The sequence below is a fragment of the Thermobia domestica genome, chromosome 1 (assembly GCF_964235325.1).
Source record: "Thermobia domestica chromosome 1, izTheDome1.hap1.1, whole genome shotgun sequence".
NCBI classification, from domain to species: domain Eukaryota; kingdom Metazoa; phylum Arthropoda; class Insecta; order Zygentoma; family Lepismatidae; genus Thermobia; species Thermobia domestica.
Window position 1 is genome coordinate 169,536,144 of NC_137454.1, and position 72,089 is coordinate 169,608,232.

The 72,089-nt window shown below is 36.7% G+C and overlaps 4 protein-coding genes across 5 annotated transcripts; all 4 read right to left on the bottom strand.

The window, feature by feature from the left end:
- Positions 1–13,031: 13,031 nt before the first annotated feature.
- On the bottom strand, positions 13,032–14,084 carry LOC145691000 (protein O-mannose kinase-like). The gene has a single exon (XM_081766479.1). It carries the CDS (start codon positions 14,082–14,084, stop codon positions 13,101–13,103), a length of 984 nt encoding a protein of 327 aa, XP_081622605.1. The 3' UTR covers positions 13,032–13,100.
- LOC145691007 (protein FMC1 homolog) lies at positions 13,848–14,442 on the bottom strand. The gene has a single exon (XM_081766507.1). It carries the CDS (start codon positions 14,440–14,442, stop codon positions 14,128–14,130), a length of 315 nt encoding a protein of 104 aa, XP_081622633.1. The 3' UTR covers positions 13,848–14,127.
- A 42-nt stretch (positions 14,443–14,484) lies between these two features.
- On the bottom strand, positions 14,485–42,741 carry LOC145691003 (SRR1-like protein). 2 transcript variants are annotated; one of them, XM_081766501.1, is made up of 3 exons: positions 42,563–42,741; positions 30,795–30,921; positions 14,485–15,166 (listed from the first exon to the last, which is right to left on the bottom strand). In XM_081766501.1, exons 2-3 carry the CDS (start codon positions 30,917–30,919, stop codon positions 14,485–14,487), a joined length of 807 nt encoding a protein of 268 aa, XP_081622627.1. In that variant the 5' UTR covers positions 30,920–30,921; positions 42,563–42,741. The 2 variants fall into 2 exon arrangements, with proteins under 2 accessions (XP_081622627.1, XP_081622619.1); XM_081766493.1 differs by having other exon boundaries at positions 14,485–15,169; positions 42,563–42,738.
- On the bottom strand, positions 30,795–42,392 carry l(2)37Cd (general transcription factor IIIC subunit l(2)37Cd). The gene is made up of 2 exons (XM_081766469.1): positions 40,826–42,392; positions 30,795–30,924 (listed from the first exon to the last, which is right to left on the bottom strand). Exon 1 carries the CDS (start codon positions 42,287–42,289, stop codon positions 40,883–40,885), a length of 1,407 nt encoding a protein of 468 aa, XP_081622595.1. The 5' UTR covers positions 42,290–42,392; the 3' UTR covers positions 30,795–30,924; positions 40,826–40,882.
- Positions 42,742–72,089: the final 29,348 nt, after the last annotated feature.

Sequence of the window (72,089 nt, forward strand, 5' to 3'; positions counted from 1 at the left end):
TAATTTTCGGAATTCTTAGCAGTTACAAATTACCACTTAATAATGTAGTCAATGTTGTTTTGTTATTGTGCAGTTGGGCATATAAACTTATGACATCATAATGGAGTTGATCCAGTCGTACCAGTGGGCGATAAGAAACTTCTGGCCAGTGCTGATACAATAAAAGTAACAAGGTGTATCGGTGGTGCAGAAGGTATAGGCTGGGACAACTGAAAAGATAAGTTCAAAAAGAAACAGCTTGTCGCTATCTAGTACAATTTTTGTTCTATGGGGATAAGTTAAAAATGGAAATGGCTAATTTGAACAATTCCTAGTGATTAATAGAGGCTAACATAGAATAGAAAACGGAACATATGCTTCAGACGATAAATCGATTGCAATTACCACTTTTGCTCTTCTGAAATTGGTAGATACCAGAAATAAAGTGAACTTGATCTTCTAGTTTCAGTAGCGTTGCGCATAGTCCGTGTTGTGCGTATGTGCTTTTTCTTTAACTGCAACAAAGTTTTCTGCATTTGCTAAGAAGGTACTATTTTGATCTGAAAGTAACACTGCATTAAGTAATAAAATAGGAGCTGAATATTTCAAACAGCAAATAAAGTGTGTTGGGAATGCTTCACTACTCCAGATCTTTATCATTCGAGTGCGTTGTCGTCAGACTGACAATTTTTTTAAGACTTTACACGAGCAAGAATATTTTGGGGAAGTGTACATCGTGAGGACGCAGAACAGGATTAGAACTGTACACAGCTATCATTTACGCAGTAAAGAGGATATTTCAGCTAACAAGTCTACAAATTACCGTGTCAAAGTAACTATGTTGGCATGAAAATCATTCAAGCCCATGTTCTTAGCAAGGGATCAACCAGAAAACTATCACACAAAGAATGTAATACCAGATGAATGTCGGTGGGTGACAGAAATTAGCGAATGTATTTCAGTAGGCATAAATCTGAGGATGCCTCAAATGATACTCCACTAAGGTGTTCAACGAGAAAGCTTGAGTGCCCGAATCGCTATGTTCCTGAATAAGAAATGCTTAATTTAAAAGCAAAAGAGGAAATGATGTTGAGGGAATTAACTTTTATGATGGGCAGAAAGTGCCTCCAAATTGTACATTTGTCTGTAAATAAATAATAGGTAGAAGGGTGCAATTAGCACTATGTTTGGTATCGTATAATAGATGTCATTTAGAACAAGTCTTGGAATGCATGTGTTCACTCTCCTCTACATTGTGTGCCTTAATTATCGTAGCCTAATCAGTTTTTATAGATGCGGAATCTCTTGTTTGTTGCTTATTATGTCTTGTTTGACACATCGTCAGTATAGAGAGTTATACTGCCATGATTCCCTCTTTTGGATGGATACTTCTCATTATGCAGCACCGATGTGGTTGGTTTGGAGATACAAACAAGGTGATCGAATGTTACAGCGTACAATATTTATGTTCTCAACGGAATGTTTTCATGCATACAAGATATTATTGATACGACTGAACTACTAATTTTACAATCTCGAAAAGTTTCGGAAGGTCAGGCCCTAGCGAGGGGCCTGTAATTATTTTCTAATATTCATTCCATTGTGATATTTTCTAGTTTAAATTTCCGTCAGCGACAAAATAATCATATTTTTTTTTCTAGACTAAATCAAAATCAGGTTTAGAAAACGCAGTTTGGCCTGAGCGTTAATCAGTCAGTTAGGACTATTTTTTTATATAGAGATACCCCGGGCCGCCCATAAGAGGGGAAGGCCAATCTCAAAAAAGTTGGAGTGTCTGGCTGGTGTCTATTTTATGGTGTCTGGCTGGTGTCTATTTTATGGTGTCTGGAGATGGTGTCTATTTTATGTTTAAGAAAATGCTCTTAATTGAGTAAACTGGGAATTGTTTGAAGTTCTAAAGAAGGTTAGGTTGGAATGGAAGGAAAAAGGATTCATTATATATATATATATATATATATATATATATATATATATATATATAATGACCATTTCCTTTCTGACCAAAAGTTTTAATTTAATGATTTCATAGTGTAGAACTAGTCTTCATTATAGTACATACCAAAAATCTCAGAAAAATATTTCTTAGTTACGGAGATACAAAGCTTCAAACAGGGTTCCCACTCATTTCCCCCCCCCCCAAAAAAAAAAACTTCCAGGACATTTCCAGGACAAATCACCACTTTGACACAAGAAGGAAAGTACAATAGTTTATGCAGTGAATATTAATGCAAGTACAGTATTAATACACAATAATTCAATTAACAAAGCGGAACGATTTTTTTTTTTTTTGGCCTCCCAACTCCCCTTATAGCCACCCGATCCACCCACATCCAGCACATGTGGATGCTGTATTTTCATTCTTTCTGTATTTTCATTCTTTCTACACGACATTTCAATTTTGCACCGAACAAATTTACAGACAACAATAATCAACTTTTCGTACATGTCATCTTCATTGCGTGACAGTGTGACAGATATAATTAGGGGGAAAAAAGGAATTATATAACAAGTTTTTCAACTGAGTATGGAGTTGCGTGATTTCCTCATCTATACACATAATCTCTTTCTTCTGTAGCAAAGCTGCTCTATGGATAGCATTTGACTTTGTCAATAGAGTAAAACAAGACTGCTCCTCTTCATGTGCAAGCTTGTTTGGTTCAGTCTCCAAAGCTTCATTTGTTTCCATCAATTTCCTTTTCTTTCTCTGCAGCTGCTGTACATTTTCACTTATCTCTTTCCTCTTGCTCTGCACTTGACTTTCTCTTTCAACAGTCCTTATTTTCTCAAGGTCTGCCATATAGCGCTCCCTTGCATGGAAGGCATGATGCAGCATTTCTTTCGTGATGTTGATTGAAATAAGGTCTTAATGGGAAATGTTATCATACACCAATTTCAAACCGACCAATGATTTTTCCTCCATATTTTGAACAAGCAAATATTTATTTATGCTCTAGCCTCGTTCGACAGCGGCCTGTCCATGGGACAAAACCAGAAGCTTCTTTATGATTAACAACAAATCTTTAAATTCTTCCGAACCATCCAACAGCTTTGCGTAAAAACAATTCAGCCTTTCAGCGCCCAACTTATAACCGGCAAATGCATCTTTAAACTGCTCAATAAATGTTCCATACAAAACAAATAATTGATCACATTCTTTGGGTGTAGCCCATTTCTTCTCCAACAATGACTGAAGGACACCAGAAACTTTATAGATGACACACTATCTGGATGTAAGGGATGTAAGGTCTCTCACAAGCCTATATTTCAGTGGATTCTTTTGTATGACATACAACAGGAATTTGCATAGGAATGTCTGGCATTCAACTCTAAACTCCCCCCCCCCCCCCTTTCAGTACCGTTCCTTCTTTGCATGCACTACGACGACTTTGTAAAGTTGCAAATCACAAGTCAACATTTGATGCACTCACCATGTTGTTCTTTGATGGGGTGAATTGTGATACCGGTAGTTTAGCATCAGAAGACAATGATCCAAGAACAGACTTTTGGATAATTATGCGTGCCACTTTCATTGCAACTTCATACAAATCTTTAGCTAGGAATGGAACCAGAGGTTCATCACTTTGGTACCGCTGGAGGAGTAGTCTTAAGAGACTAGTTACAAACACAAAAATAGAACTTACTCTGCATTAGACTATCAGCACAAGCAACTTTCAAACACTGGAATGCATTTGACTTTGGTTCAGAACTCTTGCCAGACATGCTCTTAATGTAAGTTTCCACTGATGGCCACATTTCCAGAGCTCTTTCAGTTACAACTGCGTCTTCCAACCACCTGTGAGCACAAAACTTCAATGGAAACTTTTCGCAGCCAGTAACAGAAACAAAATCCTCACGTTTTGCCGGCGAGTCTTTAAACAGTCGCCACAGGGATGTTAACACTGATGCCAGGTCCCAGTCTGTTGATTCACACGCCACACGAATAGCTCCATGTAGAGTGTTCAAACCACAACTTCAAATGTCCAGCAATGCAGGAGAGTCTTCACCAATGTGACTTCTTAACAGATTCAGCATTTCCAGTTTACACGTGGTCCATCCATCGACACCTGAATTAACTTGTTAAGCGATAACTTCTCTGATTCCTTGAGGAAGGCCTGCAGTAAATCTTCTGCCGTTGTATGACCTAAAAACTGAGACCCAAGGTACTGACTTTTCACCATCCAGTATCTAACAACCATATCCATTTGTTCAGATTGAGACACCTTGTTCGGACACTCATCGAAAGATACCACAAAAGCTGGACTCCTACACATACTGTTCACAAAAATCTCTTAAAAAATATTCACCGAGACCATAGCAAAAGATAAATTTGTAGGCCCACACTTAAATTTTTAGGCAAGTACATTGTCTGGAAACATGGCCCTAAATAGATCTCCAATGTCTGAATATGAGTTGTATGAGTACTTTGATTTTACCACTTTCATTGCCCACAGAAGTACACTTTTACACATGTCTTCTCTAGACACATGTTGCAGTTCTGTGACTGATAGCGATTCTGATGTGGAAGGTTTCTCTGAAGCATTACACTGTTTTCCATCCACAGACACAAAATGTGAAGATGAACTTCCTTCTCCTGGCTGTGATGATTTACACTTAAAATATGAAGCCACAGACGAGCTTTGGGAACGAGTTTCTAGGAACAACTTCATTTTTTGCATGTAAATTTTGCCTTTCATGTGGCTTCGAACAGCTGCTACATCCATGTTTAAAACATCAAAAGTTTTGCCACACACTTTACACTTTGCCCTGTATTCATCACGTTCCACTGCCTGTATCCAGCTTTTGAATTCGTCCATTGTCAACCAGTTCACCTGAAATTTGCTCCTTTCCATGGCTTCCAAACTCAAGCCCCTTCAGAATATTCCAACACATAACTGAAACATACAAATAAATATTAGAAAACTCACTACTTTCTAATGGAATCCTAATTTAAACAACTCAGAAAAACTTAAAGTTCCTTTGGTATAACACGGAATTAGGTTTCACTTAGATATGATCGTCGGTAAAATTTCATACGAATGCTATTTGTGACTTTGTCACAAATAGAATTCATATGAAATTTTAAGGAAAAGAAAGTACTGTTGCGGGAAAAAAAAAAAAAACTAATTATGGAGGATTGATATTGGTACAAAGCACAATTTCTGGACGATAGTGATAGTGATAACATCATCCAAATCCAAGAATGGGTTGACAGACAAGTGGATGAAAGGAGAAAGAAAGCCCTGTTAGGAGAAAGAAAGCCCACCAACCAACCACACATGCAGGATCATGACAAATTATTATTCACCACAACAGCAAACAAAAATAGCAATCAATTAAAATCATTTTAATTATGAAAACACTGACATTCAGTATTGTTGTAAATTAAATGCATTTTCAAGGATTTCCAGGATGTTTCCAGAACAAAATCAATTCAAGGACATTTCCAGGTTTTCCAGGACTTCCAAGACGAGTGGGAACCCTGTTCAATGCAAACATGCGCCACTTACGTCACGGCAACAACAGAAACAGACGTATCAATGCGCCGCATTGCAGCTTCGGGGAATACTTTTATATTGTAGTTTCTTATTGTAAACTACAAATAAATTTAGTGGAATGGTGAAAGAAAAGCCACAAAATAAGTAAAATACTTACTGTATATAAAAACAATAGTGTTAATAAGACCTATTCTCCTAGTTTAAAATACATTAAAAGTCATCCGTAATGTTCTATCATTACAAATCTTTTAGCTATATATAAGCAGGATTATTTTTTTTGTCAGAAACATTACGGGCCGTATGCAGAGTCGTTTTGGCGTATGATTAGCGTCATACTAAAGGTCTGATTACTGCAGAACTATTGATTACTGATATATTAGTCGAACTCTTTAGTATAGCACTAATCATGCGTCAGAACGACTCTGCATAAGGCCCATTGAGTCTAACTTCAGTTCAAATACAAAATAAATCATGTGCAGGTTGAGAATATTCAGGTTACCATATTAAAGTTGCAAATATAGCTTTCCTTTATAGTTGAAACTTTGCTTCCAGTACCTTGAAAGTTCCTATTCTATTGGCGCCTATGTATTTCTCCCACCTTAATTGTACACACTGAAAACTTGTTGGCATATATATTATAAATTTAGTGAATCTCCACATTATTATATTACGGCTACAAATATAGCACTTTCTACATCATAAGCGTCGAAATGCCATTTAAAAATTCGTATCCTACTACATCATTTACATCATATCTACCATTTAGTGTACATATTAGCAAGTGATCCCCATACATCATTGCTACAAGTATCCTTACCTTAATGCTATAATAACTCGTATTACATAGCATTATTACTGTTTTACTAGTATTTCCACAAGGAAAGTGATTTCGATGATTTCGTGATCACCACGGTGATTTGGAGGTGAAAAAAATTATAGCAGACTAGTAGTACAGACGGTTAGGCTGCCGGAAGTGCATCATGAACAAGAACAACGCTCGAAACTTTTACTGACCTAGACGCGAATTCTCAAAACTAGGCGACACAATAATACCAACACAATTTGATACATGAACCTACATATTTTGGATTTTAATTATCTAGGCACCAGACTCATCTTTCCAGTCGCCATGGCTCCCTGGCGCCCAGGGTTTTTCGAGACTAAATAAGAATATTACCAAAATTTACTATGTATTGAATGTTTTATTACTTTAAAACTTCAACTTCTTGTTTTCAAGAACCTCACACGAAAGAGTGTTCTGAGCGTACAAACACATTTATAATTTTGTATCGTCAGCTCTAAGTATGAGTAACGTTTGGTATATGGTGGTACACTTGCGAAGATTAGATACTGGAAGTATTGCGTTTTGTAAGGTTTCTTAGGTCCACAATTAATTAAAAAAAAGTTAATATAGATTAATTTCCTTTATATTTCTTCACTCACTGGAACATAAATTGTATTACTCGTCATGACATATCACAAACATTCGCACTCATTCAGTAATCAGGAGACAGTGGATAAGTCGTGAAGTGTTCACCTCTGATGCGAGAGGTCCTTGGTTCGTTCCCAGCCCGTGTGTGTTTGGTAGACAAGATCACGTCCGTAGATTTGCAATGCCCTCCCTGAATGCATTCATTAGCGAATCTATTTGGTCTAGGAATTAATTCGTGCGGGTGGACAAGAGATGGCGCAACGAACGGAGCGTCCCACAGTTCCGTGTATCCACACATGTGTTGCAAACCCCTGTCATCGCGTATCGTTCGTAGTATAGGGCAGTGGATTAAAGCGTCAACAACACCAGTTTGTAGTTAAGTGAACATGGCGCAATTTGTGCCTGATAAAGTGTTTTTGCGGGGTGTCCTGCTGCATTACTTTAACATGCAGAAAAGTGCGACTGAAAGTCATCGTATTTTGGTGGAAGTGTATGGTGACCATGCTCTAGCTGAGCGAACGTGTCAGAAGTGGTTTGCACGGTTTAGAAGTGGTGATTTCGGCTTGGCAGACCAAGAGCGAGCTGGACAGCCAAAAAAATTTCAAAACAAAGAATTGACAGCATTGCTCGAGCAGGATTCGTGTCAAACGCAGGAACAACTTGCAGCAGCATTAGGCGTTGATCAAACAACAGTCTCCAAACGCTTGAAAGCCATGGGAATGATTCAAAAGATGTCACATTGGGTTCCACATGAATTGAAAGACAGAGACGTTGAAAGACGAAAAACCATTTGCGAATTGCTGCTTCAACGACAGAGCAGAAAGGGGTTTCAGCATCGAATTATTACGGGTGATGAGAAGTGGATCCATTACGAGAACCCTAAACGAAAAAAGGCCTGGGTGAAACCAGGTGAACCAGGTCCATCACAACCAAAACGAGATATTCACTGTGCAAAGGTTATGCTGTGCATATGGTGGGATATGAAAGGTGTGGTGTACTATGAGCTGCTGCAACCGGGTGAAACTATGAATGGAGAACGTTATCGACGACAATTAATGCGTTTGAAGCAAGCTCTGGCCAGAACACGACCAGAATGGGAGAACAGACATGATAAACTTATTGTTCAACATGATAACGCTCGCCCACATGTCGCAAAACCGGTCAAAACCTATTTAGAAAATGTCGAATGGGAAGTTTTACCCCACCCGCCGTATTCACCAGACGTTGCTCCTTCGGACTACTACTTGTTCGATTGCATGAACAACGATTTGATTGGACAGCGGTTTACTTCTTCAGAAGATATCGAAACATGGGTCTCTGACTGGATCGCTTCCAAGGATGAGGACTTCTTTCGCCACGGAATCTGTACATTGCCTGATAGATGGGCGAAAGTGGTGGCTAGCGATGGACAATATTTTTCTTAAGGTATTTATGTATTTTGTGTTTGTACTACAGCTTCAATGTGTGCGTACCAACCGCACGAATTAATTCCTAGACCAAATATGACGGAGCTCCTCCATGGCTAAGTGGTTATCGTACGCGCCATTGGCGCGGGAGACCCGGGTTCGATTCCCGGCGGGAGCTCATGTGGTTCGGATTCCACGTTAATCAGTAGGTCCACGTCTCACATAGCCTCGCTGCTGAACGGGACGCTAAACTGAAATTCAACTCAACTCAACGAATCTATGACGAGCTTGCATACCAGAAATTAGCACTCTACTGTCAAATCACCGTGCTTTTATATTGTTGATTTTTTTTCTTTCTTTCTTAAATATGGATAAGATTTCGCTTCGTAAGGTTGATTGGTTATCCAAACATAATGACATTAATTAGAGCATTAACTCAGGCTTCAAACAGCTCATTTACGTAAAGGTATCAAATATTACCTAGGTACTATCACAACAGTCTTCGTTTGCTTATACGAGTAGCTAATGTAACAAGAGAGGCAAACATTATGATAAGGCAGACAAAGAGCAGATGGTAGAGCTTAACGTGAAAGACTAATTAAAGTAATAGAATGGAGGCATCCACCTCTAGCTTTACAGACAGACATAATTGACCGCAATCCTGAAGGTAAATAAACAAATACTACGAGAAATACCAGAAGTTAATCCAATAATAGACAAATGAAACTCAACACATTTCCTTTTACGAAGTTGACACAACTATTTCAGGTAAGAAGTTACAGGAAAATTGCAACTAATATCTAATTCACTTAATCCATGTTCGATGTAAATGTAAGTCTAAGTTTCACACACGTAGATCTAAGCCTCGTTAGTCGAAATAACTTCTATTATCCACCCAAGACGAACTCTTCTCTCTCTCTCAAATTCTAGTTGAATTCAAATAGGTTTTGTTTGGCTTGAGTTGTGACTTATGATGATGGAGCACGAAGGCGTGACGTCGGGTCCATGCAGGAACACCATAGAAGATTCCAAATCAGGCGTCAGCTTTACCACAGTTGCCCTAGGTGACTTTGCCGAAATCAAAGACGGACATGAAGTTGCAGTTTTTGGTATGTGGCAAGATGCAGCCACATACCACCCTTGAAAATGGAATTCGGGAGTCAACATTATTACCTGGACAAAACCGATGTGACAGCTTCTTCATGGTGAAATATAGCCAACTCACTCTGGTAAATTTACTTGCCACATGTGAAGCTGTCACAACTCAAGCAGAAAACAATTCAATACAGGATGAAGCAATAACGTTGTAAATAAAAGTAAAGGAATATGTACCATGACACACGCTTCATGAAGGAAATCTATAGTTGCTATAAAAAAAAAAAATCAAGAGACAGAATAATAGCTGCTAGCCTAAGGTTTATTTCCATTAATTTAGAAAGACGGAACTTGCTTTTGTTGATCAAAAACTTAACTGTATGTCGTTCCTAAAAACTTCAGGATTGTGACGTAGAAGTACCTAATCAATTAATGTAAATGCCCTGGAAGGATTGATGGTCAACATCTTGGTTCTGAGAAACGAAGTGTTTCTCAGTAGGAAAACCAGGCTCCTCTTGACCTGGGTCCTGAGGATAGACATGCAACACTAACATGAAATTTTTCAAAAGAACTGCAAAACTTGAATGAGTACGTGTGTTCATGGGCACTGATTGTGTTGTACTGCTCAGGAAAGTAACACTACTTACATGTTTAAATGGTTTAGTGAATTCAATGCATTGACTTCGTTACTGAGTAACACTTCAGTATATACGTTTGGTACTTGTTGGATAATCTTGCAAATTAGTACACTATTGTTCAGTTGCACCAACCGAGAATTAATTTGTGGATTGAGGTAAAACTAGTTACTAATCGAACTGAGGATAATGATCTGAAGATTATTTTGACAAATCATCAGATTAAGACAAATCGTTGAAAACCGGAGATTAATCCGCGATTAGCGTTTTGTACGGAATCACAGTTGTGAGTTAGTTGTTATTGTGGTTATTTCAATTGCCCCTAAAGCAAGAAAGAATGATATTTGTACTAATAATCTATCATTAACCACAGTAAGACGATTAAAGTACCAAATTTGCACTACTTTATTATAATAGTTATTTTAATAATTAGTTTGTATCTTTACTATAGTTTGTGGATTGAAGAAATTAGGTTTAAGTGGCCACCTACTACGGTAGATCAATTTGTGTTACATTTAAGGTGATTATCTTTATGAGATTCTACCCTACTGCATGCCACTCTCTAGGGTTCAATTGTATTTTATGGCATACACGGCTCCATTCGTTCATTCGCCAAACAGACCTATTGGCATTTCAAATCTTCATAATTTTGCTTTATTGGAGTTGAATATGTCCTTGTATATTAAATACTACAGAATTAAACGTGAAAATATATTAAATAATTCGAAGTAGTACATCAGAACAGTTAACTGTGTATGCCATAAACTAGAATTGCTCCCATCCTTGCACTAAATTTGTAGGCACGTTCTACAAACTTTACCCAGGTTCTATAATATGAATAGTTTCTTGCTGGTGCACTGTTAATCGAAGACAGAAAGGTATCGTGCTTTAAACAAGGAGTAAGTAACCACTATATGTGATGATCTGATGAATATAGTTAACATAAAAAAATAAGTGCAGATTTACTGTACGGATCCACATATTTGTAAAATTCACAGAACAAATTTGTAATAAATATTTTAATAAATCAGTGTATAAATAATCTAAATATGTCGTGTTTTTACCTCTATCTGTACGCGATGCACATCTACGTAAAAATACATTAATGAAATTTTAACCTGTTAAGTACGGATTCACCCATAACATAGCCATGAACTACAGTGTACGAACTACAATGAAATATCTGAAGTCAGTGCGCTAATTCATGACGCGCAACCATACAAGTATCCAAGAGTTAACGAATCCATATACTCGTGAAATTTACATTAGTAATGTGTTTTGTTAGTTCGGAACAAAAAGTGTAAGCACATTTCCTTGTCCTTAAATATTCGAGTAGATTCAATTAATTGATTCTAAACAAATAAACAATCAGATTACTTTTCAAAGAAAGTTCTGTTCTCTTTTCACTCTTCGTTTAATTAGCAATGCCATAAACACGTGAAAAACATTCATCGTATCTTTCTCTATGTCTTTCCCTACTGTTTGGCTCAAACAGTTTCCCCTGAACTTACAGATGACGTAAAACTTGGCGGTCGTTGTTTTAAGAGCACGAGTAAAAGACTCAATCCGAATTTTAACTAGTTAGAATCAACGCATAAGTGAAAGGAGGCATTTTCCGTAATCAGCTAGCTCTGAAGTATTTTATAATAATAATAATAAAAAAAATAAATAAATAAAAAAAAACACCTATTGTGATTTTTCCAAGTTTCAAATTCCTGACAGCGACAAAACAATCGTAATTTTTCTAATGCTTAAATTAAACTTTGGTTAAAACTAGATGGATTTAGCGACTTTAGAACACCTTTTGCTGACTTTTAAATTACTGCTTGCTATTTTCATTAAAACTGAGTTAGCAAGAATGGAAATGAAATTTCTAGTTTAACGTCCCACGATCATCCACTGACGCTGAGACAGACGGTGATGATGAAAATAAATGGTGCAATGAAGAAAGTGGAAGGAAACTAAAGAGCCCCGAGAAAACGCACGCACACGGTATTTGTCCACCACAAAGATCATTTAGCGCAAGCTGGAATCGAACCCAGGATCCCCATACATCAAACTTGAGTACTCTACCATTGAGAGCCACCGCAGCTCTGTTAGCAACAATGCGGCCCAAAGAAATTTTCTGAGGCCCTATGAAATCTATGGGTGACCATGTGTATACCGAATTTATCTCGACATTTGGCTTATGCATTTGGTGCCTGTGGTAACTCGGTAAGCAATGTCTGTTTATCTTTCTTCTTTTTATAAATAAAAACTGCAAACCTGTAATATTATACAAAAACTAGTTACAATATTTTAGGAGTTCCGTCTTTAAATTTATCCTAATAATAAACAGCAAACGTTTGTTGCTACTTGCGCTATCACTTGCCTTCCTGCGACGACTGTGTTATTATTTATTCAGTCATTTTGCTTCATGCTTATAGCTATGAAAATTTTTATTATAACTTTCTATTCATTTTAAAAGATGATTTTTTTTGTTTTTAAAAGTATGCTTTTAATTCGTTCGTGGTTACTTGTGTAGCCAGTCTGCCAATTTAAAACTACTAGTTTTCTTTTCACCTCTTCTGCGTACATTTGACTGCTAAATCTTCAAGGTACAGAATTAAACATATCTATTTACATTGATCGAGGATAATTTTAGCTCGTATCAACATTAATCCGCGCACTTATATCCTATTTTATTTCAAAACTATCACTGACAGCACTATCAGTTGAACTACAATAAAATTCTGTATGTGACAATTCAGCTTCGTGTGAGCGTGAACGCTTTTCATATTCGTACTGACATCTACCAACTACTGCTGCTGAATATTTTAGCGTAAAATGGCAAATAACTGGAACTATACAAATGTGTAAGTAAATAATTCTATTGAACAGTCCAATTAAAATTCACCACGAAAAATCTTGTTCGAGGACTATTGAAGGGAAAGAATATAGGATATTTACAAAGTGAATACTGCCTTCAAACTGCATATACATACATGTATTCTACAATCTTAATACATATTCTACAAATTTCTACATACACTTTTATTTATAAGTCTGATCTCTTTAATTCCTGAAGAGCTTTTTCATAATAATCGACCATGTCCTCGGCAGTTGGTCTCTCAGCACTCTTCCGATTTTTACAGCTTTTATGTAAGGGAAATAACAGGTAACGAGCAACTTCACTTCCACGAACATTTTCCAAAAAATAATCACAAACAGTTGCAGCTTTCCATATATCTGTTTTCTCATCATAACCTGACATTTTGCTCACGTCAAACGGTCCCTCTAAATTCCATAATTGTTCCGGTGCTACGAAGTCCCCAACAATCTGCCTTCGTCCACATGTTGTTGTTTTATTGCTCAGATTATCTACTTCCGGCAATGCATCCAAATCAATCCACAACAGATTCAAATCATCTGTAACAACGATTTGACTCAGTAATTTATTCAAATCGTTCGAGTCACACATAACTCGCGTTCCAATGGGACTATTATGGAGCATGTTTAACAGAGTAGCATATTTCAAACAAAACTGGACTCTCACTATTGCATTATCTTCATCCTTGTATACAGATTTTATAATTCTAGTCAGATTTACGGCGCTACCATATTGATGATATTCTGTGAGTATTATGAATTGATTTCTACAAAAGCCAACAAGTTGAACAGTATGAGGACTTTCTGCTAATAGAATTAACATATCTAGACCGTATTCAAAATCGGAAGCATATTTATAATTTGCCAATTTCGACAGGGCTAAAGGATAACCATTCCATTCAACACGATATACAGCTTTCACTGCACCATAACCAATAACATCATCGATTTTTAATGTTTTCAAATCCATACAAGTGAGCCAAGGATGGCATCTTATCATACCACGGAGTCGAAAGTGACCTGGAGGACAATTGACGGATAACAAAGGCACTATTTTTTCAGCTAAAATATAAATAATATACAAAATTGTTGCAAAGCTACAAAATAAGACTACAAACTTCCTCATATTTACACAAAAAAATCTAAGAAACATTCAACAAATATTATTTTTTACCTTCCTATTCTTCCTCAAAACTTTACTTTGGATCTTGGGGTAACTTAAAGCCAACAATATCTGCTGTTTCTTTAACAGTACGCTCACCTTTGGCGTGATATTGATTTTGTATTTCCTTAGACTTTCGTACACTCTTCAAGTAACAAGCGTATGTCTCAGCAAGATACTGCATTTCTTCTTGAGTTTTACATAGCTGCTTCTCCGTTACCTGATACCTGCGATACTGAGACATTATGAATTTTACCCACAATGTATCTTTTAGCTTATGCTCTGAATTGACAGTTCGTAGCTCAGCCAGTAAACTTCGTAATGTCTTTAGGACCTGTTGATTTGCCATTATAAAGAAAATATTAAAGCAATTAAAAAGTAAATGTCAAATTTATATAAGACGAACGGATTTAACTTTGCGGACAATAAACTCTGTATCACTCTCTGGATAGTGAGGTTCAACCTTCAAATTCCACACATCTAAGGGAGCTAACTTTAGGATACCGGATGGAAATACATGAAGAGCTAAATCATTAAAAATATCTGTGTGCTTAAAACAATTCACCACACTAAATTCTTTGGTATACGGAGAAATACGCAAAACATACCCAGCTGACTCACTAAGAAGTCGCTCTGGATTACATTCAATCAATTTAGAAATACTATTACAAAATAGTATGCTGTTCTTTAACTCTAAACCCCAATTTGCCCACAGAAAATTGTTTAACAGTTGCTTGGGACAATGTGGAAGATACACAAGTGTTGGTACTAATACTTTTCGTTTTCCTTCCTCGTTTTCGTTGATAATCTCGCAACCAAAATGTTCCAAGATCTCACAATCTATACGATTAAATATAGGATCATACACAAATGTTTTGGCGTTGAAATTTTCCTTTAGCAAAAGAAGCAATCCACATTGATACCTGGTTATACAATCATTGCAATGTCCAAGTCCGTAACAAACTATTTCCTTTATTTCTTCTTCATGTATTGACTCGAGAAGGTGTGTAAATATTTGTAGAAACGAGATATAGAAGTCAGAAAGTTTAATTTCCTCTTTAGCTGCTTCTATCCTTCTGGAAATAAAGGGAAATGAAATATCAGAATTATACTCCAATCAGTCAAAAATAAATAAATAAATAATAACACAATCCTACTCTACATATTAAGACGAGATAGAAATATTAATGTAATAAATGTAATAAATAGGGAACCAGCAGATTACGATATCATTACACCAAACAGCCAATTTGAATTTTAAATAAACCTTAGGGATGTACAAAGGAAAGCAATTTTTTGTTCATTGAGTACTTTGGAGAAACACATAAGGGCTCCTTTACTGCTATGTTGTCAGATTCTGGTGGGAACAATGTCATGTTAGATTTCAAGTCCCGTTCACCTATATTCCAACATGGTATTTACCTCGACGATTCACAGTCCTTTTTCCATTCTTTGATTTTTCTTTTATTTTTTCATTATATGATGAAGCGCTTTAGCGAAAGTGTTTACATATAGCGTGACTGCGTTTTCATTATTATTATTATTATTATTATTATTATTATTATTATTATTATTATTATTATTATTATTATTATAAGTAATTCATTTTCTTTATTTTATTTTTTCCAACTTCGATTTCCTTTCTTTCAACTATATAGATACATGTAACATGGAGTAAAGATAATCCGTTCAAAACGCAAATCCTAACACGAAAGCTTACACAGCATTATTTATAATATTAAGCTTTTAGATAAGGTAACTCACTTTTTGGATTTTTAACCGATTTTAATTTTTTTTTTTTTTTTTTTTTTTTTTTAAGTTTTCATTTCGACCAGTTTACATACATACATACATATATAGGGACCTCGATAACTCGAAGCTGAAGGGAATAGATAAAAATCCCAGTTATCGAGTTTTCTGAGTAAGATATCGAGGTTCCGCGTTCCTCATGAGAAGTGATTATATAACCTCTATAACTCGAAGTTTTATTCATTCAACCTTTATAACTAGAAGTAGTGGTGGAAGTTTCTTAAATTAAATAAAATTAAAAAAAAAAAAATGAGTAAAACACAACTACAGTACACATTAGCAACAATGACAATTACGTAAAAGTATGGCGCTGTAGCTTCGAGTTATCGACGTCCCATCAAGAGAAATTAGACCTATAGAGGTATACTTTAACTCGTAGAGGTTTGCAGATACGAAAGTTCGAGTTAGAAAGGTTTTTAAATATCATTATGGAACCCTTAAAATTCAACTTATCAAGGTTGTAATTTTTAAACATTCGAGTTTAGAGGTTATTTTAATATTGAATGTTATGGAAAGTTCAAGGGAATGTGAAAAAAAAATCGAGTTAATGAGGTCTAACTATATATACACATAACTTCAACCTAATTCCACTGATTTTGATTATTCTTTTCTGTTTGAACGAATATTCTTTCCTGATAGTCCCATATAAACTCTATAAGAATCTAACTATAGGCTTTGGAGCTAGATCATAAAACTCCTCAATGGCTGTGTTTATACCATAATCGTGTGTATGTTCACGCTTAACTTCAACATGGATGTACTGATTATTACTTTTTAGTTTCAACGAGTATACTTTGTTGTAGGTTTCATATAAATTTTATCATGATCTAACGAAGTCTCTGAAGTTAGACCATTTAACTCCTTAATAAATAATAGTGTTAATACCGCGTGTGTGTTCACGTATAATTTCGTAACGCGTATACTGATTTGTACATATATATGATTACGCATGTTTCGTAGATCGACCCATTTTATAGGAAGTTGTTCTACCTTTAGTTCAGGTATCTAACTTACTGAGGGTAACGAAAAACTGTAAAAAGTAAATCAACTTAAAAAAAAGTAACCGACGTTTAAGTTTAAACGAACTAAAAACTTTATATAAAAAAAGTATAAACAGACTAACAAAAGCGCTCAAAGTAGAGAATAATAAAAGCCCTAGAAAGCAGAAAATAATAATTACCGATTAAAAGCAGAAAATAATTCATTATCATCATCATCTATGAAAAACTTTGAAGTCTGTGCCAAGCCAACCAAATTAACATCTAACATAAAATTAGTTTGAACGGTAATTTAACGAGGGATTAATTTGTTTGCCTTGACAGAGACTTTTTTTTTTTCAGACAGAAGTAATGTATTACTTTTAGTTTTTATGCGTTATTATTTTCTGATTTTTGCGTTATTATTTTCTACTTTTTAGGATTTTTATTTTCCACTTTTTAGTGCTTTTGTTGAACTCAGTTAATATCATTTTTAAAAAAAGTTTTTATAATGAATAACTTAAATACAAATACTATAAAATGCTATTAAATAAATTAATTAACATACTCCAAACCTTTTCTTATAAACCAGACGTCCGTCTTTTGGACACCGAAAGAACTAACGCTCATGCCAATGGTAAACATGTATCCACCTTTGATAGATTTATAATTGCCCTTCTTAGACTAATTTGAGGACTCTGAATCCAACGGAACTATTTTAAATCATAATCATGCATCGGATTATGAAAAGAATGACCTCGAATTTGCATATTTATAATTACTTACATTCCAACTTTGAGGTAATTTTTCTCGTGACCCCATGACGGATACGGTTTAAATGGCTCATTGCATTCTGCGTCCTTAAATTAGTACAGCAACTGCAATTACAAATCTATCTACGCGTGGGCACTTTTTATCATTAGCGTGAGCGGTAGATCTTTATATACCATACGAAAGGTCTTGAAACCAATTATTAGTTCATGAAAAAAACATTAATGAAAAAAGCCATAAGCGCCTAAAATTACATTGGATTACTACTATAAACTTGATATAAGAATGGTTCTGGAGAAGAATAAAGAGGTAAGTTTGTCGATATCCAAACCGAAATAGATAATTTCGTAAAGCTTGTGTAATGCTCACTGACCATACAGATATCCGATCATAGGAGCGGGATGTTATTGGTGTTATACCATTTTGTAAACATACTATGTCAAAAAAAAAGAAACAGAAGAAGGAGTTGAGGCAGAACTTGTGAACAACAACAAGGTAGCAAAATGAATATCAAATAACTTATGTCGCTGGAATATTTCTACGTTCAGTGAACCTACCTATTTCTGTTATTTCTACTGTTGCGGAAAATTAAGCGGAAGTGACGAATTGCATTTCAAAGTGACCATTTTATCTCAAGCGAACCAAGTTAACCACAAAGAAAAACACCACGATCACAAATCATCATGTCAATACATCGGAAAAATTGACAGTAGTGATAATCAATTATATCAGGTTGATCTAATACGTACTGAAACTGGTTACCCAAAATTAATGATTAATCAAGTAGAGATACAAATGCTTATCAAAATAATAGAAACACCTCACGTTGAAAACTCATCATAAGTCTGGGTTGATAATAGTCAGACGGTGACCATACCCCGGGCTATTGGTGGTAGTTTGTTAGGGCAAACTTCGTACTATGTGAGGAGCAGTACAACGGCAATATGTTGTAAAGCAGACGATGATACCGTAAAATGGGCGACACTTCTGATTTCCAAAGAGGAAAAGTATTTAGTGCTCGATTATGTGGAGCGAGTGTGTTGGCTGTATTGCGTGAGACAAGTGTCCAAGGTGATGACGGCCTACGAAACTTATAGCAAAACCACCTCGGCGAAAAGGAATACTGGTCGGAAGGAAAAACGCAGTGGCAGGTCCTGCCGAGCATTAGACCGGACTGCCACTCCGAACCGCAGTGCAACTGCAGTGCAAATGACGGAAGAACTCACGCAAAACCTTCCACAGTCCTAGTCAACAATCACAGTTCGCACCGAGTTACATCACATGAACATAAGGGGTTGGGTTATAAAGCGAAACCGCTGATGGAGGAGACATGGACCGCTGATGAGCGGAAACATGGAATATGATCGGATGGATTATCGTTCACCTTATTTGAAACACAGGCCGTGTTTGTATGGGTGGCGGACACCTATTATTCGCAGTTTCTGCTCAACTACGAAACATAGTGATGGTTCTGCGATGCTGTAGGCCGCAATATTCTGGTTTTCAGTGGCCCCTGTGCTGATGCTTACTGGTCGTTTTACTGCCCTGGTCGCTACTTTAGGGAACCATATGTCTTCTATGGTCCAGATGTTGTTTCCGGACAATGACGTCATATTCCAGGATGATAATGGACCTATTTACAAAGCTGGAATTGTTGTGGAGTGGTTTCAGGAACATCGGGATGAAGTTGAACACCTCTCCTGGCCCGCCCAATGCCTGGATCTTAACACAGTTAAACATCTGTGATCCGTTTTGCAGATACAAATTCGACACATATTTCCATCTCCATCTTCTCTCACGGAACTATATGATGCTCTACACGCAGAATAGTGAAATATTTCACTTGTTAGCATTCATGACCTCTATGACTCCATTCCATAGTTACGTCTAACACTATATTAATCTTGCAAGTTGCACTTTTTCAGGCATTTCTATTATTTTGATAACCATCATGTGTGTACATTGTCCAGCAATAAAGTAATGAGAATGATTTTATTGTAACGAAACAGTGAATGCAATCTGTAAACCAATATATGCCTTCGAAACAGTAATCCCTCCGCTACAATCTGGGAACACTGCACTGTCGCATGCGAAACATGACGGGAAATACGACCCATGCTGCTAGCGAACGAGGGTCTCTCCGTTACCATTACTAGCAGTCACTGAGAGGCCCTTGTCACGCTAGAAGCATGGAGCAGACAACGAATACCAAATTCTGTGTTAAACTGGATAAAAGTGTCACAGAGACTGTTGATTTGATGCAGAGAACGTATGGGGTTATGTGTATGTCTCGTGCATACATAGTGTGAACGTTTTAAACGTGGTGTGGAATCGATTGAAGAATAACCTCGGCCGAGTGGTCCAATGTCTGTCTATAACAAAGAACTCATTGCAAATGTCCGTGAATGTGTGCAAGGAGATCGTTAACGTAACTATGAGAATGGTGGCAGATGAGTTTGGTGTCAACAGTGAAACGATTCTTACGATCTTAGTGGAAGATTTGGGCAAGAAGATCGCATTACGGTTTGTGCCACACTCATTGTCTGTGGAACAAAATAAGAGTGTGTTGCTTATGTCCGTGACATGCAGGCAACGGCCCGTAGGAATAAAAATTTCCTACTTTTCATTGTTGTGGGGGGTGACTGTTGGTATTATCGTTATAATCCAGCTACTAAACGTCAGGGTGCCGAATGAAGTTTCTAGGATCTCCAAAAAGCAAAAAACTTCGACTTCAGAACTCAAAAGTGAAGACGAACTCAATGCTCCTGTGTTTCTACGACATTAAGGGTATCAATCATCATGAATTTGTACCAGAAGGCCACACAGTGAATGCCTAGTTTTATTTAAGTGTTTTGGAGAGTTTCATGAAGAGAATTCTTCGTGTTCGCCTGAATACTCGCCCGTTTCCTTATCCATGACAATACACCCGCTTACTGAACAGTACTAGTTCAGGAATATTTGGCCAAAAAAAAAAAAGTGTGTGTGCTGCAGCACCCCTCTAATCTCCAGATATTTCCCCCTACGACTATTTAGTTCCCTAAACTGAAGTTACCATTAAAAGAACGACTATTTGACAATGTTGAAGATCTAAGCAGCAGTGTCAACGACATTACGGAACATATCACAAACTGAGTTGCAGAGGTCGTTCTAGTTCTTGCGTGAGCGTGCCACTCGCTGTATTGAAACAGGGGGGGGGGGACTTTTGAATGGTAAACAGGTATTATTGTATTATCTTTGGTCACAATAATCAGTATCATTATCTAATTGTCAGATGGTGTATATGTATTGTAAATCAAAAGAAACACAGTACCTGGAACCACGGTTGGCTGGTTTAAACAGCTATAAAAAAAAAAAAAAAAAAAAAAAAAGGTTTAAACCAAAAAACGAAAACTGTTAGTAAAAGTGTAAGTGTTTGTAAAATCTTGATGAACACACATTTCTGGGTTATCAGTTTCACTCCCGTATATTATTCGTATTATATTCAGACCTAAATTCCCCATTCACTTCTCAAAGGGATTATACTACAAAAGCAACTTTTGTTTTTTGTATAAGTTTATGAATGTTTCTTATGTGACTTTTTTATAGTTTATTATTATTATTATGCAGTTGCAATCAAAGAAAAATTATAAATATTGTTTCGTTCTAAAAATGTTTACTAATGATACAATACATCGAAATGCCGTATTTCTTTTTTTTTGGGGGGGGAGGTCATACAAACCGCACGAGAGGCATTTATTGAAATCAGAAGTATCTCTGGTATCTATTTCTGTATAAATGGGTCAAAGTGGACTCAAATAATTCGTATCTTTATTCACTTTTCGTACTGATACGCAAATTAAGTCGTCGTATTTTCGTTGTACGAGGGCTATCCAGAAAGTAGATTACGTTTTCGTCTGTGTCCGCTAGGGGCGGGGCTAGCGCGGCCATCTTGGGGTCAGAGCGTTGCGCAGCTCAGTCGGCATCTAGCCGTGCTAGTGAGAGGTTCGTGCTGTGCTCCGTTAAGATACTGTGACGGTTTGAAATGTCTGCGTTAATTGAAAATCTCGCGAGCTGCGAGGTGCGTGCAGTAATAAGGTTTCTGACAGCAAAAAACTGTAAACCGATAGAAATCTATCGGCAGCTGTGTGAAGTGTATGGGGACAACATTATCACTGAAGGTGGAGTGCGACAGTGGGTCATAAGATTTAAAAATGGCCGAACCAATGTTCACGACGAAGATCGAAGTGGGAGACCCAGCAAAGTGACTGCCGAACTTGTCGAAAAAGTCGATGTTAAAGTCCGTGAAAATCGAAAGTTCACAATAACGGAACTTTCTTTGAGTTTTCCACAAATTTCGCGAAGTTTGTTGCACGAAATCATCAGCGAAAAGCTTGGTTACCACAAGTTTTGTGCAAGATGGATTCCAAAAATCTTGACAGAGGACCACAAAAATCAGCGAATGGCTGCAGCGTTGCACTTTTTGGACGCCTACAATAAGGATGGTGACTCTTTACTCGATCGCATCGTTACTGGTGACGAAACATGGGTGAAACACGTGAACTGTGAAACGAAATTGCAATCAATGCAGTGGGGGCACACAGGTTCTCCCCAAAAACCCAAGAAATGCATGCAAACAATGTCGGCAAGGAAGATGATGGCGACTGTTTTTTGGGACAGAAAAGGTGTGATTTTGGTGGACTTCCTGGAAAGAGGCACTACAATAAACGCTCAAAGGTATTGCCAAACTCTGCAAAACCTCAGAAGAGCAATTCAAAACAAGCGCAGAGGAATGTTGAGCTCTAAGATCTTGTTGATTCACGACAACGCCCGGCCCCACACGGCAAATGTCACGCGTGAAGTTCTTGAATCTTTTCAGTGGGAGTTGTTTCCTCATCCGCCGTACAGTCCCGACCTGGCACCGAGCGACTTCCACCTATTCCCAGCAATGAAGAAGTGGCTGGCTATGCAGCGTTTTGATGACGACGAACAGCTGCAAGAAGAGGTAACGAAGTGGTTGAAGTCGCAGGCGGCCGAATTTTTCGACGAAGGAATTTCCAAGCTCGTACATCGCTACGATAAATGCCTTAATTTGAATGGTGACTATGTCGAAAAGTAGTATTTGTGTGTGGCTTTCATCTGTATATAATAAAATTTGTTTCCTATACTTTGTTGATTTTTTATTCCAAAACGTAATCTACTTTCTGGATAGCCCTCGTACTTGGACTAACAAAAGTCGTAGTGAACTAACTTGGACTAAATTGGTTCCTCCGTACTCTGCAGTAGTTTGAAATTGTCCATGTGTAATTCTGTATAATGGTTTCACTTGTGCAACTGTTTATCTTTTTGTCCTTCTGAAATGACTCTTGACAATTATATTAGCAAGTATGTAAAGATTAGTACAACGTATTTTTGTCAGGAGTCCGTGAGTCGGCAGACGTATCGCATTTGTAGCCAATTAGTCCTGGCTTCGAGATCACATGGAGGACAATTTCTCTCGGATGTAAGCCGAGAAGCAGTTTGGATTCCGCTTTAAGCTTATGTGACGCCTTCCAGCATAACCCGATTGTTGCGTAAACAAACTTGTTCCTGTCCATATCTGATATAAATACTTAGAGCAAATTATTTAAACCTTAAAAACCTGGTTTAACCCCCCCCCCAAAAAAAAACGGATTTAAACAAAAAAAACGGGTTTTTTGGTTTTTTCAATAAAAACCATGGTTTTTGCCAACCCTGCTTGGAACTGATAAATGCTGAGTACTTACAACTAGGTCAAATGGAACTGACAAAAATAAGGGGGGAGGAGGTATTGTTGAGACAAAAGTGCTGCAAACACAAAGCCCTACAATAGACGAAAATGAATTTATTCTATTTTAAAAAAAATACTTGTATATACGGCTGACAAGAAGAATAAGAGATTGGTAGTGCGTATGTTATACTGCGAAAGTCTTTTTGCACCCATCAATGTCTAAAATTCAGTAACAACTCTGCCATGAAAGAAAATATAAGACACAAAAATACAAACACAGTGATAAAAGCATTAGGCTAAAATCAGTAACACAGTGGAATATTAATGTTCTTTTGTCGGAGCTACACTGCAAAGGTTATAAAAAAAAAAAGTTAGTATGAAAAATAAAAGAAGTCAAATACTTGTCGGAATTGTCAATTGGAAACGAAGAATGTGTTTAGTGGCAATAGACAGGGGACAAAGAAATACGAGGAAGCAAGAAATAAGTCAAGTGTAAACACTAGGAGAATCACAATCTGAGCAGGACATGGAAGTGATGAGGAAATACAAAAACTTGAGAGATCGTTCGGTGGTCTTCTCCGAACATTGTTGGTAAGTTTAGTAGGGCGAAGTCAGTTCGAAGCTAAGCATGATGACAACAATCCACAAGCAGGATCGGACTGAGAAGCTGTCGGGGACGCAGACCTTATCATTAGAAGGGCGCACTGCCTCTAACATAGAGACATTTATTACATATGCGTATTCTATGTAGATTAGCTGGCTGATCAACAGTAGTATATAAAGTCATAATACAAAAATATCCTTGCAGATCATTTAAACGCTCAAAATGTAATTTTCGAAACCATATAGTTTTATTCCGTTACACTCAATAAAACACCTACAGGAAACAAAGTGAGGACCTTGGAGGTCAAAGGGTCTAACTGACTTTTGAAATAAAGTTTATGTCCAGGAAATGGACTCTCCACAGTGAAATACATAAACTGGGAGGTAAACTACGACGCAATCCACTAATCGGTAGACCCTCGAGTGGACTGCGATATAGTTCACCTTCTAGTCTGCATATTGTGCTGCGGAGAGTCCTTTTCTGAACATACGAGGGCTATCCAGAAAGTAGATTACGTTTTGGAATAAAAAATCAACAAAGTATAGGAAACAAATTTTATTATATACAGATGAAAGCCACACACAAATACTACTTTTCGACATAGTCACCATTCAAATTAAGGCATTTATCGTAGCGATGTACGAGCTTGGAAATTCCTTCGTCGAAAAATTCGGCCGCCTGCGACTTCAACCACTTCGTTACCTCTTCTTGCAGCTGTTCGTCGTCATCAAAACGCTGCATAGCCAGCCACTTCTTCATTGCTGGGAATAGGTGGAAGTCGCTCGGTGCCAGGTCGGGACTGTACGGCGGATGAGGAAACAACTCCCACTGAAAAGATTCAAGAACTTCACGCGTGACATTTGCCGTGTGGGGCCGGGCGTTGTCGTGAATCAACAAGATCTTAGAGCTCAACATTCCTCTGCGCTTGTTTTGAATTGCTCTTCTGAGGTTTTGCAGAGTTTGGCAATACCTTTGAGCGTTTATTGTAGTGCCTCTTTCCAGGAAGTCCACCAAAATCACACCTTTTCTGTCCCAAAAAACAGTCGCCATCATCTTCCTTGCCGACATTGTTTGCATGCATTTCTTGGGTTTTTGGGGAGAACCTGTGTGCCCCCACTGCATTGATTGCAATTTCGTTTCACAGTTCACGTGTTTCACCCATGTTTCGTCACCAGTAACGATGCGATCGAGTAAAGAGTCACCATCCTTATTGTAGGCGTCCAAAAAGTGCAACGCTGCAGCCATTCGCTGATTTTTGTGGTCCTCTGTCAAGATTTTTGGAATCCATCTTGCACAAAACTTGTGGTAACCAAGCTTTTCGCTGATGATTTCGTGCAACAAACTTCGCGAAATTTGTGGAAAACTCAAAGAAAGTTCCGTTATTGTGAACTTTCGATTTTCACGGACTTTAACATCGACTTTTTCGACAAGTTCGGCAGTCACTTTGCTGGGTCTCCCACTTCGATCTTCGTCGTGAACATTGGTTCGGCCATTTTTAAATCTTATGACCCACTGTCGCACTCCACCTTCAGTGATAATGTTGTCCCCATACACTTCACACAGCTGCCGATAGATTTCTATCGGTTTACAGTTTTTTGCTGTCAGAAACCTTATTACTGCACGCACCTCGCAGCTCGCGGGATTTTCAATTAACGCAGACATTTCAAACCGTCACAGTATCTTAACGGAGCACAGCACGAACCTCTCACTAGCACGGCTAGATGCCGACTGAGCTGCGCAACGCTCTGACCCCAAGATGGCCGCGCTAGCCCCGCCCCTAGCGGACACAGACGAAAACGTAATCTACTTTCTGGATAGCCCTCGTAAATAAACCTTACTGGAAAAGTCATATACAACTTAGATCCTTTGTATTCTGGGGCCCTCAATTGAGCTGTCTGAAATCAGTGAACTAGATGGATTTTCAAGTTATCAGCAACTACTACGTGTGAACTATGTAGTTTTTCATGATTTGTAATAACTTTGCATTTTTGGAAACAGTGGTAGATAAAATCACATGAAAAGGTGATGTAAAAATGTGGTAATCTACCTTTTCTGTGGCATTTGGCATGCTGGGTTTTTTAAGTTTTATACTGTCAGTTGTTGACAGCTGGAAAATGCAGTTACGGCAGTTCACTTCGGTTTCAGACAGCTTAATTGCTATTTATGTAAAGCCATATTATACATATACATAGCATTCAACATTTATCGCTTTGATCTGTTTACATGACAAGAAACAAGGACATTCTTTCTTACTGTACATCAGGAGTCTTTTCAATTCTGTACTATCATGACAGAAGCCTTTTAAGTTTTACGTCCCACGGTTATGCCGGTTAGGCTAAAGGAGACGGTGATGATATGAGAGATGAGTGAAGTGGTGGAATGAAGAAAGTGGGAGGAAACGGGAGAACCCCGAGAAAGCCCACGAGCGCGGTGTTTGTCCACCACAAAGTCCACACGGCACGAGCTGGGATCGAACCAAGGACCCCAAGCACCGGAGGTGAACGCTCTACCACTGAGCCACCGCGCCCCCACTATCATGACAGAGTTCGTTTATGGCATCATTATTCACTTTACTTAGTATCTTTCACACTGCATTAACAGAAACGATTCAGGGTTCCCTTGACCGAGATTCGCCCTTAGTTTAGATTTAATAGTCCTGAGTTTGGAAAACGCTCGTTCACAACTTATTTGTTTAAGAGGGATCATAGGGAGGAATTTGTACACTTTAAAGAGCTCTCTATAACATAAGGAATATAAGTGATATTCATACGTAATTTTGAACGCACACGTGAGGCAAGACTTGAAAGGTTTCTTTAATCTGATTTCCTGCATCGCTGGTTCAATATCGCCTCACTCTGTTTCTTCTTCATACTCATTAGTTAATTCTTCACTATCATACTTACTCTGAACACCTCCTTGCGATATCTTGGACCAAACCTCTGCAAATGATTTTAGTTCGATAAGTTTCCCTTGTCTATACTGGGAATTAACTCACAGATTTTGTTCATTGCGTTTGAAAATCAAAAAACTGCCTTGGATCAAAACACACCAAGTCTACATAACGGTTTTTGTGTTCCGAAAACCGATTGGTCATACTTTGATTGATTTTGTCAAGGACAACATTGGAAACACACAATATGAAGCTTTCCTCTTCTGTACTCCCTATGATTTCATGAGATGCCAATTCACAACTCATCTTCTTCACCTTAGGTACTCTTCTTTTCGGGAGTTCTATCTCAATCCAAAGATCCTCAAATGAAAGACACTTTTCTATTCTATCACTAATCTCTTCTGACACTACTCTTACAAAAGTCTTTGCTGCCAGACTAACTTTATCAAATTTATTCCTTGCTTTATTTAAACCATCCTGTGCAGCAGAAATGAACTTCCAAGCTTGGACATAATCAAGAATCTTGGTTTGAAGGTAACATGAGAGCGGACTAGTAATATGAAATATTAGTAAAACCATCATAGCCACTAAGATTGTTTCGTAGGAGACGAACATCTTCAACAATGAAAGAGCACCACTGCGAACTTTTTGATTGAATTCATTGGGGTTATCAATGAAGAGTGTATCACAAGTTCAACGAAGACTTTCCGATATCCTCTCTGTAGCAGCTCTACCTTCTGCCCAATAATGAAAACGACCAAACAGACCAAATACGTACAGTAGCATAACTTTTACTGTTTCACCTAACCGTTTCAATAGCAACAAAAGGTCCACTAGAGTTCTGTTGTATATACATACCAAAGCGCTTGTAGGACTCTGGGAAATGTCTGTGTTTGCTGTAGGAATCCAAAGAAGGATATGGAGGCTGGAAGGCATTGCACCGTATCACAAATCACAAGGTTGAAAATATGGACATAACATCACGTGTGAATATGGTTGGGGATTAACTCCTGAAGCCTTGCCGTGACGCTGTTATATTGACCACTCATCAAATGAATTTGCAATGCACTTTGTCACATCTAGTTCATCTTCGTTCAATGTATCGGTCAAGATTTGTAAGAGACTATCTCCAGTTGTGAATTTACATATCTTAGTCCTATTACTCTTTCTTTCACTTCTGCTTCGCTATAGAACCAAATATGTAAAAATATACAAATTTGGGCTTGGAATCAAAATTAAGTAGTTGAATATGATACAATCACAAAGATAGAGTACTCACAGAGATACGTTCTCTGCGGATTCAATGTTCAGAAAAACTATCAAGTGGCACTTCACTATCTTCCACCCAAAAGACATTGCAGGTAGGAGATGTAAACCATTCATTGAGGAGGGCGCACCAGCCCACGGGCCGGCAGATCAGTCCGACGTCCTCAAGCACATGTTGAATACTTTATCTAGCTCTACAGACCACACACAAGGGTGGGTCTTTGCTAAGAAGTACAAATCCATGTGTTAAATGTGAATGTCCAATGTGAAGTCAAGTTAGAATTCGTGCCTCCTGACAAAAACATCTCGAGCAGATGGTCCAGATACGAAGCGCAAGTCTGAGTACACATAATTTTATTGTTGATAGCCTGGTCCTCTTCGAGCTGTCAGCGCTGATGCAAGTGAGCAGTGAATAAATAACCTAGATTCGTGTTGGGTATAGGTAGATGAACCTCTCTCTTTCTCTCCCTTTATTGGCAGCAACTTTCGAAAACTGGCCGATTGTTCGAAAAAAACTTGAACAGCTACAATCCGGAAATCGATGTTCATCTGGATGGAACTGTAATATTTGTCTTGTATTCCAATTGCTACTCTGCCAGCTGCTCGCGGACGTCATACCTGCTGTCCTTGTCATAGCGATAAATAGAGTAGCTGGAAACAAAAGAACAAGTAGAAATTAAGTTTCTTGGAGACAGGAAATAGCAGGCTGAATAAAAGTTAGGAGTTTAAATTCTTCGAAGTGAGTAGAATTGCCATTCACATTCCATTGCAGAAGAGCCATTTGGGTTAGGATTAAGAACAACTGAAGTTTTACTATGTTTCCCCTTTTTTTCTTACCCTTAAAAAGAAGGAAATTATAAAGATCGTCTTCCACCATACCTCTGTGCGGGATTGAGTAATGAGTGTATTGTTTCTTCTTCTACGCAGGACTCAAAGACTGCTACGTAGAAGTTTCTGTTTCACAGTACAGATAATGGGAGCAAGATGCTGAGATTTAATACATCGTTCAACTGCACGGTCCGCTGTGGACTTTGATGGTGTAGTAGTAATAAATCTTTTAGTTCGTTTCGACGTAGAAGGTGGTGTACTCTTTAAGAATTGTTCCCTCAAGAATCGTTGGGCAGGATTCTCAGGAATTTTTCCAGAAGCAGTACTAGCTTGGGTAGCAACGGACACTGGTAGTTGCTGTGCACTGATGGTGCAACACAACGATCACATATCTGAGTGCTAACATCAATAGTCTGTGTTCCGTTCCGTACGAACGAGTATATTTCACAGCAAATTAAAGAGAGGTAAAAATATGCACCGGTTTGACATGACCATTGACTTCAGCAGCGGAAATCTTTTCAGTATTCACATGTTCACAGATTACATTTTCATTCATGAATATCGGACAGTCACGAGACGAAGCCGGATGTCTTGCTTTACAATTGGCACATTTAGACGGAGCCGTATACTGCGTTGGACAACGTGCTAGACAGATGGTAGAGACAATGCAGAACGTAGATGAGTGGACGAAAAATTGACATTTAGAACAGTGCAAAGAGTAATGTATGATCTCACCTTTAAGCGATAATATGCTACAGTAAGGGTGGCAGGTAGGTCGAAGATGGCAAACATAATGATATAGGAATTCGTTGGTTGTAGCTCATCACTTCTGTGGATCTGGATTCGCTTAATGTGCACAACATGCTGCTCCAGTGATTCATCCTTAGTTTCGGTTTCCAATAAGGTTCAAAGGTCAAAACAAATAACCATGCCTTTGCTGATATTCAGTTGATGATGTGCTTCAACTTGTATTGAAACTGTGCCCAATGTGCAGTTGAGCAGTAACTTTGACTGTTTGTCATTGGCAATCTGTATAAAAAGAGTTCAATTTCTAAGTTGTACCTCCTCTCTGCTCTTCTGAAAAAATTCCAGTGGCAATATGTTGCTAATGTCCAAGTAAAATAAACGGTTAAAGTTTATTCAAATTAGTTCAAATTCAAGTAGTTTCTTGCTTTGTATCTTACTCAAATATAGTAAGACATGTACCATGATCTTTTCTGCGTTCGCTTTCTCTAATTTATTATTTGTATCTCTATCTTATAAGTAGGTTTGATGCTGTAAACAGAAACATAGTTCATAGTTCATATAGTCGAAAGATTAGCTTTGGATTTCTATGATTATTATACATTAAATATCTGAATAAATAACAGGTTGCCTATATTGACTTCAAGCGAGATTGTATGTTTCCTGTTAAATATATATATATATATATATATATATATATATATATATATATATATAAACTCATTGGTTATTGAGAAGAAAATAGTCGAAACAGCTATTAATAATATATGGGCAATTTTTTTTATTTTATTATTTTTTTAACTTGTTGCAAGTTTCATTATAACAGCTCCCAATTAACAAGAATATACGTCATGCGAGTAGTAGTTAAAAGAAAGTTTCTATTACATATCTCTCGTAAGGCATAATACTTGGTGCAAGCTCATGTGAATAAAATTCCACGTTAAAATACAGCCATAGCACTGAAAGAGGATGTTAAAAGCGAACAAATGAAGAAACAATACCTCTAGATAAGAAAATATCAGAATTAATAATAATAAAAAAATCTTTAAGTATGATACCCAGAACAAAAATAAATTCTTATACATACCGAATGGCATTTTCTTTATCTACTGGAGGGTCTTCATGATTTTGAGTAGACGGAACAGATTCTAGGATTGGTAGACGCTTATTTCTCTTGTATGTTACTTTCTGAAAGCCGTCCCCATCTCTCATTACTACTATGAAAGGGGAAGATAAAATTACTACTTTAATTCAACAGGATGTATATTAACTACATATTAAAATAGTACTTAATTATACGTTTATTAATTCAACTGTGTACATTTCAGCAAATGGTTATAGCAATTCTCAACACAGGTCCTATAAATAATAATAATAATAATAATAATAATAATAATAATAAAACTATTGTTTAACGAACTACATCAAAATTGATTTATTTTCCTGAATCCATAACTTAAGCACTTCCAGTAGTCTTTCAAGTGAATTCTCCCTGTATCTTTAAGACTTTTCTTCCTCTATACTAACTGGTATCTTGTAAAACTGGCGATCTATAGTTAATTAAATCATTCTTTAAAATTCTCACATTTTATTTTCATCTGCATTTCGTTTCACTTCACCACTAAACATTATAGGTACAAAAAACACTCACAAAATTTAAATTTTATCTAAAGAACCTTGGTATTATCCGACCTACAAATTTTAAATCTGTACCTGTATTTCACTGGACAAAATATTTACAATTGACGACGAATATATGCAGCAAAGAAATTTTTGCATTTGGTGATTTTCTATGGCAGCGTACGATTTGTGACGTTATAACTAACACATGCGCGGCAGTATGATGCTCTCACTAACACAGCTGGTAGCTCACTGAATTACAGATTGAGAGTGATGTAACAAAGGTAGCGCTCCACCACTACTACTACGACGGTCACTTTCCGCATTACCCTCGTACATGTAACTACTCTACGTAAAACATATTGTCGCGGCAAAAACTGAAAGTATTATCTGTAAAAAATGTAAAAATATACTCTTTAATATTGTATGTACACTCATGTCCAAAATTATTATCGCATGTCTATAAATATGTTGTTGTAGGAATATAATTTGATAACGAATCGCCCGGTATTTCTTATAATGTTAGTATTATATAATCGGCACAGACATGTGGAAAATTTCATGTCAAAAGAGCAGTAAATAAGAACAATAAAATGAAAAAACTTTCTTGTCCATTTAGCAACATTTTGTTTTACCCATTCTAATTTTCGTATTTATAATTCTTTTCCTATGAAATTTACCACAAATATACATTTTCCGATTATACACATAGTACCAGTATTAAACGACCCTGCAAAATCATTATCGAATTATATTCTTACAAGAAGGCAGTTATAGATATGCAACAATCATTTTGGACATGCGTGTACATAAAAAATAGTCCCTAATTCGGGGAAATGTGAAACTCGACAATAAGTCACGAATATATATGGATAATAAAATTTCACGGGACATATCTCTATCATGAGGAAATACATACGGATTACGCACAGGTCTAGTGAAATCTAGTAAAAGAGACATTTAGGTGAACACAAAAGTGGGAAGGATATGTGGAAAAAACTCCCGACTGGTTTGACGCCTTCAATGGAAAAATCTGTTTCTGCGATGATGAACTTTCGAGATCTTGGCCCACTACTAATTGCTTAAATATTTACTATCCAGTATTTATTAAATACTTACATTTAACATAATTCCATAAATTGAACTACAACATATAACTAATCTATCTAACAGCAGATATTAGAAAACAAACAGATACGATACCATCACTTTAAACTACAATTTCAAGACACGTTCCTATAAAGTAATTACAATGTACGACATCAATATACAAATGCAAAGATGACGTTTCTCCTATTATCAATTCATGGAGGCTTGTCTTGCAACTTTGGTCTACCCTCCCTCAATATATCAATTGAAAAAGTTCTATTTTTATACAGATAAATTTTTGACAATATAGGTTTAAACTAGCTCTCCGGAAACAAATATAGTAGTTTCGATCTACAGGGAACTTAAAATACAATGTGAAAATTCAAGAGTATATAGGTTACAATAAAAAGATAGCAGTGCCACTTTCTTTTAAAATTTACAATAGGTGTTTCGAAGATCGATTTGATTTGGAGTTTAACGTTCCTTTTAGCAGCGAGTCTATATGAGACGGGACCCTACTGATTAACGTGGAATCCGAACCACAGGAGCTCCCGCCGGGAATTCCACATCGAACAGTAGTGTTTCGAAGAGTAAGTAATAACCATAATGTACTGTCAAGAACTGCTGGAAACTGGCTCTAAAGTTCTGAAAAAGGGTATATGTGCATGCATTTCAGATTCAACAATAAGTTTCAAATAATATGTATGATATGACCAAATGTTCGAAATTTTTTTACAATATTAACTACTAATCATTTTAATAGTAGTACATGGTTCATACTGAAATTCTGATGTTATCTCTGAATTTTCATGAATAAGAAGGTAAATTTTTCCTGACCCGCGACACCGCGAACGCTATTATTTATGGATAGATTTAAATAATTTAAATAATTAATCGGCCTCTCTCCTTCTCATAGTCGTCCATTGTTTTTATTTTATTTCTTTTAAATACTCCACGATCTTACTTTCTTACTGCAAATGCTTATTAGGAGTCAAATTTCCTGTATTTGGAATAGAATAAAACATTAATACCAAATAATAATTATACACTAACATCATATCTCAGTATTCTGAAACCATTTAAACTTAAAACAAGTAAACACATATCATAATTTAATCTCTCTCTCTCTGATTATCTACAACTAACAAATCCAACCTATTTTCTTCTTCTGTAGCTTTTTTTTTATTATTATTTTATTTAATTTATTGTCCTCTCAAAGTTTGAATTTACATCTTTTGGTGCTCCTCAATCTTGTTTGTTTTACAGAACGTTTATTGTCTTTTGGAATCTGCAATGATTCTTTCAAGTCTTTATATCTTCTGTAAGCAGCTTGTTAACTTGCTTAGGTAACAGGAACTCGGACTATTTTCATGAAATGTGATTTGTTACTCCTGACTCTCTCATGAAATACAGCAATTTTCCAGACTCTCGGCATATTTTGAAGTATTTCTCTCACTTTCCAAGACTAATTTCCCTGACTTTCAAGTTCAGTATGAATCCTGCCATAATCAGTTGACGATTCCTCGTTCCCACTACAGCAGCATTTAGCATAACAAAATACATCTATTCAGTATATGAAATGAGATCTTTGAGTTTTACGTCCCACGGCTATGCCGGTTAGGCTAAAGGAGACGGTGATTATGAGAAATGAATGAAGTGGTGGAATGAAGAAAGTGGGAGGAAACGGGAGAACCCGAGAAAACCCACGAGCACGGTGTTTGTCCACCATAAAGTCCACACGGCGCGAGCTGGGACCGAACCATGGATCCCAAGCACCGGAGGTGAACGCTCTACCACTGAGCCACCGCCCCCCTCCCCCACATCTACTCAGTAGTCAGCTTATGCTACATCTCTAGCAACTGTTTCATATGCAAATAGTTATTTAGATTCCAACAATAATTCGTTTATTCTAGGAATTATTCCATCAACTGATATTCAAGGGTTATCAAACAGATAGATGAGTGATTGTTTCAAGTTTCGAGAACAGATATGGTTATCATCCACTCCCTTGTCTCATCTTCTCTCTCGAAACGTTCTACAATGTACACATTACCTGGTTAGATATCCCGAGAGCAGGTATCTGCACCATAGCACCAGGGAAGTTTCAGTTCTTATTCCAGCAACTGACCTAATATTCGGAAAATACATTGTTCGAATATGGAATAATTCGATTTCTAACAGCACTATTGTAACAGAATATTAAGTCATATTTGTGTAACTAAATGATACGACTACCTCAGTGTCAGTGTATGTATTTCGGCGATATACCCTGTAAAGTGATGATCTGATTCTGTTTTTCGATCATCTATATGTCTAGAAAGTTTGGTGAATGACGTCATACTACAACGGTCATAAGAGTGCGCTACCGCCGTATCCCGCGCCAGACAGGTTAAGACATGCCTGAACAAGTTTCCGAGCGGCGGCGCTGCGAATGTGCTTGTAGTGTATAAACAACATATTGTAGAGTGAAGATGTAGTGCGCGCGGTCGAAACCAAAAATGGATATCAAAATGGAGCAACGAGAATGCTGTTCTGTTTCAAACTTGGAAAATCAGCGAAAGAGAATCATGAAATGCCGACAACAGTTTACGAAGAACATCTGTCACCTTAAGAGTGTTTAACTATTACCATCAACAAGGATTATTTGGAAGAACAATAACTGCTGTTTCAGGTAAGACAACAAACCATTCGAAATATACACACATTCACCGAACTTTCTGGACAGAGGTTGTAGCTATGTGATATTTGCAGAGTACATTGGCCAACATATAATTTTATTCAATTTTCATTAAAGACCAATAAATACGTAAAGATAATGTACTCATAGTTTTTCGTATTGGGAGCGACTGTAAATGAAAGTAGCAGCGGCTTTCGAAAATATTATCGCTGGAATAAATACAACAGCATTCTACCTGTTAGTCATATCATTTAGATAAGACAAATGTGCCAGAACGGTTTCTATATTTCATATTTATCTACTTTCCAAGAGGATAAACATTGATAATAAGCGATTTAAGTTGGTATGGAGTCTTTAGTTAAACTATCATTGTTATACAATAGCTCAAAGAATTATACCTTTTTTATAACCAACTATTATGGCAGCCGTGGACTGATGTTAGGGAAAAGAATATACTTTCATTAAAGGATTTTTTTTTATATACAAACTAACAATTTATAATGGTTAAAGCAGATAACAAGCAATAAAATGCACAAGTAATATTTAAACTTCGTTAAATGTGATATGCGGTAAGACATTCTTTCCATTGCTAGTTATTAAGTATCTGTTTGTCTTACTTACCGTATCAATATTCTCAACGATTATGTTAATGGTTCATACTACTTAAAATGAATAATTAATTTTTCAAACATGCATTTAACTCTTTTTATTATTGTTATAAATAGTTATTTAAACAATTATAACAAGATATTTTAAAAAGTGAAACAAAAACATATATTACAATAAATCATAAAAAAAAGATAAAGCGGTTTAAATTTAAAGAATATAACACATTTGACAGAAATTAAGTTGAAAGGCTTTCTTTTAACGTAACTGCACAGTAATCATTTACAGCTCGAAATATAGGATTAATCGAAATATAGGATTGAATAACAAAATATTAAATAAACAATAGACCTACTTCAGCATCCTGTGACGAATATCCTTTTATCCGTGAATAATATCGCTCAGTTCTGTGACTTTCTCCGCGCCAATTCTTTTGTAATACCTGACTTTTAAACAATCATTGTTGAAATTGTTTAAAACATCAACCACTACAACCAGAATTTGTGCCAAGGAAAATCAAGGAGCAGACCGATATTATTCACGAATAAAATGAAATTCGTCACGCTATACAGAGGTAAGAGTTCTAAAAGTTCTCTAAACTTTCTCCTGCTATCTTCGTGACACATGGTAGATTTATGACACCTTCTTGCTGAAAACCAACATTGCCTCAGTTCCTTTCCTTGTTTAAAAATAATTTTCGGTTAGTTTCCATGCGAAAACATACTGAGTGATAACGTCTGTGTAAACAAAAGTACAACAACACTGGGAAGGATGACAGTTCACATAGTCTTGAGAACTGGGCGCGGAGAATATAGGGCTAATATGAGTAGTGGTTGCGGAAGAGGCCTTAGCTTTGTTAACAAAAATATGAGTATTATTTATTTATACATGTATACTATGGTGTCGATCAGTAAATAATGAAATATTATTCTTGAACTCATTTAAGCACATGAATTCCATTAATTTATCCATACACGTTTCAACGACTTGTCATCATCCTCGGTAAGTGTCTATTAAGAACTTTTACACAGGTTCATTCATGGACTCACATTATGGTGTCCTTTAGATGGTTTATTGGAGTAAAAATTTCAATTGTATTTCATTGCATACTAGTATAATAGTGATTTTTCTACAGGCAAAGATTTATCGTAATATAAATCCACGAATTAACGCAAATATTCCTTAACAGGTACGTACTAAGGATGACAACAAGCAGTATTTCATTGCTAAATAGCATCCTATCAGTTCTTAACTAATTTGTAGGATTGAATATTTATAAACGATACTGGTATGACACAAACCCATTATACATCTAGAACTGGATTATAAGTTAGGTACCCTACGGGAACTACTATTTCACTTGCTCCATATTATATACAACACACTTAATTTCATTTCATATCAACTAAAAGTTTAAAGTATTACAAACACCTAATCAGGGTTGTTGGAATTTTACTTTTTTCCTTTTTTTTTTTTTTTTTTTTTTTTGTAGGGGGGAGGTGTAAAACCCACTTTCAAAAAATATACTTCTAAACTTTGATTGAAATAAAAACCTTAATGTGTTTATAAATACTTTCTTCAATCGTGTTTTTTAGTACACGTCTAGTTTTAGAATTGGCTTAAAATTTATACTTATCAAGAGATCATCACCACAATACCACTTAAAAAAAATGTTTGGGAATCACGCATAAGTTTTTTCTGTGCGCTCGAGCAAATTTGCTGTAGCAATGTTCAACTATAACCTATATAATCTATCTATTAACATGCTACAATAGCAATTGAAAACGCCTGAGCTCCAACCTATAACTTTGGATTTCAAGTGTTTCATTTATGGTTGTGTGATTTCACGTTTAACAAAGTCAAACATTTTAAGTGTGTGTGTGTGTACCTTGAATAACTGATTTAAATAGATCTTTTTAAATAGATAAAGTTTATTTTTTTTAAATTATTGCTCAAAGCCTTTGTATAACACTTCTCCACAGTCAATGCCAATGAATCGTGCTGCCATCTTTGGATTTCTTTTAGGCTACATGTTTGTGGACGTTTATATGTTTGTGGCCAATTCTTTCCACAATGAGATCTCGGAGACTACAGGCTCTAGAAAGATGACGTTTTCACTGATCGATTGCAAATTTTGCATAGATTGTCCAGTTCTAATTGAATATTTAAAAAAAGATGGCCATTATTTCGTCATTACATTTTTACGGGTACACTGGAAGTGTTGAAATTAAAAAAAAAAAAAAACTAAAGCAGCATATCCTACGCATTATATATTCCAACACCACATAGTTGTATATTGGGGTTGTATATGTTTCAGGCGTTTGTTTCATGGTCAAATACTAATGAAAAAAGAAGGATAATCATTTCTCCAGTTTAAGATGAATCTTGATTTTTGGAGTGTTTTGCCAAATGAATACCACATATAACTGACATTATAATTAATTGCATATGTAATGTATTTGCTTATTACACACTGCATGCAAGAAGAAAGAAAACACTGGTCGTACATGAATTAGAAACTCCAACCGGAAGTAGGCTCAAATCTTGCAAACGATGAGAGATATTGAGAAAAAATAATCGAAAAAAAAAATCTCCCCTTTATGACACCCATTGCCGTTTTATCAAGACGTCTTTCACTTGTGTCTGTAAAGGAACATGTACAGATGTGAGGAATAACAAGGAGATTCATGCTCATATGTAAATGATTCGCCGTGTAGAGAGCGCAGGGCTCAGCTAGTCTATTATATAAAAATGGAAAGAATTTTGTTCATGAATGCATCACGGAGAAACGGCTAAGCTGCTTTACATGACTTTTTGAATTTAGTTATTACGTGCCTCGAACTGAGTTTTTAACATGTTACTTTGTCTTTACAAAGATAATAACAGTGCACATTCATCTACTCAAGATCTTTTTAATGGCATTTATCGATTGGCTTGAAATCACTTGAGTTTATCAGCCTGAAGGCCACAAGATGTATTAGATGTACAGTCTTGTTTAATAAAACCTGAAACTCCCGCCTCTCTTTGAAAAACGTATATATTATCTAGTATTATAAGCAGATAAAATTCAATCAAAAGCAAATAGTCTTTGACTACGGATGTAACCTTTATTTCAAATTAAAGTATTAAAATGTGCTACATACGATTGCAAGAGAATCGGTGGCTAAAGTCCCTTAAAATAAATAAATAAAAAAAAATTAAAAAAACCTACTGAAATGAAGGTATCGTATTTGACATTCGCATTAATCTTCAAGAATTGGTTTGAGAAGCGACCTCGGGATTTCCGAACAATTATTTTATCACTGCTATCTTCGAACAATGAGACAGCACATGCCTTACAAATCTTCTCGTCAGTAACTTCGGAACAAGTTGAATCAACCAATTTTAATTGTTTTCTTTGCGCAGAGGGAATCTGATTCTTTGTGGAACACTGAGGCCAATCTATCCGCAATCTATTATCAAATGAACATCGAGGATGTGTATACTTTTTTGCGAGTGACTTAAATGTTCTAGAAGGAATTTCCCAAATTTTTGAAACTATATTCGTCCTAACTTGAACATATACATGTAGTGGTTTATTGTGAATAGGATAATATGAAATGTAATAGATTAATTACAAGCTAACTGGCTGTTAACACTGTTCTCTTTTCACTGATGTTTACATTTCAGAAAACCGGTCGCCTGCACTCTCCTCTGAGATCATATTGAAAAATGAGTGCAATTATTTATTTATAGTGTATTCTTGCTTTTCTAGAGTAAGATAACCTACCTGTCACCATAAATTAAAATATATATATATATATATATTTGTTTTTCTAGAGTAAAAACACTTATCTGTCACCATAAATTTTAATTCATTTTCCTAATTATTAACAAATGCTTGATTCGATTTTTGTTTAATAATAATAATAATAATAATAGGTTGATTATAATACGCATTTAAACAATAGTATCATTTTACCATGCATTTTTCGCGAAAAAGAGCCTTGGTGTGCCGTGTTTAGTAATGGATAAGTAGGAAAAGATTGCAGAACACTGTATTAGAATATAAGAATACATGTGTTATAGATCTAAAAAAAGTGGCACATTTCAGAGTATTTATTCCGAAGTTGGTCGGCCGCCTAGTTTTTGACAAAAACCCTCTTCTTTTTTTTCCGGAAAAATGCTATAATTTCGCTCATTTCTGTTAATATTATGTAAAGTTACGGGGATTCACTTTCAAGAGGTCTTCAATGTACATTCACGATACGGAGTAGTGTGCAAAAGATACTAATCAACTGTGGTAGGCGTCTCCTAAAAAATACAAATGTTACCTAACAGAGTCTGGGCAGGAGCGCAGCACAGGGGTTTGTGTGATAGGAAGAGGATGCGCCCGTAGGAAGCAGGCGCATGCGCGAAGGTGGGTACACACATAAAACAATGATAGCGCCAAACACTGCATAAGGCATAAAATAACTTACGTGTTGAATTACATATTTGTACGTTACTAAAGACGTTACCGGCATTATCTGACATGTTTTCATTGCTTGGATGATTTCTCCAAACTAACGTAAATTTCACAATTACCGTATGTCGATCCCTTAACTCTCGCACATTTTTATAGGCGTGCGTCATGCGCTAGCAAATTGACCTTAGATACTTCACTTCACCTCACTTTGTATATGGCTACTACCTACGTTATGGGCAAATCCGTGCATAACAGTTTGTATTTTCATTAATGTATTTACCATGCGGTAACCTTCCACGAAGTAATTCCCTCAGTTTGCCAAATAGTTCCATGTTTATAACTGCTTATAAAAATATGAACACAACTTTCACTCTCCTCACACATCAAGCACACAAACAAGTAAATTATCCATTTCTTCTCGTAAATTTTCAAAATTTTTCTAGAAACGGACGACCAACTTCGGAGTTTAACCCCTTTCCAGTGCAACTGTTGACTTCTTTCGTTTACCTGTTTTCAGTATCCCTCCTCCTGAAACGTTCACTTTCAAATAATACATTTACAGTAATAATTTTCGAAGATGTAGAATCAAATCAGCTTGAAATATGACACATTAGTTGCAGAACAATTCCAAAATGGGTTTTCACTGATAATGTATGTATAATTACATCTAAATACTTACTTTACAAATTACGGCGATAATATTTCCAATTATGTCTCGAGGAAAAGATTGGGATCTTTACTGGCTATCTGATTCCTGGAACTCCGGATCATCCACATCAGTATCTGAATCGCTGGATGATGAAAACGAATCTTCCTTTTCAGGTGCTTCTTCATTCTCATTATCACTATATGATGCATCTTGTAACTTCTCTAGTACAAGTTTGTTAATTATCTCGCGACACTGATCATCCATTCCCGACGGCAGCCACCCGCTTCGTTCATGACATTTTGCATCTGGATGGTCTGGAAGTTTTTCCAACATAGTTTGTATTTCAGGGACACGCAAATCACAATACTGGTAAAACATCTGACGACAACTTGGTACCATACCAGGTTCAAAGATGTAGAATTCGTCCTTATTGACCTTGCTACCTCTTCTACTTTCTTTGCTTTTATCAAAGTGTTCTTTGTTAATTACCGACGTTCTCGGTCGACAAGAACTCATGGATTTATACGGCAGAAGGTAATTATAACAACTCCGTTTTGCTTTGACTTTAGTCCTCAAGCCACCATGTGACCGTAGTCGATAATCCAGTGTTTGATATATTCGGGATCGTGGATCTTTTCGCGGATCATAACCATACTTCACCCACATTGCACGCCACGGTCCGGTTACGAAGTAGTACCCTGAAGCTGGGAGAAGGTATTTCAACTGATCCCTAGTAAAGGAAGTTACCGCTTGAAGTGCATTTTTTGACCAAATTGGACGTTCCTCGAATTTTTTCTTTATAACAGCAAGTTGTTCTTCAGTTATGAACTTCATCTTAAGAAGTTTCAATGCAACATCTCGTGGCTTGTTGGGCACAACTGGTACATCGAAAGTAACGAAAATTGCATGTCCAGAGCGCCTACGTCTTGTACGTCCAATTATATTGTGCGGCTCCTCTGCATCAGCACTTACGTTTGAGGCTTTATCCCTTCTGTAATAATAACCCTGAGAGCTATCCATTCGTGAAAATGCTGCTGGTGGAAGAAACAATGGTACAGGCTCTTTCAACCACGATATGTCTGGTAAATCTAGTGGCACGATTTTATTATAAATGTTTTCAGCTTTACCAAATTCACAGTGCACAGGCAAATACTGGAAGTCACACATACTTGTAAATTTATACACAACATCAACTTGGCCCAGTACTACAGATTTACAAGAAATCATTTTATCTTGGCTTACTGCATGATTACCGCCATCTGAAGCAAGTACACTCGTCGATGCACAATCACTTGCTGAACTTTGGGAACCAACCACTGGAGCTTGCTTTCTTCGTTTTACTGTAACTTTAAGCAGTAATGCTGTAACATTGTGCCGATCGCCACACGCTGGTTTACAAAATACATCATCTGGACGAAATCTCAATTCCAATCGTCGGTTTTTCTCCGAATAAACAGTTGAAATATTTTTCAACCCCCCTAAAGTTTTTAACATTTTGTTGTCATTAACAACTACTCTGGATATTCAACACACACTAAGCGCCGTTTGAAGTTATGTATATTTTCCTCCATTACTACAATATCATATCAAGCACGTTACTTACGTTTCCTCTTTCTAGTGTACTTGCTTCATTCACATGAACGAATTACCTACCCTCTAGTGGTTCAATATTAAGTTACCGGTACTGGACTGGACTTTATATTATTACAGGTGCATTCACTATTCTATTCTGCTTATAAAGGGGAAAAAATACAAATATATACTTGCCTTTATCTCCTTTGTAAACATTAAGCACTCCTCCAAAATATATCCACTGTAAAATCTACTAAATACTTATGCAAATATAAATGTCTGCCAAATCTAATTTATACGACCTCCGAGAAAACATTTGCTCCAAAATAAACAGTGAAAACACAGTATGCGCACTCCAACACTGAAATCACTAACACCACCAGCGTTGCCAACTAAGGAATTCAACATATCAGTAGTTGGGGCTCGAAAATTTCAGTATATTCAGTACATACACAGGGCCTTATGCAAAGTCGTTCCGACGCGTGATTAGTGTCATACTAAAGAATTCGACTAACATAAGTTTCCTGAAGTAGTCAAATCTTTAGTATGACGCTAATCATACGTCAAAATGACTCTGCATAAGGCGGAAAATGTTTCCTGCAGTAGTCTGACTTTTAGTATGTAGCTAATCATACGTTAAAACGACTCTGCGTAAGGCCCACAGTATTTAAAATTAATACAATCCATATTTATGCATATTAATACAGTTTCTGAGCTATTTAACTAAAGTACAGTAATTGCATTATATTGTTTAAATCCTCTTATGTTTTATTCTAAACTATACACCATACACCTTTGGTGTGGGAGACCCGGGTTCGATTCCCGGTGGGAGCTCATGTGGTTCGGATTCCACATTAATCAGTAGGTCCCGACTTATATAGCCTCGCTGCTAAAAGAGACGTTAAACTCAAAATCAACTCAACTCAACTAAAAATCATACATTGCTTTTGTCAGAGAATAAGTAAGATTTTATCAATGAAGGAGTCCAAGTATCTCATCTTGAAAATATAGCTTGTATTGGAAAGTTTATGACTGTGAGAGAAGTTTCTACCATGCACCAAAAATATTTGCTCTAGAGTAGGGTTGCCATATTTCAAAAATGAAAATCCGGGACGGTACTAAATTAAGAGAATCTTTGAAATGCTTAAAATGAAAACAGGTGTTATATAAAGCGCTACTAATTTGCTTTCTTCCATTAGATAGACTTGTTCAAGTATTACGTAATCACATTTTCAGTCATTTTAGTAGACCTTCTTCTCCCTAGTTAAGCAAACGTAAGCAGATGATTTACTCAATCCCTCCTGATAAGCAAAATGCATTTTTTTTTTTTAATTTCTCAGGATCTTTTGTTTCGTGGCTTTCAGAGTATGTTTTAGCTCATTCAAGGTATTATATTTCCTTTAACACAAATTGTCTGTTCGTGTTGTATTTTTTTAAAATCGTTAATTCATTGGCAATATGTTCTGCCGGAGTTTATCTTCAAAGAACTTCTTTCGTTCAATTTTTACTTTATTTATGTTATTTTTAACAAACTAACAACTCAATAATTCGCATGTGCGTTTACGTCAGCATGCTTCGTTCAATATCAAAGTAGTTAAATTGTGGACTTAATTAAATCCGTGTTTTATGTATTAAAAAAAAAACTTTTGAATTGTCATACTCAGAAGTTGAAGAGAATAATTATATACCTAATCCTGAAAAAAAAAAGAAAACTATAATATTTCCTTCCTTTCTTCTTCGCTGAAATCCGGGACATTTAAGCGTCCCGAGAAATATTTTCGGGACTCCAAGACACAGATCTCGATTCCGGGACGAATGACAACCCTACTCTAGAGTCAAGAAAACATTAGAGTTTCGATAGTTCATCGTTTAATCCCTACACGCTGCTCAGGCTTTATATAACAAACAAAAATAGTTCACAAAGGAATAATACTGTTGTGCGTAACATTAAAACATCAGGATTTTTAAACTCCATCTTTCTGTTAATGTAGGTAATGCGAACTTCAGAAATTGTGTGTAGAGTGTATTGTGACGATCTTTAAGGCCCTGAAGAATCGTTTCTGCAACAAAAAGTCTGTTTTCTACAGATACAAACGTAAATATCGAAAAATGTATTAATTTTCTTTTAATCCTTCAGATGTGTCGAAAAATTAGGATTTCTGCCGAAATATTATAGGGTTGCCAGCACTGAACACAACTTTATTTCTTAGGGGATAGGCTATTTCCTCACCAAATTTCGTGCAGAGAAATAAACTACCACATAAAGGTACAAGCCGAGCTGAACCCATCCCTGGCCAAGGTTGGCCAACAAATATAGTGTTATTTATTTCTTAGACCAGTGGAGTAACCACGGGGCATTCGTAAATATCCGTGGGATTTAGAATGAAGCAATTATATGCAGTGGTCGAAGTGAGACGGTATGCAATGATATGCCATACCGCCTCTGGTTTTTCAGTGATGAAGGCATACCGTCTCTGCGTTTTCAACAGTGGCGGCTAATGTTAGTGTTGCAGCGCTGCGCAACGACCAAACTATTTCAAGAAAAAATATTATTAGCAATAGTAGTAAAGAACAGAAAAAAATACTTTCTAATACTCCCATATATACTTTAAATAACATTTTTTTTTTTACTTCTCTAACGGTCCGTTTCGTTAATCCGTTTTAAAAAGCGAAATATAATCCGTCACGGAGTCTCTAATTTATATTGTGTTGCAGCGAGCATGCAACGACCAGATTCCTTCAGCGCGGGAATTGGAGCAAATGTTAAGTCTCCTTTCCCCTATCTCAGAAGTTAAAGGGACTGGTCGTTGCAGTGCTTCTGCAACACAGCACGGTTTCGAGTGAACGAGAAGGTTTTCGCGCTAAATAGTATTTCTAAATTTTATTTCACTAGCAGTTAACAAATGGAATTTGTTTTTATGCATTCATATTTTTATATTACGGTACTAATACTGAAGCAAATCAATATAATGACAATTTAAAAAAAAAGTGATAACAGAATTACAAAATAAAAAAGAAAATATATAGTTGAGCAAAAATCAAATGAAAGTAGATCCGCATTTACAAGTTTACAGTCCCTGTCATCTCTCTAAAATTTTCTAAACAGGTGAACAAAATATATTAATCGTTGATACATGGTGATAGGTAACAGTTTTGAGTTTACAGAATGCACTGAGAAAAATCCATTATCCGGACAGCGGTATATTGTACAAATACAAGGATTCGTTATGTTTACTAAGGAAATCTGTACGGAGCGTACTTTATCCATATGCTACACAGCTACTGCCTTTAACGCGCTTGGATGTTATATCATGTCGCTGCAGGATGTCTGATATCTAACAATCTTCCGTATTTTATATACGTATACGTATGTTAAATACTTCAGCTATATGTTATATACGTCCATCTGTGTGTGAGGTCCTGACCGCCTATAGACACCTCTTTCTTGCACCATAGATGACGTCATGAAACAACTGTCGTATGCTTGCGAGCTGGTTTATAAACGAGGTTGTTTACAAACGGAAAAGAAGAGCGGAAGGAAAGCCTGGGTAAGTGCAATAGTAAATTATCACTTTAGTTAAATATTCCATTAATTATATATTCCTTTAGTATAACTTGCTTTAATATAGTACTAAACAAGTAATGTGATTTATGACCACAATTCTTACTATTGTAACTCGTTAATGGTTGAGGAGAAAGAAATGGGTTAATCTGAATTTTGAGAAATCTTTGAATATTAATGTTCTATAACTTTTTACATTTCAAGGTACGCAAAATGAATGTTATGTGTTTATTCTTTCCTTTTTATATGTGACGGTTTATTACTTGATGGAGATTTACTACAGGACTGCTTAACATAATTGCTAAGAAACCGTTTTCAGCGCGAACATTTTCTTGTGTAGTGAAGATTTAGGATTTAGATTTCTGGGCTTTCGGCATCAATGACCTTGTTAGCCCGTCACATGTGAGTTATGACGTCCCTCGGTGAGCACACTATCCGGGGAAAGGGAAGGAAGCAAACGGCCTGGGACCTATATGTTGGGTACTACCCGGCATTTGCCTGGTATGAAATGAGGAAAACCCAAGAAAGCCTCATTCAGGATGTCTGGACTTAAAAGCTTTTGATACTTTTTCGACCGAGTGCCCCTACCGGAATCGAACCTGGGTCCGCTCGTACCGAAGGCGAGAGCGTTAGCAACTACGCTACGCGGAGCCACTTGTGTCTAGGAAACCTATTTTTACTAGGATATTTGCAACAAAATTTATTTCCTTTCTTTCTTTATTTTTCTTTTTCTTTTTGTTTTTTAACAATAAAACAAAACATATTTTACAGCCTCACTGAAATTTAAAAACAGCAGTCAGGGAGAGCTCACGTTTAAGATTCTTTTTGTTTTGTTTTGTTTTGCTTGTTATGTTCTCTAGTTAACTAATGTTTGAGTTCCTGAGAATTACATTATTATTATTATTGTTTCATAATTTTCGAACCAAAAATTAGATGTTTTTCTTTTTTTTCCTTGTGTTGACGTCATTGTGGCAAGTTGGGGTGTTTGTATCGTACCTTGGCATTAATTTGGTTACTAGCACATAGTTTCAAGGTCATAAGTTGTAGGCCGCTTGAAACAGCTATTACACAGTTGAGTGTCATGCGTTTGACTTGCAGCTTTCGTTACAGCGTCTAAATTGCAGTATTGGATTGCGTCCAGCTTCTATGGCTGGTAAAAAAGTTATATCGCTTTCGTAATATGGTAAGAAATACAATGTAACAGTTAGGTATAGTATATATGACTAGTTTAATTAGTCGGAAATTACTCTGTTTCCTTGTCTTATTCTTTCGATTATGTTTAAGTACTGTGTCTTCATAGTATTGTTTCACTATTTCTAGAAGGAATTAAGTATTAACGAAGTAAAGAATAAGCAGAAGCCCACTTTGACGTTTACTATTTCTCATACTTCATTGAGAATGTTTTGATCCCCAATTGCGCAAACTTCTAATATGTATGTGTGTTTCTTTTTGTTGTTGTTGTTGTTGTTCTAGTATGTATGTGTGTTTCTTTTTGTTGTTGTTGTTGTTGCTTACACTGCTATAGATATGAGCTCCTTCATGGCTAAGCGGTTAGCGTACGCGCCTTTGGTGTGGGAAACCCGCGTTCGATTCCCGGCGGGAGTGGTTCGGAGTCCATGTTAATCAGTAAGTCCACGTCTCATACAGCCTCGTTGCAGAAAAGGATATTAAAATCAACTCAGCACTGCTTTACAGATGGAGTTGTTTGATTCAGGGTTCGAATGAAGCTTTTTACGGGAAGCAGGCACGTAGCCAAGGGGTGGGTCCAGACCCCCCCCCTTCGGATCCAGAAATGAAAAATATTAAGGAAAGATGAAACAGAAAGAAACAGATGAATCAGCCTCAAAAATATAAAGCTACAATAAGCGTTTTGGTTACTCTTTCTTACGAGGAGCTTTGTGTGGAGGAAACGGGAGGGGGGGGGGCGGATCAAGTTGAAATTGGATATTATTATAACGGAACATTCCGAATTCCATCTAGCTCCATGTTAACCGTATGCAGCGGCGCAAATCTGTCTTCAACATTGGGAGGGACGGGTAAGACAGTTCTCATAATTTTTTTAAGGATGTTCAAATTATGAAGTTGAAAAACAATGCTGCGGAGGATCAGGGGAGCAGAGTTGTCTTCAAAATTGTGAGGTGGGCAGATTTAAGGCTTATTCTGGGGTGGGGACATCAATTTCATCTTACTTTCCTTTGTGGCAATCGGACACAAATCATCACATTTCTCTCCAAAAAACGCATTTCAAATCGGATTATTGAGGGGAAAGTCCCCCCCCCAGTTCTAAGATTGGAGGGGACATGTCCTCATCCCCCCGGGACTTGCGCCAGTAACCCTATGGACTACAAATGACGATCGATAAACCGGTTCTTTCAGATAGCCTGTCAGAACTTAAGCAATGCCCAGAATTACCAATAATATGAACCATTTTGAATTTCGCGGCAACACTAATCCATTTTATAGGATGTCTTTACTCCAGAAAGAGATCTCGTTGCTATCCTTGACGGCATTGAACTAAGATAAGAGAAATAGAAAGAAGACGAGAAGAACCGAGTTCGAATGACCTTGGAAGACTATGTCTTTGTCAATACTTTTTTCTTTTCTTTTACGCAAGATTTCTTCATAATTCTTTAATTAAAATACTTACTAACATATCCTCATTTTATTGTCCTAACAAATCAATATGGATATGTTGTCAGTAAAATAGTTTAGATTGATCGAACCCCTGGTGTGATAACCACAGTATTTCGTCACAGACCTCCCGTATTGCGAAATCGTGGCTACGTGCCTGCGGGGAGGGGGCGACTTTTCAGATATACAATCCAAGCCTTTTATTTCTCAGTGATGCAAGATATAATATATAGTATATAATATGTAAAATATGAAATGAGGGAACATATTTTCCCGGCAAGGGAGAAATTCTTTGGCGAGTTGGGGAAATTACTTGACGAGAGGGAAAATCTTCATCCTCCCGTTGATTCAAATCTTGATCGAAGATCATGCGAGTAGGATTCCATATTATGCTGTAGGTGTAGGTAGTACACAGTCTTGGCGCTGAATAGGACGCTAAGCTTCAAGCCAACCACATGTCTGTAATAACCTATTGCGATTGAATGGTAATGTAACGTAATGTACGATATGTGCATTTTCTAGATGCCATAAAATTATAATTTTAATTGAACATTCCACGATTATATACTTCAGGTTAAAGGAGTTTGATGATTAATTGAAGTGAATAATCGAGGCAGTGATTCTCAATCTTCTTGACTTACGACACACTTTAGTAAACCCCAATGACATCGATATATTTGTTTAGATTTTGGATTGCTTTCCAACAAGTCGAGCCGCGCCAAAGCTGTAGGCTTACTAAGTTAAGTGAACTGATCCTAATCTAAATCCATTGTTTTCGGGGGCGCAGAAATGGACAGTGACACTTCCGATACTATTTAAATCAAAATTCAGCCAAGCAACTTGGGGAGGGAAAGAGGGGAGACGGATCTTACAAATGATCGAAAATAACCGATATGAGAGAGCGTTTCGTAATAGTAAAAAAAGTGACTGACTAACGTAACATACATGTATTACTGGTTTTCTTATTTTCACCCAACGAAGCAGGTAATTAACGCTAGTACTAGGTATGTGTAGACTAAATGAGGTGATTTGCTTCGTGACCCTTCGAACAATGTACGAAGCGGATGCAAGCAGTTAGTACATGGAGTTAGCTTACCTAAATTTAGATTTCGCTTTCCGAAATCTTAATGGATGTATTAAGTGATTTCGTTACTTACACTCTTAATCTCTAAATACAAGGATTCAAAACACATTTTCGATTCCAAACTATGACTCTGCTAGACAAAGAAAGCATAGTCCAGTGTATGTTTTACTTCATTTTCATATACGTGCTCGTAGGTTTTCTCGGGGACTTGGTTTCCTCCCACTTTCTCATTTCACCAAATATTCCATAATCATTAACTTGCTTTAATCACCGACTCCCTTAGCCTAACAGCATAATAGTGGGACATTAAACTCAAAGACTTTATTTTTATTTTCAAGTAATTACTTTTCTCTCCCTTATTTATTTTTAATTTAATTTCTCTTTCAATTTCCCTCTTTTAGGAACATCAACATAATTTACAATTCTTTCTCATTATAATAACACTATTAAAAGTCCCATATGCAGCTCACCACGTTGGAACCCAGCGGAAACAGATGAACAACGAATATTGTTGAAAATATGCATTGCTTACAGCGGCGTAGCGAGCATTACAAGATTGGGAGGGGGATGAAACTTGAAATTGCCAAGTCTTGATTTTTATCTTAAAAAAATGTCAAGTCTTGATAAAAAAAAAAATGCCAAGTGTTTCGAAAATCTTACAAACCCTATGAAAAACTATTACAGCAACCTTATTTTCATATTCGTTCCATTCCATGCCCCCCGTCTGAGACACGAATAAGATCAGCCCTTGTTCCGCTCTCGAGTCCAATTTAACATCTAACCTCAGGATCATTATCATCACCCACGAAGCACAACTGTTAATTTGATAACTCATGGCTATGTTAGGTAACCTCCGCCAGCTAATCTTCACGAGAACCTTTAAAGTTACAATCAGTTGTAGAAATGCATTTAAAAACGTAGAATAAGGTAGGTTATATTTACTGTTTGTGATGTAGAAGTGCCTAATTTACATATTAAACATTCAATTGAGGGGTTCAGTGAGAGACCAGGCTAACTTACATCCAGGTCAAGATTGAGATTTTGACGGAACAGCATACTAATGTCATTAATTGACCTTTGCCTCAACCACTTGTCTGTGTGGCTTGTCCTGAGACAGGGGCGGATCCAGGGAGGGTCTATCTCCCCCAAGAAGAGGAAACTTTGTGTATTTTAATATAAAATAAAACCCACCCAGAGTTGAATCTCTTAAAAGTAGCTCTATCTTGTAAGTAGTGGCATTACAACCCACCGCCCCCAGTAGTCCATCCTGGATCCACCCCTGTTGTATACTAAACCAAACTATGAATATCAGTCGTATCCTTTGAAACGTGCTGTTTTCATTTGTTTCCTTTTCTTTCAGAAAGTTAAAATTGTCAGTTAGCCTAGTCTCTCGCTAAACTGTCAATTGTGACAAAACACACCAATAATTGTTGATGCCAACTAAAACATACATATCCAAAGCCTACAAAATATATCACATTATTTAAGTTTTTTTCTTTCTTTTTTTTTTTTTTTTTTTTTTCAAAATTGCTTGCAATGTTTTTCTTCGTGCCAAGCATCCGAATGTCATCTTGAATTCTGACCTCATTTCACTACAATTCTTTGAAGTGTAAGACTGCGCAGCTTTTTTTTCCCCTCTCTCTCGCTCTCTTCAGTCCTTCAGTCTTCCCCACTTTGATTTCATGATTTCGCACTCTGATGAAAAGTATTAAACACCAAAATGGAAAAGTACTAATATATAACCTCTCTTTTAGTAGCCCCTCCAACCACACGCCCGGGGCACGTGCCTTGCTTGCTCGCCCATAGCTCTGTGAGCTATATAAGTAAAATACAATGCGCGCGCATATGTAAACTTGGTGCCAGCTTTGATTCTCGCTGAGAGAGTATACATATAATGTTGGTTCGAATTCCATCAAAACCATAGGCTCATTTTTGTGTAACCTTGGTACTGAAGAAGACAGTAGACTTCAACAAATATTCCTGTCGGGCCTCGATGGCTCAGTGGTAGAGCGTTCACCTCTGGTGTTTGGGGTCTTTGGTTTGATCCCAGCTCGCGCCAAGTAAACTTTGTGGTGGACAAACACCGTGTGAGTGGGTTTTCTCGGGGTTCTCCCGTTTCCTCCCACTTTCTTCATTCCACCATTTCATTCATTATATCATCATCAGCGTCTCCTTTAGCCTAGCCGGTATACCCGTCATTATTGATACAACTATTATATACAGGATGCATCAGAAGTCCCTTGTCATCCTTTCTGAAAACTACAGGGATGTAGTTACATTGATTGCGAGATAAGAGATACACATTAGGCCCAGAGGGATACTTTCGGATTACATCACGCGGACGGTCGCCATCTTAGATTCGAAATTGTAATACGGACGATAAGTGGGTAGTGTGATACATGGCCATGCACTAAAATGTTCTGAGGATGTCAAATATGCAATCAGATATCATGTAACTTATTCTGGTGAAATGTTATTGGCAGTGAACCAAGTGAGACTATATGTAGTGGTATGTCATACCCTTCTTTTTTTTTTCCAGTGATAGAGACATACCGTTTCTGGTTTTTCAGTGATCAAGATAAACCTTCACGGAAGAATAAATGCTAAATACCATTAATAAATCCCTTTTTTATACGTATTGACGAATAGCTTTGCACATAAAAAGATTTTATTTCTTATGTAGATTCTAAGTTGACAATACTGACATTTTTACCTTTTTCTACCTTTTGTTTGTAAAATGAGGTGTTTTCAAAGAAGTTCATCTAGTTTATATTTTGATGTGCCGTATTGAATTGTTTCTTTCGTATGTATGTATGTGTCGTCTTGTCTGAATTCTTATAAGCGTCGTATTTTGAGCATGGGCGGATTTAGGGGATTGCTGTGGGGGCAGATCTTACGGGAGTTTGAAATACCCCTCATTCGAGTGTGTGGTCCAGGAGTTTTCCCGCTGGAAATTGTTAATATTGAAAGTCGGTTTTTGAGCACTTTCGTGTATAATTCTCTGATACAAGGTAAGGGCTATTTTTATTTATTTTTTTCCAGAAAGTTGTTCACGATGGATGGATCAGTCTCTCCGTTTTTTCTCCGTAACTAAAAGAAGCTTTCCAGTGGTTTTCAGACATTATGTAAATAGAAATGCAATCTTGTAGGCTTCACACCTCACTGCATTTGAACATTTAGATAGCCGATATGTCGAGTCAAAATCGTAATAAAACACACCGCCTCTGATTTTTCCCACTTCGAACACATTTCCCTGTTATAGTCAGGGGTAAAAGCGAGGGGGAACGCGGGGGACGCAGTTCCCCACCTCGAAAAATATGTAGGACGTCCCCCAGATCCTAAAATGGTACAATGGGCAGAGATAGGCAGGAGGAACGGCGTGGAGTGATGCCGCTACCTACCGTCCCCCCACCTTTTCAGGTCCACTTTTACCCCTGGTTATAGTATATGTTCTACATGTTCCTACTGAGCAATAAACATTTGCAGAAGCTTCTTCCAATTGCTGTGGACACAAAGTAGGATATAGGGTCAAATTTGTGCACAGACGATGGCGATACTTTGTTCTAGATGATAAAAATTATGAATATTTACTGCACAAACCATAGCCTTAACTTTTCCACTTAGCTAGAAATTGAACAGCGTTAGGTCCGGTGATCGAGCAGCCATTCAACTGCTTCTCGTCGATCAACCCATGTTCTAGAAAATTGTTCAAGTAGTGACGCAATACGAATCCATAATGAAGAAAGCGCCATGGTGTTGAAAAAACTGCGAGAATGTACCATCCTCGGGCATCGCAGCTCGCAATATCTATCCCTGTACGAGCGTGAGGTATTATTCCGCAGTTAATTTTATGGAATGAAAAAGTGACTGATTAGACGTATTCCTCATTTGTCTGCCAACAACATAATTAATTTTCTTTGCGCTGGTCATGTTGGAGGGGTCTTGCACGCGGGGTTGTCAGGTGACCAATTGTGCATGTTCTGCCTATTAACCTTCCCATTTACGTAGAGGTCAGCTTCATCTGAAAAGAGTATTTGCATAAAAATGTTAACCATAATTACTCACTGCACTTGGCGATCAACATCGTTCTCGTGGAGATGTTGCTTCATTTGCACCTTGTACGGATGCACTTATACACGCGCAGACCCTATGACTCAACCCACATTGCATTAATAAATGACGTGTGCTCCTCTGGGGCCACATCCAGAAAGAAGTCAGCACTGTCGTAGGCGTTGCTTCATCTGTAGCTCTCTACGATCGTCCGCTACGACGTATGTTCACGAATGTGCCCGTCTCCTCAAATTTAGTTAATTACTGTGACACTGCAACATGTAACACAGTCACATTGTGGATGATTCTGTTTGCAATCGGTAACCACTGTACAGGCACTCCTCCCGCTCCACAGTTTGAATATTTCGATGCATTCCTCACGTGCTAACGGTATGGTTCTACATCTAGAAGAAAGATGTAAATACAACGTTCAATTGGCAATAACTTTTCACCAAATTAAGCTCCATGGAATCTGATTGCATATTTGACATACTGAGAAAATTCTAGCCTGTGGCCATATATATATCACATTACCCACCAGTTTATAACAAACAAATTTAATCCAAAATGGCGGCCGTCTGTGAGAGTATTTCCAAACGGCCTAATGTGTATCACCCATCTAACATTCAATTAAACTACACCCGTGTAGAATTTAGAAAGGAACTTCGTATGATGTATACAGGGTGTTTCGAAAGTCCTCTGACGTTACAACAAAACGTAAGAGGAAAAACCATTTCTAAATATGTTGTTTTCATTCTAAAGTGAACACTTTTTAAATCGGAGGAGCCGTTTGGGCTGTACTCTTTATGGGCCCAATGTGGAATGAAAATGCAATGTTACCATTTACCTGGACACACAACATATGTGAATGAAGTTACTGTTTGAAATGGGGGCTAGCCATCGACATGTTAGCGTAAAAATCAGTAACTTCATTCACTTATGTTGTGGGTCCAGGTAAATGGCAACGTTGCATTTTCATTTAACATTGGACGCATAAAGAGTGTACAGCCAAACGGCTCATCCGATTTTGAAAATTCCTTCAACTTACATTGGAAACATCATATTTGGAGACGGTTTCCCAATTACATTTTGTTGTAACTCTGATAATAATCGAGTTACTTAATGTCAGGGGACTTTTGAGACACCCTATATATCTTATGGAATATATGTTTGATGTCCCTATAACTGTAGTATAATTTAGTTTGTTTAAATTTACAAGTTATTACAAGTAGATTCTGACTTACATGCGTAAGAGTTTGTATGTAACTAACTAATGAATTCTATTTCATGAAATTTACATTGAAATATTTAACACAAAATCTTTTATATTCATGCTTAACTTAGTGACTTGGCTTTGGACTGCAACTGATTATTGTACCCCATTATTGCTTGAGAAGAAAACCGATGTCCGAATCTTCATTTGGAGAAACCAAAGAACTATTGGAATGCTGAGGATTGCAATCATTAATTTCTACACTTCAAGGTGCGTAAATTATATCTAGGTATATTCTGTGTTTATTGTTATAATTACTATTACTATTATTGGGTTTAGAATCAATCAAGTACTTCATGATATTTTAGAGGGATCAAGATGGCTGCCAGATAGATAAATATTTGAGCGTCAGGCCCTTATTTCTTTTCAATTTTATATTTAATCAATGTCTATTTCCCCCCCCCCCTCATTATTCCACCAAATCGTATTCCAAGATCATCAATTTTCAATACTCATTTGTGACTGTCAGCATACATAGCATAACCGTAGGAAGTAAAACAAAGATTTATTTTTATTTTTCGTTTTCATGTCTTTTCTCCATAGCTGTGAAAAATAACGACTTCAACATCATAAATTTGTATGCTACTTGCCTGCTTTCGAGCACAGTAATCAACTATTTGGACATTACGAAGCAAAGCAGGTCTACGTTGCAGTTAGCATACTTTTGAAAGGATGTGACATAATGATATTGGTGTTGCGATGTTCAGCCTAAACAGTGCAAGTAAATAAATCTGTAACAATTGTATTGGTGTTTAGCTTACATGTCCTCCAGACGGGCCAACTTTTTTTTTTTTTTTATACATCTTGTTACTTCTACTCTATATGAGGGGTCGCGGTAGCTCAGTGGTGGAGCGTTCACCTCTGGTGCTTGGGGTCCTGGGTTCGATCCCAATCCCCGCCAAGTGAACTTTGTGGTGGACAAACACCGTGTGCGTGGGTTTTCTCGGGGTTGTCCCGTTTCCTCCCACTTTCTTCATTCCACCATTTCATTCATTACTCATCATCACCGTCTCCTTTAGCCTAACCGGCATAATCGTGGGACGTAAAACTCAAAGATTTCATTTCATTTCTACTCTATATGAAGTATATTCTGAGGTTGTGTTTTTGGGGACGTGGTAGCTCAGTGATGGAGCGTTCACCTCTCCTGCGTGGAGTTCCTGGATCGATCCCAGCACGTGCCAAATGGGCTTTGTGTTGGACAAACACTGTGTGTGGTTTTCTCGGGGTTTTCCCGTTTTCTCTCACAGTTTTCCTTCTACTATTTCATTCATTCTCATGATTATAGTCTCCTTTAGCATACCCGGCAAAATCGTGGAACGTAAAACTCAAAGATTTCATTTCATATAAACTTTGGTGCAAAGTAACCCCATAGATGAAGATATTTTGCACCACATACAAAAAAGTATGTTCAATATACTAACATAATGTTTGTCTGCAATGTTTTCTCTCCTGTATTTATACATTTCACTTTTTACACAAAACTGCATGTGTAACGAATTTTTGTTACGAAATTCGAGACGAGACATAGCTCTTCCAATAGAAACAGATACAGTTTTCGAGACGAGACAACTTTCGCGACACCTTTGCGAGAGGTGACAGTCTCAAATCATTTCTCGTGCGTACCCCTAGCCCATATCGTGCATTATCAAAAAGCATGTTAATGAGAAATAACAACATGTAAATACAATATAGGTAGTTAAAAACATTTTTGTTTTCATTCTTCACTAATGCATTATTATTAACCTCAGTATTTTATTGTCCATTCTTAATCTTAAGGTGATATATAATTAAGTTTTGAATTCGGTTAACTTATTTTGTTTCTCAAATTGTATTAAAAATGTATGTACAAACATGTTTATTTTCATTCTTGAGTGCTTAAAGTCACTATAGTTATTAAACATAGTAATTAATATTGTACTCTTAACGTTAAAATAATATACAGTTAACTTTTGAATTCAGTTAACATTTTTCTTACTGAAATTGCTTTAAAAAGTATGTAAAAACTTTTTTATTTTCTTTCTTGAGTGCCAAAAGTGATGCACAGTTATTAAGATTAGTACTTTATACTCTATTCTTAATTTTAAACTGATAAACAGTGCGTTTCTGAATAAATTATGTCAAGTTATTTGAGTGACGAACACTGGTACAAAACCCTAACTACCACTGGAACATTTCGATTTTGAGATGACTACTACCGGTGCAATACAAGGGATTTTAAAATATTGTTTTTCCTTCAACGGCTATTCGATTTTGAATTCTGACTACATGGTCATATATAGGAAGGATCAGTGTCTCTTTCCAACTATGGTACAGCTCCGACCGATTCACGGTGCTCACAGAAGAGACAAAAGAGTATGTTTTCAACCTTAAAGTAACGACCACTGGTGTTTTTACCCTGGTATGCAAAAGTAAGTGGGTACCCCAATGGGGTAAGAGGGGTACTATGCGGTACCTAATTTCTGCATTTTAGATATATGGAAATACATGTGTCTAAAATGTAAAGAACTGATATTTGTTTACCGAAAACTGCAACTCGGTAAGCCTTACGGATACCGAGACATGGGAAAATAAAGAGCGACACGATATGTATGTGGGGCTTGCATACTTGAAGGTACAATTTGGAAAATGAATTCAAATATGACTAACGGCTATCAAGATATTGTCAAATAAAGAGAGGACCAATACAGGTATGGGATTTTCGTATTAGATGATAAAATTTCCGAAACCGGTCATGGAAAGTTAATAAACACCAGTAGCAATTCCATCTTCAAGTAATTAGATATTTCCATGGGGTGTTAGAACATCTTACAGTCTACCAAGATTAAATTTTAAAAGCTTTTGAAAATATAACTTGACATTTGTAAAGAGTATTAGAAATATGTATTTACCTAAAACTTGCAGCTAGTACATCTAACATATAGAGAAACACCGTGAAATAAAAGAGTATGAGATGTTGAAACTTCGGAAAAATTATTGGTCCCAACAAAATTAAAATAAGATGGTATTTCTATGGGTTAAGTAAGTACCTCAGTACAATTTCGATGGAAAGATTAGTTCTAGGTTTTCTTCAGGCAGTTCCAAAGGTTCATCGAGCTGTGTAAAAGAGTGAAAATTCCCTGTGAATATCTAATATAGTAACCAAAATATAACGAGTCATTTATTTTATGACGTAAAAATAGAGATCTTTAAGGATTTGTACTTCTGGGTCTTTGCTATAAGAAAGAAATTCAAAAACCTACTGTATATACCTTAATATGCAATTAAATCAGTGAGGACACAGTAACTTAGTGGTGGGGTGTGTACCTAGTATGTTTTGCAGAAACTACACTGGAGTATTCTCTTAATCCACAGAGATACGATCACACTTAACTGCCCATTTAATTTTAAAATGAAATTAAGGCAAGTGAATGTTGATGATAGAATTGATGGAGTGTAAAGGTGGGAGGAAAGGAGTACACCGAGAATACCCACGAATACAATGTCGACTACAAACTGACTTGGACACGGATCAAACCAGGGACCCAATACACCAAAGGTACGCACTCTACCACTAAGCCACCGTGCCTCCACCCATTTAATTGTCTATTAAGGTGTATACGGTAGTTTTCTGAAATTTCTTCTTCTTACAGCAAAGACTCAACAGTACAAATCCATGTGGGTCTCCATTTTTACGACCTCGTAAAATACATAATTACTTATATCTCGGTTGCTATATTAGATATTGACAAAGAATTTTCATTCTTTTTGTACGCTAGGAATTATCACGCTTGGATTTACCCGAAGAAAACTTCGAGCTGAATTAATCTTTCGATCGGAATTGCCCTGACGAGTGTGAGGTACTCACTTAACCCATATAAGTACCATCTTATTTAACTTTTATTAAGATCAAAAGTTGTTTTATGAAATTTCAAGATCTAATACTCTTTTATTTCACGGTGTCTCTCTAGCTGTAAGATGTACTGGCTGGAAGTTTTGGGTAACTCTATTCTCTTTTCTAATACTCTTTACAAATGTCAAATTATATTTTCCAAAGCTTTTAAAACTTAATCTTTTTAGACCCATGATGTTCTAAAACCCCATGGAAATACCCAGTTACTTTAGGATGAAATTGCTACTGGTGCTTATTCAGATTTCATGATCGATTTCGGAAATTTCACCACCTAACACGAAAACCCCATAACTGTGTGGGTCCTCCCTTTATTTGACAATATCTTGATAGCCATTAGTCATATTTTCATTAATTTTCTAAACTACTGTCAAGTATGGAAGCCCCACATACCTATGGTGTTCCTATTTATTTCACCATATTTCGGTAACTGTTAAACATACCGACTTGCGGTTTCGGTAAACACACACCTGTAACGTTCTTTATAAGTTTATTAAGATATATTTTAGAATGTTTAGAAATGGGAGGTCTGCGAATGCCATAGTACCCGAAAACCCCCATAAGGACGTGTGTGTAGTGTATTGAATTGAAACTACTTTTGAGGTTGTTGATAGCCCTCAGTAATTACGTTTTCGAAACTGCACAATCTAGTACGCAAAACTCACACTTCTATGGTGTTGTCCTTTATTTTCCCATACCTCGGTATCCATAAGGCTTACCGAGTTGCGGTTTTCTGTACTAAACAGATATCAGTTCTTTACATTTTAGAGACATATATTTCCACATATCTAAAAATGCAGACATATTAGGTACCCCATGGTACCTCGAACGCCAGTGGGTACCCACTTACTTTTGCATAGTAATACATTTCGAGTTGTTCAGCATCAACAAACACTTTTTTTTAATTCATCATTTTTCTACCAGAAACCCAAAAGTCCATACCTGACCGAACAGATTTTGTCCATTTAATCTAAAAAATGTTAAATATTTTAAAATGTAACATTTTAAATATTTTTGGATTTTTGTTTCAGGTATTTCATGTATCAAAACAAAACCAGGATTCTGCATGAAAGACAGCGAAAAGAAGCAGTGTAATTTGTGGCTAAAAGCACGTCCTTTCTGAAGACAGACCCGATTGTATTTACATTCTTTTGTACAAATATGTAACCTTAATAAATATACTGCTCCGAAAATTATTTCTTTCTTCCATAAATTAGAATAAATGTATGTCTGTTTAAAGAAAATGTTTGTTAGTTAAAGGTCTTTTCAACTCTTTTTCTCTGTAAATAAGAACATTATACCTTGCAACATTTTTTTTTATCATTGTGCAATTCCGATTGGATAAAGTAAATCTGCACGAAGCACTATTATTTCAGTCATACATTAATAACTAATGTATTGTTCTGTGAATAAGGCAATGGTATAGTGAATATGTTTTAACATAAAATCTGTAACTCAGCTTTTCAGTAGTCAACTTTATTGAGAATCCGAAGAAAGAAAGAAAAAATGTTGGACTTAACGAATTTCAAAATTATTTTTGTTCGAATTCTGGACTAATCCAAATTATCCAGAGAAATCATTTATGTTGCTCTCTACAGATGTATCCTTTCTCCAAATCGTATGAAAAGGAGACTTCATACATCGCTATATTTTGTATGTACTATGTTTCGTATTTATTTAATCACTTTGTACCTTTCTCTAGTGTTGACAAGGCCGCAAGTGTCAATCGAATAATTTAGTGTTTCACTCATGTAACCTTGTGACTAACGTACGTCCTGTCGGTATATATATGTTACTGGGTTCGGTTAGCGACAAACAATTTTTAGTGTTAAACAAATACAAAAATCTACACGCAATGAAATACGATGATCTCTGCCTCATAGACAATACCAAGCAACTAACGGTACTGAGTGTGGTTGAGTTTACTAGTGGTATTATCTGGCTAAAATCAATGTTCCGAGAGCTATACTTCTTTTTGTGCTCTGAATGCAAACTTTGATATAACCGTTTTAAATTATTGTACATCTATCTATCTATATAGCTATATCTATCTATCTATCTATCTATCTATCTATATATATATATATATATATATATATATATATATATATATATATATATATATATATATATATATATATATATATATATGTATATAATTGTAAACTAGAAACTTCCGAGTAATTCTGAGAATCATCGCTCTTTCTTTAAATAATGTATGAGACTATTACACTGCTCGTTACTTAAAATGTTGAACTAAGAAGGATACATCCAGGAAAGTCCAAATTTGCAGAATGTGTAGAGCAGGGAAGGATAAATATGTTTGGTCGATGGCTGCACAGCTTCTCATACCTGTGAACTCCGCCAGCTACAGTTGATGAGCTGTGGCATTGGATCGTAAGACGCATGGCTTACCATACCAGAAGAGAACATCCTCTCGATGTCTCGCTGTGTTACAGTCGTTCTGGTTGTCAATGTTGGGTCAGTTCTGCTCTGCTATCACCACGTTGTCACACAGCGAATACAGCGGTAAGTTTAACCCTTAACGTAGCAAGCCTAAGTCGTCAAAGTTGTTTACCAAGCTGGAGTCTTCTGGGGACCCCAAGTATTATTTTAATTTCTCAACATAGTATTGCAGAGGGTTACTCCAACTATTATTTCTTGGATGTCTAGAAGCATACTTAAGTTAAATGAACATTGTTGACGTCAAATATTATGTATATTTGAACACTATTCAGTTCTTCATACAATTTCATACTTGTGTGTTCGTAAATCTGAAACACAGGTTTAACAATGAAGTTTTTACATTTTGAAGTGTGTTTTTATTTTTTGTATTTTTTAAAGAAACGCATCGTTGATCTAATCATGTAATTGATATCTCAAAGGGTTGCAGGATACATATAAAAATCGAGAATAAATTGATTCTTATAATTGCGGCAGTATCACCAAATATCACTCTCTGGGGTCCCTAGAGTACCCCGCTTGGTATGTTAAGGGTTAAGCATATTCGACACTTACTATTAGATATCGGCTTGGGAACTTTGGCGTAGCTACCCTGTCTCCTTGAAGTTGCATTTTTAATGGGGAGTACTGTTTAGGAATCATCTTGTGAGGGAAAACGTTTTCAGCTGACACCATGTTTTTAATTATAGCTTCATTTAAAAAATAACTTATCTGTTAATTAAAATGTTCATAGAAGTTATTTCTGGAAAATCCTATTCACGCCTCTTGTGGTAACAACTGCATTTTGGAAGAGGATATTATTAAGGAAAAGAATGAGGTAAAGTCGTCTGTATATAGTACACACGGAAAAGAAAGTATTTGACAGTTGACAAATTTTCTTTTGCCAATAGGTCGGCAACAAATTAATTAATTTGGATCTTTTTGTTGTTATTCTTCGAATAGTTATAACTTGACAACCTGCCAAAGTCGGTACTCTGATAGGTTAATTTATTGTTGAGTTTTTAGGAAAACAAATTTTGTCAACTGAAGAATATTTTCTTTCGTGACTGTACAAGCAATGGATGATAACGGCTTAATAAATGACTGTACGTAAGTCTTTTTTGAGTTTGAACATAGGATTGTACATGGCTGTGAATTTTGCATTATTATTGAAGTGCTGCAACTAAGTTATTGCAAAAGGTATGATAAATTCTTACAGTAATATTGTCACATATTGATTTACTCTGTATGAAAACTAAAATAGTTTAACATATGGTTACCCTCCTTTGTGCCAATAATTTTAAAATTAACTCTTCTGCCACTTTTCAACACTTGGCTTTGCAGTAGCTTTCCAAAGAATTAGCAGGAAGTCCAAACTTACACCCTGCAGATAAATACATTTCTCTGGACAGTTTCACTGCTCCAAACTAAAATTTGAAAAGTGTAGTATTTTTAATTTTATTATTATTGGCACAAAGGAGACATATTTTAAGCTATTTTTGTTTCCATACAGAGAAAAACAATATGTGGCAACATTACAGTAAGAATGTATCATGCATTTCTCAGTATGTTGCAGCACTTCAATAATGGTGCACTATACGTACAATCTAGATCCTGAATATGTCCAATTCATATATTACAACAAGGCAATACGTATGCGATACAGGTAAAATCCGTATATTTCATATGGACAATCTACAAGCTACATACATCCAGTCCATACATTACATATGGCCAGCCTGTACGCGACATACGTGTAATCTATATGCCGCATGCAGACAGTCTGTAAGCTGCATATGTGCACTCTGTATGGTGCATACGGATATTCTGTATGCTGTATCGGGACAAGCTGTGTGCGACATAAGGAAAATCTGTATAATACATAGGTACAATACGTACACTGTATCTAGTCGTACGTACGGGGCACAAGTACAATATAGATGCTGTCTCGGGATTGAACGCAAGAAACACACGTACAGAACGTATATTGCATACTTCTTGAAATTACGCTCCGTCCTGATAGTCAGTGAGTGTCGTCATTATTAACCCACATGCTACATACGATCCTGACGTCACAAAGCTAGATATTACCTCCGTATATACTTGTTACTGTAGATGACGTCACATGAATGACGTCATTGCACTTATGTAGACAGTACGTATAATACATACTTTTTCAGCTATACGTTTGCTGCAGGATGCTATATACGGTTGTACGTTAAGTCCAGAAACTACAGGAATTACGAATGTAACCTACGTTTTTAAGTATGCCACCTACATTTTTTTTTCTCAGTGTGACAGCTACTTTTCAATATCTATACTTCGAACTAGATACAAATTTGAAAAAAAAAACTGTTATAAAGGGGCTGGTGAGAAGTTTGTACCCGTCACCGGCTTTAATCAAAATAAGATGAATTTTTCCGGCCAGGTCAATGAAAAGCCGGCCAGTTTACAGCCCTGTGTATGAATATGTGACATTCGCAATTCATATACTAGTATGTCTTTTGTATCAGCTGTTTTGGTTATTAGTTATTAGATTTAATTTTACTGTGTGTGCTTTAATTCTGTACATAACCTACAAATTCTGAATGAATTGCATATCATGACTTCTGTAAATAACTTACAAAAAAAATTGCCCAGCTTTCAACTGAGGAAAACTTACAATTAAGGCTTAGACAAAACAAGCAAAGTGCAATTCAGGAGAGTGTTCGAAAAAAAAAAAACTGTTTAAGTTTACAGGACACCTTATGGCAGTAATGTTGTATGCACTAGGTACATTTCCACAATTTATTTGAAATTTTCCTAGATAAATTGTGAATAAAGCGTGTTCAATGTACATTTTTTATATAACATTAATCTCTGCTACAAGCTCTCTTCAGTCTACACTGAAGAGGAATTCGGATCACTGTCAGGGACTGAGTTTGCTAGAATGAATTGTTCACAAAAAACTAGAAAAAAATATTTAGTGAATCTACGAAGCTTCTGCAATTAATATTAACTGTACCTATGGCGTCAGTAAAAGAAGAAAAGTTTTTTTTTTTTCACATCAAAAAGAATTGACACTTTCAAGAAATTGAATGTCCCAAGAAAGGTTATCATCATTGGTTATGCTTTCCATCGAAAAAGACCTGACAATAAGAATACTAGAGTGCAACCAGCATGTATTAGGCAGATTTGTTCCAATCAAAGAGAGAAGAATGAACTTACTAATTAAATAAGGTGATTAATCGGATTAAATGTTCTCCACTTTTTATTTTTTAAAACAGATTTTTATTTAATTTAACATGTCGCATAGCATTTGCATCTAAATTTATGCTGATTAGTCAATGAGTCCACTTTATATTTTCTGCCTCCGATCGTTCGTACTGCAACACCCGAAACCACAAACCACCGGCCGCCACTGGTTTTCAATGATTAAAACATACCGTTATTGGAAATTAGATGCTAAATACCTTTAATAAATCCATTTTTATACATAGTAATTCACGAATAGCTTTGCACGTAAGATTTCATTTCTTTTGTAGAAATAATTTCTAAGCTGACAACACCGACATCTTTTTCCTACCTTTTGTTTTTAAAATGAGATGTCTTCAAAGAAGTTCATCTTGTTTATATTTTGATGTGCCATATTGAATTGTTTCTTTCTTATGTATGTGTGTGTCTTCTTGCCTTAATACATATAGATGTCGTGTTTTGAGCATTGGCGGATTTAAGGGTTGTCTGCTGTAGGGGCGGACTCCCGGGGGTTTCGAATATCCCTCAGTCAAGTGAGGGTCCGGGAGTTTTCCCGCAAGAAATCGTTAAGATTAGTGATGAGCGCAAGAGTCTTGGTCTTGCAGTTTTTGCAAGAGTCTTGCATGCAAGACCAAGACCAAGACCAAGACCAAGACCAAGACCAGGAATCCCGATGCAAGACCAAGACCAAGACCATACCTGCAAGACCAAGACCAAGACCAAGACCATACCTGCAAGACCAAGACCAAGACCAAGACTCTTGCGCAAGAGTCTTGCACAAGTATGGTACTACTTGATTTTTTATAGAATGTAAAAATGAAGGGGAAAAATCATTACATCTTTCACGTGAACTTCTTGGCTCCAGTAAAAATACCGCCGGAGTGAATGTGTTCCCAGTAGTTTATGCAATCCATGTGAGTCGATCTGCTCCTGTAACATATAGCTACAGTATGTCGTTTTTTGAATCGGTTGTTCACGAGACGACCGACAGCATAATTCTATGAATTGTTACAAGCTATAATAAGTTCAGTGTCTGATTTACTTTGGTCATCATTTGATCATTCACGACGGCCCATGATTGGATTTTGGTAAATCATACGAAGAATAGTTGTGTCTATAAGAAGTGGATAAGCAAAAATAAACTAGAGCAAGTTATGGACACGGTAGCTCAGTGGCAGAGCGTGCGCCTCTGGTACACGGGGCCCTGGTTCGATCGCAGCTTGCGCTATGTGAGCTTCTTTGGTGAACAAACACCCTGTGCGTGGGTTTTCCCGTTTCCTCGTACTTTCTTCATTCCACCATTTCTCATCATCACTGTTTCCCTTAGCCTCAAGGTAATAATCGTGGGACGTTAAAGTAGATATTTCATTTCATTTCAAAACATATTAATGGTGTTCTTCTTCCAAAACTAAAGAAATGTAGTATTGAACATCGGCAATTCCGTACACCATAGATGTCGACTACATGGGTATGGCATTGGCTCTAAGGTTCAAGCATCCGTTGGAAATTTTTAATGTGTACTTATAAAATTAATATTGAAATAACATTTTCATGACATTGACAAAAACTTAGCGCATGTGACCGCAAGTTTGATTTCATAGGTGGATGCTTATACGTTGAATAATTGTTTATCAATATAACTTATAGCCCCCTTAGGTATACGGCATATCTAGGATTCAACGATATAACATTATACAACAATAAATAATCTATATTCACAACTGAGAGTGATTTCGTACTTATTTCAAATAACTTGAAGTTTGATGCCGTTATTATGTATTTCTAATGTAGGTCAAAACTATTTATATAAATTGAATTTACACAAAAGACAGACAGTTGAGTCGTTTTCAGTTTTCACTCAAATTATTCTAAAATATTGGAGCCGCGGTGGCTCAATGGTACAGCGTTCAGCTCTGGTGTTTGGGGTCCTGCGTTCGATCCCAGGCCCCGCCAAGTGAACTTTGTGGTGGACAAACACCGTGTGCGTGGGTTTCCTCGGGGTTCTCCAGTTTCCTCCCACTTTCTTCTTTCCACCATTTTCATTCGTTTTTCATTATTACCGTCTCCTTTAGCCTAGCCGGCATAATCGTGGGACGTAAAACTCACAAATTTAATTTCATTTCATATTCTAAAATATTAAGAGGTTTAATTATTATTATTTTAATTTTTTCTCTCTATTTTGGTCAATATTGCAAAACATATCATCATCGTCATAATAATAGCTATTCTGCCATTATTGTCAGGTCACTTGCTGCAGCTGAGAAGCTTCGATGACTGTGGTCCTCAGCTAGTCTCTTCGTTTTAACGTAGCAATTTTCTGTCTTAATATCTTTCTTCAACTACAATCTCCTTCGCCCCCTCCCTCTAGCACGTCCCTCATAATACAGTTCCTCCTCAGCCAATGTGCTCCTCTTCATTACATCTAAAATTCTTCTTTTCTCCCCTACTGCTACTATTTCTAAAACCTTCGCATTCGTTTTCCGTTCAACCCAGCTGATTCTCTCCTTTTTTCTTCATGCCCACATTTCGAAAGTCTAACTGTTTCATCGTTTTCGCGTAATGTCCTTGTTTCTGCCCCATACAGTACATATTAAAACAGTAAAACTAAATTTCAAAATTTAATTGGGAATTTGTTCAATACAAAGATGAACTAATCGTGGTTGGAAAGAAAAAATCTGACTCCTTTAGAGTGTAAAAATAATTTTGCAATTTATGGTATTTCAGTAATCTGTGCCGTCTTGGTTTTCTTTCTTGCGTCTCACTGTCAGGGGTAGCCTCCCCAGTTTGGGAACCAGTGGAGTATTAGATCTGTTCAAACATATAAAAATATTACGAAATGTTGTGATTTATCTTATAAGTAGTGAAGCGTGATCACCCATTGAAAAAAAAATTAAAGGTCATCGCCTATGTTGTACAGTATCATCACACTTACACGAAGGTAAAATATATTACATTTAGAAACATACATTGTATTTCCCTCACTATTGACGCAATGTAGGATTTATTATCCCTTATATCCAGAGTAGAATTTACTTATGAAAATCATAGATTTCTTAAAAGCAAAACTTGCAAGACTCTTGCAAGCAAGACCAAGACTGGGTGTGCAAGACCAAGACCAAGACCAAGACTAGGTGTGCAAGACCAAGACCAAGACCAAGACCGAGGATTCCAGTGCAAGACCAAGACCAAGACCGCATGTGCAAGACCAAGACCAAGACCAAGACCACCCGGGTCTTGGTCTTGGTCTTGCATTTGCTCATCACTAGTTAAGATAAAAACTCGGTTTTTGATCATTTTCGTGTGTAATTCTCTATATTACAACAAAAAAGAATAGGGAAGAGGGGGGTACATTTGAACATCTGTTTTCGAATATTCGTTTTTGCTTCCAAACACACAGTAAATTTCCTTATAGAACTGTAGCAAAAGTTAAATATAATATACCGGTACATTATATTTGCTATACAATAGAGTACTTTGTTTGATCTTGTCATTCTATGCAAGGGCGCAGGGGGTGTCGTTCAAATGTACCCCCTTGGGGGGTAGATTGAAACAAGCATGGGGTAGATTTGAACATACGTGGGGCAGTTTTGAACAAACCATTATTTTACTACAATAATCGTTATTTTCAGGATGAATTCGTTTACGAACAACAAGGCTACTGTAACAAAGCAGCATTAACGGTTTAAGGCACAAGAATAAACCAATCGCGTATGGCAAGGAAATAATAATAATAGTAATAATTGCTGAAACATATATGCACGCCCGTATTTGTATATTGTGCGCCTCTGTGCTCTAAATAATTTGCCTCCCCCTTCGGAAACACATCTGAATTGAGTTGAATTCTAGTTTTTGGGGCCACTGATATGACTGTGACAGTTTTAATCCAACTCAACTTCAAGGTCATACTCAACTCCCGAGTGAGGCGGGCGAGAGTTTAAACGTAATCGAAAAAACTGAAATGAAATTTTTGAGTTTTACGTCCCACGGTTATGCCGGTTAGGCTAAAGGAGACGGTGAAGATGAGAAATGAATGAAATGGTGGAATGAAGAAAGTGGGAGGAAACGGGAGAACCCCGAGAAAACCCGAGGCGCACACGGTGTTTGTCCACCACAAAGTTCACTTGGCGGGGGCTGGGATCGAACCCAGGACCCCAAGTACCAGAGGTGAACGCTCTACCACTGAGCTACCGCGGCCCCAAACGTAATCGAAAACGATAGGTATTAGTATTGAATTCATTGTTTTCGAGGTCGCTGAGTTTAACGGTATCATTTTTCATGATGTTCAAGTTCATCCCCACCCCTTGGGGTGGGAGTAGGAAAGGATGACTTTTTAAAAATAATCAGATAAGCTAGCTAATTAGTAATTACTGTAATTAGAGCGAATTAAGCATTTTTTCGCTCTTGCGCGGGACTCTGAGCAGGGGCGGATCCAGGACGGACTTCTGGGGGGGGCGGTCGGCGGTAATACTGCTACTTTTAAGAGCTCCAAACTTGTTATGGATGGGTTTATTTATATATAAAATAAGAAAGTTTCCTCTTGTGGGGGGGAGGCGATCGCCCCGATCGCCCCCCTCTGGATCCGCCCCTGACTCTGAGTGTGGTAGTGTTAAATATAACTTTATTGTTAATTTTATTTAAAAAGTCCAAAATTTTGCCGCGCCCTGAATTGTGACATCCTGTGCTCGAGCACAGAATAGCACTTACCTAAATACGGGCCTGCATATATGCCGTACGTTATGTCACATACACAAGGATATGTGGACAACATATCTATAGCCGTAGGTGTGATCTGAAGAAAAAAATTTTTTAAAAATATGATTATCGTAGCATACCTGTGAAAATATGATTATAATTCACTTTTTAATTTTGCTCGTCATACCTGATAGGCTTAATGGAAAACCTATTACTACTAGCAATCTAAGAGATCTAAGAAATTACATTTTTTCACTACTAACCGGATACTGGACACGAAACTTATTCTACCCTAAACTTCTGCAAATCAACATGAAACGTCAGAATTTTTGCAGTACGCTTTGTCTCTCCAGAAGTTGTGGGATTAGAAAGTCTAAACACAATATCAGCAGTTGGCACTGAACATTTGTCTTCCTTGTCTGAGAACAGAAACGTGTTGCTGGTACTTATAAGTTTCAGAAAAGTAGAGGTAGAACAATGTTCAAATGTGCCCCCTAATTTTTGTTCAAAACTGCCCCTACCGGCATGACCAAGCAGAATTTGGTAATACCCAGATAATACAAACTATTGTGAAATACAAAGGGCAACATTAGATAAGTAAATTAATGTACTTGTTTCTGCAATGAATGGCAGATAATATCAAAATACAGGCTTCTGGCAAAAATCTTACAAAACTTCAGAAAAATTTCAACTTTCCACCCCACAAATGTAACAAAGTACTGCTGTTCATCAACAGTTACACTAAAATGGTAGATAATAGTTGACCGTCACGCAACGCAGTTTTGCCAAACTAAAAATTTTGAAACCACCAGATATGCTATTATTTCTAGCCTGTTATCTTAAATGTTCAAAGGTACCCCCTGTTCCAATGTACCCCCCTCTCCCCTACTCTTTATTTTTTCACAAAGTTGTTGGCGAGAGATCAAAGTCTCTCCATGCCCCCCACCCCCACCCGTAACTACAGAGAAGCTCACAAATAGTTTTCAGTTATTATGTAAATAGAAATGTAATCTTTTAAGCAACGTACCCTCACTGCATTTCAACATTTAGATAACCGGTATGTCGAGTCAAAATCGTAATCAAACATACCGCCTTTTTTTTTTCACTTCGAACACTGATTATATCATTTGTGGCGATGAATAGGCAATGAGCTATAAAATCGTGTACTATCGGGTATTTTGTCTCAAAGTGTGGCAGAGCCGGTGTATGATGTCATACTTCTAAGGTGGCCCAACGCCAACATCGATGTCTTTTTAGCGCTATAGACTGCATTCTAAAGTTCCCAACCAATTTTTATGGAAGGTGGCTCATTTTATTTCTTGTGGCTGCTGCATGTGCCTTTTGCACAGATATTTGCCAAGTAAATCGTTTCACTACTTCAAAAATTAAGAATACTATCAAAACTGGGGTAAAATTAAATCGATTTTTCGAACTTCAATGAGCATACCGACTAAATTAGCTAATAGGTTTTAATAAGTGTTTCATTTTCTCCATGGCTGTTATTTACACATATCGCATAAATATTTGCCAAATAGATAATTTTATTTCCAAATTTAATTAAGAGTCAGCAAACTTGATATAAAATTGAATCTTTTTGAAAGATATGCATCAAATATTGACAATGAAAATGATGTCAGGTATAAACCGTTAACAAATCATTATACCGATAAATATAAATATGTTTAATTAAACAACAGTTTCCGATTATAGGGTAACTTATTTTCGTATTGTGAAGTGACCCATAGTTATGTGTACTTCTATCATAATTTATTAAATTTAATCATCATAATTCAATCAGTTTATTTTCTTTCTAAAAGTAAATTTTAATAGAATTATTGAAATCTTCAATTTAATCGAGACAAAACTCTTATTCATGTTGCACATTTTCAGACAGTTTAAGTAAGCATGTATTTCTTTGTTGTCATCACAGAAGCTACCAATAAATGCCAACTAGTTTCCCTTGCTTTCTGAAATGCATTCCTTTCCGCCTAGCCATGAACTTCTTCGTTCATCGTACGCAAGAGTCATTGCTTTCTGTTTAAACAGAACCATAGAGGACACGTTGACAGGGCGTATTCATTATACAGATTTGACAGAGGTTACATCGAGTAAAGAAGACACCATACCATTGGAGATAATCCAGCTCCATATCTTTTAAAACACCATTCTGAAGGTTCAACACCGCAGAAACACTTTAGCAGAAATGGAGAACTACGTTCATCACAGATTTGAATCAACGCCCCTAGTAGTTTGACAGGATTTGGTTCCAGATGTCAACTAGCTCCAATTTTTCCAGTTGCCATTGAGAGAGTAAAAGATTCCAGAAAGATACATTCGTCATTCCAGACAACAAGGACGATGTCAGTCACACAGGAGTTACCCAGGCTAATGCTCATCCTTTATTCACATAACCTTACTCTATTCACCCCATCTTTCAAACTAGTCACTATTTTACAAAATTGAATAATTTGAACTTTATTTATTTAATACATTCAAACACAATCTTTCACAATTAAGTTCCGTGTAGGACATCAGTTTTCATCCCAATATTTTACATCCCCAAGTTTAGTGTTAAGTAATCATAATCTTAGATATTAACTGATGTTCCCACCACGGCACGGTATTGCAGTAGACCACTTACTTATTACCGTTTAAAAAGATACATATCCTAATTAAACAAAAATAAAAATGTTGGGTTGGAAATGCAAAACAAATACACTAGTAAAATACTTCAAATACACAAACCAGGGGCGTCATTTCAGACTTCGCTTGAGGGGGCAAAAGCACCACCGACATAAGGCTTTCAGGTTTTGTACTAGTATATTAGTAGACAATCGATTAAAGTGTATATATACTCCTCAAACTCTT

Bases quoted from the DNA above. Each gene is read 5' to 3' on its own strand.
- LOC145691000 (XM_081766479.1), bottom strand. From the start codon at position 14,084: ATGTTTCTTAGATTTTTTTGTGTAAATATGAGGAAGTTTGTAGTCTTA.
- LOC145691003 (XM_081766493.1), bottom strand. From the start codon at position 30,919: ATGAGAGATGGGGACGGCTTTCAGAAAGTAACATACAAGAGAAATAAG. The intron at 15,170-30,794 runs GTATGTATAAGA...CTTTATTTCCAG, and splicing joins GATAAAGAAAATGCCATTCG to AAGGATAGAAGCAGCTAAAG.
- LOC145691007 (XM_081766507.1), bottom strand. From the start codon at position 14,442: ATGGCAAATCAACAGGTCCTAAAGACATTACGAAGTTTACTGGCTGAG.